This window comes from Ascaphus truei, chromosome 4 (genome assembly GCF_040206685.1).
Source record: "Ascaphus truei isolate aAscTru1 chromosome 4, aAscTru1.hap1, whole genome shotgun sequence".
Lineage (NCBI taxonomy): Eukaryota > Metazoa > Chordata > Amphibia > Anura > Ascaphidae > Ascaphus > Ascaphus truei.
The window spans coordinates 359,626,059-359,698,147 of record NC_134486.1 but is presented as its reverse complement, the minus strand read 5'-3'; the positions used below and the strand labels follow the sequence as shown (position 1 = coordinate 359,698,147).

The window sequence follows — 72,089 nt, the reverse complement described above, 5'->3', positions numbered from 1 at the left end:
ACACATAAGGGGTTATTCATTAAACTGCAACAGTGCATATTGTGGCACTATGACACAGAAACACGCATTGATGTCAATGGGTAACTAGTGATAGTGCCCTGATTAACACCTTTGCAGCTTAAATAATAACCTCTATAATGTTGAGTGGAATACAAAATAACATAAAGTAGATCTAAAGACAAAAAGTCAGAAAATGATTCCCTATTGGAGAAAAGAAAAAAGGGACATAAACAGAGTATGGCATATATTTAAATGACAAAACTTTTTTACTACTGAAAATAATCACTTCTCAATGGTGGTCAGATTGATATTCATTGGAAAATTAATAATGCAGTTCTCTAGTATACATAGAACATAGAAGTGACCTGAATGAATGAAATGCCTTGAAGCACCTTGGGCTACAGCCCCAGTGTGCGCGTCACACGTGCGACAAAGCGCTTCCCGGCACTCTCCCCCTCCAGCCGAGCGATCTGCTGAACTTCAGATCAATCGCGACTGAGGGGTGCGGCCATGACGTCACGCGGCGGGTTCGCCCTCATTGGCTGAAACGCCGCCGTGACTTGGCCATTGCTTGGCCGCCATGCCAAAAGAAAAAAATCTTGTCTTTTGGCAAAGGCGGTCGCGCATCGCGCCTTGTGCAGGCACGTGCAGGCAGCTACTGGGACTGGCCCCATAGAGGTCCGTACCTGGTGTGCACCACTCACGTCGTTGCGCACACAGCCACCGGGGGCAAAGCCTTTTTGTTATGTTGGGGTTTAATTGATTCCTTTATGCTGGCATTTCAGCAAAGTACACTACAAAAGACAAAACGCCTCAGTGCTACATTCAATGTGCAAATTATATAGTTAAATACTTATCTATTTTAGATAAACAATAATAGATGAGTATTTAACTATATAATTTGTTGTATTGGATGTAGCACTGAGGCTTTTTGTCTTTTGTAGTATTACTTGAGATCTCAATCACAGATATATACTGTATGGTGTGGGTTGGGTTCTGAGCTTACAGGGCCTGTGTATGTTTGTTCATTTCAGCAAATTGCCATTTTTGTACTCACTAATGATCAAGTTTTCTTATCCCTCTTACTCCTTTTATTTGACTAGTGGACGTGACAACTAAGATTTAAGCACATGAAGGCTGATATTTCTGACCAATGTTTCCTCATCATCTTTTAACCAGTGCTGATTTGCTGCACACGTCTTGAAGGGGCAGTATATATATATATATGTATATATTTTCAACATATACATTTTATGCTAGTATGGCCTTTAAAATGGCATTTTTATAATTTTTCAGACAATACTTTCCTTTCATTTGTATGCACTCTGTGGATTTGTGCTTGCTATTGTATAGGGCAAAATGTACTGTACCATATATTGTGAAATAACCGGACTGCATTATCCAGTATAGTAGATGCTTCAACATCATGTTTACTAATATTGCTCAGTACAGCCAAACCTTGTTTTATGGGAATTCCATAACAGTTTAGATGTATACATTTTCAAGACTGCAGAGGTCTCTTCAGCAAATGAAGACACCTCTGCAGTCTCAAAATCTTATGCACAAGACAACAATGTATGATTAATATGTTTGTTTAGGCCTACCGGGTGGTAGCAGGAGAGGTTAACCCCTTCATTACCTTAGCAGTATTAACCGCTATGGTAATGAAGGGGTTAACTCCACCCGCAAACCTCCTGCAAGGCCTAAACACCCACCAAGGGCCAAATACCACCTTCACCCACCCCCGATACCTACAAAAAAACAGGTGCTGGCAGTTAACAAGTTCAGGGCAACTCTATATAAAAAGTTAAAGGTAATTTAATGAGTGTACAAAAATGAGGAGAGAGCTAACGCACCAACGCGTTTCATCCCAAAGGGACTTTATCAAGGTGTAATTAGACATACCCTTTTGCACTTTTTATACCTGTACAATTCGCGCCAAAACCGGCCGGTGTAGCGTCATACCTGTGCGTCTGGGGTCCGTCGTGCCGCCGTACATCAGCCAGCATATATAGTCAAAATCACAAATGTTGAAAGAGAGACCTATTAGAGGAATAATGTATCACACTATAATACATAGGAGTACAGGCATGAGGGGATTAATGTCCCAAATGGACAGATATAGATGGATAATGACGATATACACATGTATACAAATATATAAAATCAAAATTACAAATATTAAAAGGAAGACCTATTAGAAGGGAGCATGCTCAATAACACAGTTCATAATGAGCACATGGATACATAAATAGATGGTGGGGATATAATCAAATATGTCATTACAAATATTAAAAGGGTAACCTCTTATATGGGAACAAACTAAATGGACACAATAGCCACTCACTGGATACTTAATTCCTAGTTGTTAATGCATACAACAAACTTGCAGAAAGTTATACAAATTAATTATAAAATCCTATGGCTAGATGGTGATAGTACAAAAGAATATGGGAGTGATAATCTGACACACGCTAACTGAACCTAAATAAATACAGAAACAATACAGAAAAAGTATATAATAAAACCTATATGGCACAGAATATAAGAACTCTAGCAAAAGAAAGGGAAGTTGGATGAGCAAGAGAATTGCCTGGAGGGGAGACAAAGCCAAAGTTAGGAACAAGTTTATTTAAAAAATGTCATAATATCCAATTCCATATTGAGCCCCCTTGTGTTCACTTTAGTGTTCACCACCAGCCTATGGCTTACATTCGCATTGGGCCTTCATGATTGCCTTCACGTTCAATACATCTACAGTTTTAACACTTACGGCGCCGCATGGGACTTCGGGGGGGGGGGGGGCGTTGCCTGCGCCCGAGAAAGGCGCCGCACGGGACTGCGGGGGACGGGGCCTGCGCCCGAGAGGCGCCGCACAGGACTGCGGGGGGCGGGGCCTGTGTCCGAGAAAGACGCCGTACGGGACTGCGGGGGCCTGCAGGGCCTGCGCCCGAGAAAGCCGCCGCTGAGCACTGCACGGGACTGAGACCTCTGTGTGTGTGTGTGTGTGTGTGACACTGTGTGTGTGTGTGTGTGACACTGTGTCTCCCCCCGCCTGTCCACTGTCCCCCCCCTCCTGTCCACTGTCCCCCCCTCCTGTACACTGTCCCCCCCTCCTGTCCATTGTCCCCCCCTCCTGTCCACTATCCCCACCCCCCCTCCTGTCCACTGTCCCCACCCCCCCTCCTGTCCACTGTCCCCACCCCCCTCTTGTCCACTGTCCCCACCCCCCCCTCCTGTCCACTGTGTCCCCCTCCTGTCCACTGTCCCTCCCTCTGGGGGGGGGGGACGGAGAAAGAGGGGGAGCACAGAAATAGGGGGAGAGGAGGGAGCGGGAAATTTAACTCACGGGCAACGCCGGTTATATCAGCTAGTAAGATAATAATAAGTGCACATATAATATATAAAATTAAATACAATAATGGCTACAACATATCTCATGTGCTGTACTTAGTATAACTTGTGTAAGAGGGACATGTGACCATATAATACTGTTGTGTGTAACGGTGTTTCCCCCCCCCCCCCCCCCCCCAATCTCACATTGGCCCCTTACGTAAGGAAACTGCCCCATGTTACATGTAATGTAGTGTGGTGCACCTGCTGGCTTGCAGAACTCCTGAGTCTTCCGCGGTGGTATGGGGAAATGCATCAGGACTGGCTCATGAGGTAATGCTCAGATCTACTTATTTCTGGTACAGCGCCTCCATCTCTTCCAGGTACCCACGACAGCAGGGAGGAGTCTCTGAAAGAGAACCTCTGGGTGCAGCTTCTACCTGAATGACTCCACTCTCAGGCAAGAAGGTTCTTTCATGTTGGACATTCTTTATTAACATCATTAGTGGCAGACTGCCCATCATTGCGGCCGTTCTCTAGCCGCACATCATCAAGGTTGCCCACCTCAAGGATGTCCCTGGACACCACTCCTAGTCAGGGCCCAAGAAGCTGTCCTTGCTCTTCCCTTACTCCCTAATATAGTAAGGCTACTAGTCTGCCCACCTCTCCCCTAGGGGAGGGCCACAATCCTTACCAGAGCCCTGGCAGTGTTGGGTCAGACAGTCTCATTCAGTTGGGATGAGATGCTCACACACTACTAAATTCAGGAAGTGTTGCATACTATATAGCTCCAGTAGGCACCTCCCCTGTGTCATTGTAAGTGGACATAGAGCATGATGTCACTTCCTTCACTACACAATACACATCACAGGGGATGAGGGCAAACCTCATGATTACTCCTGGCAAACCTGCCCTTTTAACAGAGATTATTGCACAGGAGGAGAGAGGCATGTAACCCCAAAATTACACAGAGCTACAATCTCCCTCTGGTGGATCCAATGATCCCCACTTGGTCCTACATTTGCGGGGCCTTCCTTCAAACAGGCAACTGCAAAACATACAGGGAACAACAGTATCATCAATACAAAAATACATTGGCACATACCATACATAATTCAACATAATGCCTAATCACCATAACTGCATTACTGTATTCAGAACTTCATACCAGAGACTCTTACATCCACCAACAGTCTAAGTTCTTTCAAATCTAAGGCACACATTTTAATCTGGTCTGTAACTGTTTCATACGCCCATAATATAAATTATCTTTAACTGTGCATGCAATGTCTTGTATATAATGTATACCCTGCTCATTATGTAACTGTATTTGTAAACATGTATTATTTACTTAACTCTGTGCCCAGGACATACTTGAAAACGAGAGGTAACTCTCAATGTATTACTTCCTGGTAAAATATTTTATAAATAAATAAATAATATTACCACAGACAGTGTACTACTAGGATTACTCCCTAGAAGAATCCAAGCTTCAATAGTAATGTCTGGGGTCAGGCTTTTTTTTACCTCTCGCCCGTTGTGATCAACAATTGTAATACTGTATGATCTAGGCGGCCCATTTTCTGGTCTATACTCCATCTTATTCATGTAAATGTTTCGCCCGACACTCCAAACCCTCATCAGATAACATATCCTAGCCTCTGTTCGGTGTTCAGAGTAACTAGACTTTGACTTGGGGTAGTCCTCCACTGCTTCCATTAGCCAGGTACCCCGATTGTCCTCTATCTCCTGCATTAGGGGCTCAGGAACATAAGGATACTCCAATCCATGAGATTGCTTATATCTCGCTACTAGGGCCCTCTCAGCCCTGCGTATCCTCACCAGCCTCCTATTCCCTGCTTTGTCTGTCAGTACCTATGACAGTGGTTCTTCAGGGGCAATGAGATCATACAGTATAGAGGACCCCCTTGGGATGACTATTCCCTTCTGAATTAAGACCGTGTTATAAGCGGATTAACATTGTAGCGGATCGCGCTATAACGAGGTTGAGCTGTACTTGACACAGTGTTTAATACACCTTAGAATCCTGCATATACACAGTAGTTGGTTATCAGGATATGGCAGGTGCATGTACAAATTGTAATGCTTAATTGGGGGAAAAGCATAAAAATTACACCTGATTAAATCCCTGATGCAATGAAAGCACCCAATACCCATAAGTGAGTGAGGAAATGGTATACATATAATATTCACACCAAAGTGCTAAACAATTGCTGTTGTCTACAACTGTTTTGTTAATCATAGACCATCAAGAAACAAGTTCTAAAGCATAGTTGCTAAACGTATGATATCCTACAGACATGTATATAGTAATTGTGCAAGGTATCAGGTGCAAATAGGAAATCTTATAACACTTGATTGGAAGCAAAACATAGGATTTGTAGGAGCTTAGGGGATTTTAACATTATTGTGTTATGTATATATTTTAACGTCGTCGCTGTTGATAAAAAATAATAAAACTTTATTTTTTTGGTTTTTTTTGGTGCGATTCCATCTGCAATCATCTGGTCGAGCAGAGTGAGGTGGCGTGTATCTTGGGACCTTGATTGGGGGGTTACCTGTACTGAAATTGATGTCCACACTGCTGCAGTCACCGATCCAGCTCCTGCTCTCCATAGTCATCCATCCTGACTATGTGTCGGTGCGAGGTTCTGTCTGCCTTGGAGACCACTTCTATACGGTTAATACCACAATTCTTATTTGATTATTTACTGTATGCTGTTCGTGCATTCATCACCTTTTTATACTAGTAAAATATTTTTTAGACTACACCATGAAAGTTTGTGCTTTTCTCCCCTTTTTAATATATTAATAAATGCAGTACTAGTTGCCTAATTTTACAGATGAATCATCTACAGTATGTCTACAAGGATGGTAAGGTATATGCAATTAATAACAATATTAACAATAATAATATCAATAATAATAACAATAATAAACCAGGCTGTCATTTTCATCTGTAAAATTAGGCAGGTAGTGTTGTATCTACTGAAATATGCCTGCACTGGAAACTTTTTTCTCACTAAGCTCACAGACATAAAGGACCTTTATGCCTTTACATGCTTCTTATTAATGAAGAGTTTTGTGAGTTGATCATTTGTAACCCTTTATATTGAATGTGAATAAATCTCTTATTACACCATAGAAGCGTTTTGTGTTCTTATCTCCTAGGCATGTATATGTTCCAGGAAGTGGTCGCGCCAGCAACTCTGCCACACGATTGAAATAGGATACATGCCATGCTGCACGGACCCGCTAAGGACTGCAGTTTTCTAAGCAGATAAGCTCTAGTTATTTTTACCAATATACAGCATTTTTATACTCACTGGGATCTATCAAGGTAGCTTCAATGACTTTGCTGTTATCTCGAACGGTTTGGCATTTGTGTTATCATGAAAGAGGAAAAAGGGGAGTGTTACCAGTGCTAATGCTAAAATTAAATGTGTAAACAATTCTATTGTGAACAGTGATTACTAATAAACTTTACATATAAAGTGAGGCAGACTGGGCAAAAAATGACTAACACAAGTCAAGAAGAAGACTAACAAATAAACACTACCGGAGCCTCTAATGAAATAACCTGGTGAATATGTGACCAAGTATAGAGTCCAGTCATTGGAATCAAACAGTTCCTGGGAGAGCTCTTGATTGAAGTCTCACAAAAAAGACAAACAGACACAAACGACAAGAAAAACATGAAAAAAAGATCATAGTGTAACCCTAAAAAATATATAACATGAAAATGCAAACACATAAAAAGAATGGCTAAAAGGTTAATGCATTTAATAAAATAGCAAAAAGCAAAAAAAATAATAAAAAGACAAACAATTGTCCATACAGCTTGGAACAGGAACATCCAGTAGGGGTAAAATTAAAATCCTACTTACAGCAATGCTGATATATAAAAGCCCATAGAACAAATCTCTTGTATTTCCAAATGGAGAGCTTCCACAGGGAACGCCACACCAGACCTCTGAAGCTCCATGCCACTGGGACAAACACCGCCGCCGTGATCGCAGACCCGCTGGTCACGCGGCGCGCTGATGACGTCACTGGCTGCGCCGATGCAAGAAGAGGTCCTGGAAGCTGATTAGGCTCCTGGCGCTTGGAGATAGAGAGTCTTAGCTAGTGCAGCTCAATTGGAAGGAAAGAATGCAAGTTCACAAGCTTAGACAGAACCACCCTACGCGTTTCGTGACGGGGTCACTTCATCAGGGGCATGATGGATAATCAGACATAAGAGTATATATATACACTAATCGCTAATTACAAACAATAACAAAATAATTGCATATTATTAAATAAAAAACAATAAAAGCCATTCTAAATAGTGAAAGAATATACTCAAATGTAAAAAAAACATATAAGAGAACAAAAAAACACACAATAAACTAAACAAACAATATACAGGGACTTCATAGAATACCTCTGGGCTTTTAAACCCATCTACAGAGAGTAATGTCTAAATTAGTTAATAGCAAATGATACCTTAAGTTTGCGTGGCTGGGGAGTTGAATTAAGACAACGACCCAACCAATCAAACTGACAATACCACAACAACCAGCAAAAACGATCAAGCTGATACTCAGGTATACAACTAATAATGTTTATAGTTATTAAAAAATCTATTTAATCAGAAAGGCACTGAGGTCAAAATCGATGTTGAGACCATTGGGGGATAGTGTCTTTAATTCATATATCCAATATGACTCGCGTTTGCTTATCCCATTGATTTTATCTCCACCTCTTCAATTACCTGGATAAGTTTCAAATGCCTGACATATGAGGCCTTTAGGCTTCTGTTTAAATTTTTATTTACAGGTCTACGGCACGGCCATGGCCACCAGGTTTGCACCAAGTTACGCTAATTTGTTTATGGGGCAATTGGGAGGAGAGTCATATTTGGAATAACTGCCCCCTTGGTGAAATCCTAGTGCTCTGGCTTCGCTTTATAGATGACATATTGTTTGTTTGGAATGGCAGTATTGATTTGTTGCACCAGTTTATTTCTTATCTTAATAATAACCATATGAGTCTCAAATGTACTTGTCATTTTGACTCTAACTCAATTAATTTTTTGGACTTAAACATCACTTCCATAGACAATTACATACACACTAAAACCTATTTCAAGTCCGTGCAGGCCAACAATTATGTATCAGCCAACAGCCAACACAATCCTCAGTGGCTGAGTAATATAGCCAAGGGTCAGTTCACTCGCCTGAGGCGTAATTGCTCAAGTGATGAGGCGTTTAGGTCTCAGGTGAGGGAACTTAAAGCTAAATTTATCGATAGACAATATCCTGAAAAGTTGCTCTCTAGGACTTTGTCACAAGTGCAAGGAATTGACAGATCCAGTCTCTTGCAGTATAAAAAGGATAGGACAAATGCTAGTCTGAATAACCCTGTCTCTTTTATTACACAATATAACTCTATGGCCCCAGATATCAGGCGGGTGGTGTCCAAACATTGGCCAATTCTTTTAAGGGATCCAACATTGGTTCATATCCTTCCCCCCCAAACCAGCCATTGTGTTTAGAAAAGCCTCTAATTTACAATCAAGGCTAGCACCCAGCTGTCCTAAGATACAGCCAGCATCAGGTGCAATATCTCGTAAAAAAGGTTTTTTTTACTTGCAGAGAGCTACACACCTTGTAAACACAGTAATAATAAAGCTAAGTTCACTTCCAATGTAACACAACAGATTTATAATATCCGTTCTTACATTGATTGTCATTCTGTGTTTGTCATTTATTTGCTACAATGCCCCTGTGGGCTACAATATGTTGGCCGCACAGGGAGATCATACCAGAGGTGCAATTATGAGCACGTTTACGATATTAGGAGAGGTCTTAGTACTCATAGTGTGTCACATCATTTTTCAGTTCACCATCAACAGAATCCTAAAGGCCTCATATGTCAGGCAATTGAAACTTATCCAGGTAATTGGAGAGGTGGAGATAAAATCAATGGGATAAGCAAACGCGAGTCATATTGGATATATGAATTAAAGACACGATCCCCCAATGGTCCCAACATCGATTTTGACCTTGGTGCCTTTCTGATTAAATAGATTTTTTAATAACTATAAACATTATTAGTTGTATACCTGAGTATCAGCTTGATCGTTTCTGCTGGTTGTTGTGGTATTGTCAGTTTGAGTGGTTGGGTCGTTGTCTTAATTCAACTCCCCAGCCACGCACACTTAAGGTATCATTTGCTATTAACTCATTTAGACATTACTCTATGTAGATGGGTTTAAAGCCCAGAGGTGTTCTATGAAGTCCCTGTACATTGTTTGTTTAGTTTATTGTGTGTTCTTTTGTTCTCTTATATGTTTTCTTTACATTTGAGTTTATTCTTTCACTATTTAGAATGGCTTTTATTGTTTTTTATTTAATAATATGCAATTATTTTATTATTGTTTGTAATTAGCGATTAGTGTATATATATGCTCTTATGTCTGATTACCCATCATGCTCCTGATGAAGTGACCCCGTCACGAAACGCGTAGGGTGGTTCTATCTAAGCTTGTGGACTTGCATTCTTCCCTTCCCATTGAGCTGCACTAGCTAAAACTCTCTATCTCTGAATGTCAGGAGCCTAATCAGCTTCCAGGACCTCTTCTTGCATCGGCGCTGCCGGTGACGTCATCAGTGCGCCGCGTGACCAGCGGGTCTGCGATCACGGCGGTGGTGTTTGTCCCAGTGGCACAGAGCTTCAGAGGTCTGGTGTGGCGTTCCCTGTGGAAGCTCTCCATTTGGAAATACAAGAGATTTGTTATATGGGCTTTTATATATCAGCATTGCTGTAAGTAGGATTTTAATTTTACCCCTACTGGATGTTCCTGTTCCAAGCTGTATGGACAATTGTTTGTCTTTTTATTATTTTTTGCTTTTTGCTATTTTATTAAATGCATTAACCTTTTAGCCATTCTTTTTATGTGTTTGCATTTTCATGTTATATATTTTTTAGGGTTACACTATGATCTTTTTTTCTTGTTTTTCTTGTCGTTTGTGACTGTTTGTCTTTTTTGTGAGACTTCAATCACGAGCTATCCCAGGAACTGTTTGATTCCAATGACTGGACTCTATACTTGGTCACATATTCACCAGGTTATTTCATTAGAGGCGCCGTTAGTGTTTATTTGTGTTATCATGGTATTCAGTTAATAGACACACAAATACCCAACAAGCTCTGAGAAACCACAAACATTACCACATAATATATATATATATTTATATGTGTGTCAAAAGGAGTGCTAGTGGGCGTGGCTAAATGTACAGTATACAACAAAAAACAAACAAAGATGCCCAAGCTACTTCCAATGTGACAAAAATACACAGTGCAATACCTATATATTCTATTGAAAAGGGGTCGTTTAGTTTAACCATTTGGCCAAAGCGTCGGCTGAATCACTGTATTCAGAAAGAATCGGAAGCCACCTGAAACCATGAGGTAGAAAATGCCAATCCTGCTCGACGTAGCAGCAAAGGGATTTCAGCTTTTTTCTAAAATCTCCCCCTGCGATTTTCTCGCAATCTGAGCTGCGCAGACACAGCCGCCTCTCCCTGCAGAGCTCTCACAGGCGATAGCAGTGTTTTTATTTAAATTTGAATACTAGTGTACGGGAGCAGGGGGTCTCCGGAGCTGAACCGCATTAATTTTAAAAAAAATACAGCACCAAAAAGACACAACAATAAAAAAAAGCAAGCACCTAAACAACACAACAATAAATAAAAAAACAGCACCTAAACAACACAACTATTAAATCAACCAATCACCTAAACAACACAAAAAAAACCAGGGGCGAATATTGTCCCGTCGTCTTCTTAAGATAAAATGAGACTGGACAGGCCTTATATAAGGCCTGTGATGTCACATTTTAGTGTCAGATGGTACAGCTCCACATGGTACTACATGGTACTAGAACCAATCGGATTGCGAGATATACCATGTGAGATGTACCTGGAGTGGACTTGGATTGAGTCCACTCCAGGAGCGGCACCTATTCAGAAGACTGTAATATTCACTCTTACCAGTGTGTTCACTTAGGTTTAATTTAGTTATAGCAATACGGTATTTGCGCTTGAGATTTTTTGTCTTCATCTATGCATTTTTGTGTATGTCTATTTTTAGTTAAGTTGTGTCTTGTATTGTAATGTAAGGTCATGTACTGTATGTATGATATCTTAATGAAAGATCTATTAAGATTATCCACTGTATGTATAAAGAAATTATGTAATGTAAAAAGTAATGATTGAAATTTCTTGAAAAAATTTAAATCTGTTATGGAAAAAAAAGTCCAATGAGTTAGTTGTACACTGTAGATTGTATTTTGTTTTACTTAAACACTGAAATAAAACAGAAAAGGAGAACGTTACTGCTTTCCCGAGCATATGAATAGAAGCCAGCCAAAAATGTTATGCATTGTACCTAAAGTGTAATGAGACAATTCAAATCTACGGTTGTGTACTGTATATTTCGACATTATGTAACACTATAGAAATAGCTGAGACTTCAAAGTACTGTACTCTAATGTCACCTTGAAAATGTCTGTTCCATTTCCATCGCATTTTCTGCTTGGACAACTGACAGAACGCTGTCATATGACTGCAATTTTCTGTGGATGACATATTGAAAGCTAATTATATTTGTACGGCTGTGATATGAATCCATAATGACATTTAAAAAAAAAAAAAAAAGAATTGGTCAAATATAAATAATAAATACTGATGTGCTAACCATAGAGAAAGAGAATAGTTAAGCAACTTCAAACCTTTCCATCTGTGGTAGGCCACCTGAATCAGAAAACACTGTGGGTGGAAAATGTAGCTTCATGTTATATTTATAGGTCTATAAAGAATATACCCTGTCTCGTTTTTTTGAAGCTAGCAATGTATTGGGTTTGATATGTAGATGGAAACCGTATACCTATTTCTATATTTATTTACTTATGTTAAAAGCTAATATTTTCAGAAAAAACGTTTCTTGGCAACGTACAGTATTGAAAGCTTTCAGGAGCAATTACTGAGATGAAACTGTATTAGTATTGCATTTTGTTGTATTATTGTATTTCCTTGTTCAAGCTTACCTGAGGTTGACATTATGTTTTCATGTCCAACCATTGAACTGCAACAAAATGTATTAATCTACAGTATCACCCCCAAAAAAAGTAATCAACCCATCAATAATATGAGTGTCTACCAGTTCAACTCAATTTCACCAGTTCACGGAATCAATTGTGGGTAGATGAGTCGTCTTTCTTTATGGGGGCTGAGTCTCTGCATAAATAAGTGAAAATCAGTGTTGCTCCCAAGAGAGCTAAATTATCTGACAGAATGTTATAATCAAGATTTCAACATTACTTTTGAAGTGAAACTTCTTTAGTGGCACCTAGTCCTGATGGGACAAAACTGGAGAGATGGGGGACGAAATGTGAAACGGAAGAGACGTCACGTAATAGTCGCCGCTCCCCTCACACATCCCCTGCCACCGGCGCCGCTCCTAATGGCCGCCGCACGCACCCCCCAAACCTCCCCCCACCCCCATGACTGCTGACATATGCGGCGGCGATAGCCGCCGCTCCTAACGGCCGCTGTTCTGTTCCCTGCACGCTGCCATGCCGCGCATGCGCAGTTGTGATGGCGCTGCTGACGGACGCCACACATGCGCAGAAGCAGCTGGCAGCGGCACCGTTCCCCCCACACGGCGCCATTCCGCCCTCCACTGACGCGGGCGTTCGCGGGCCCCCTGTCTGCAATCCTTCAGGACTCAATCTACCCTTACCTGCCCTCCATGCGAGTCATGTCTGTTCCAGCGAGATGGGTCAGATCGACGAGAACGAGATGATAATCCTCAACGTGGGGGTACAAGACACGAAACTTACCGGAGTACTTTAAAGACCGTGCCAGGGACCCGGCTGGCCCTGCTCGCATACGAGACACACAGTGACCAAGGACTGGAACTACAGCCGGTGCCAGGCCCCTTCCAGAGCAGCCCACGGGGCAATGTCTTCTTTTTCGACCGCCAACGCGGGGTCTTCGCCTACGTGCTCAACTACTACCACACGGACAAGCTGCACTTCGAGGAGGAGCTGGCCTTTTGGGGCATTGATGAGACGGACGTGGAGCCCTGCTGCTGGATGACCACATACACACACTGACTGACACACATACACACACACACTGACTGACACACATACACACACACACTGACTGAAACACATACACACACACACTGACTGACACACATGCACACACACTGACTGACACACATACACACACACACTGACTGACACACATACACACACACACACACACACTGACTGACACACATACACACACACACACACTGACTGACACACATACACACACACACACACACACTGACTGACACACATACACACACTGACTGACACACACACACACACACACTGACTGACACACACACACTGACTGACACAAACACACACACACACTGACTGACACACACACACACACACTGACTGACACACATACACACACACACACACACACTGACTGAAACACATACACACACACTGACTGACACACACACACACACTGAATGACACACACACACACACACACACACACACACATACACACTGACACACATAGACACATACACACACTGACTGACACACATACACACACACTGACTGACACACACACACACACACTGACTGACACACACACACACACACACACACACACACACTGACTGACTGACTGACACACACACACACACTGACTGACACACATACACACACACACACACACACACAAACACACACACTGTGTGACACATATACACACACACACACACACACTGAATGACACACACACACTGACACACACACACACACACACAGACTGACACACACACACTGACTGACACACACACACACACACACACACACACTGACTGACACACACACACACTGACTGACACACACACACACACACACTGACTGACTGACACACACACACACACACACACACACTGACTGACACACATACACACACACACACACACACACACACAAACACACACACTGTGTGACACATATACACACACACACACACACTGAATGACACACACACACACTGACACACACACACACAGACTGACACACACACACTGACTGACACACACACACACACACTGACTGACACACACACACTGACTGACACACACACACACACACACTGACTGACTGACACACACACTCACACAAACACTCACACAAACACTGACTGACACACACACACACACACACACACACACACACACACACACACACACACTGACTGACACACACACACACTGACTGACACACACACACACACACACACTGACTGACTGACACACACACACTGTCTGTCACACACACACACACACACTGACTGACACACACACACACTGACTGACACACACACACACACACACACACACACACTGACTTACACACATACACACACACACACACACACACTGACTGACTGACACACACACACACACACACACACACACACACACACACACACACACACACTGACTGACACACACACACACACACACTGACTGACACACATACACACACACACACACACTGATTGACACACATACACACACACACACACTGACTGACACATACACACACACTGACTGACATACACACACACACTGACTGACACACACACACACTGACTGACACACACACACACACACACACACACACACACACACACACACACACACACACACTGACTGACACAAACACACACAAACAAACACACACACACACACACACACACACACACACACACTGACTGACACACATACACACACACACACACACACACACACTGACTGACACACATACACACACACACACACACACACACACACACACACACTGACTGACACACATACACACACACTGACTGACACACACACACACACACACACACACACACACACACACACACACACACACACACACACACACACACACACACACACACACACACACACACACACACACACACACACACACTGACTGACACACTCACACACACACACACTGACTGACACACACACACACACACTGACACACATACACACACACACTGACACGCACACACACACACACACACACTGACTGACACACATATACACACACTGACTGACACACATACACACACACACACACACACACACACACTGACTGACACACATACACACACACACTGACTGACACACACACACACACACACACACACTGACTGACACACACACACACACACACACACACACACACACACACACACACACACACACACACACACACACACACACACACACTGACTGACTGACACACACACTGACTGACACACACACACACACACACACACACACTGACACACACTGACTGACACAACACACACACACACACACACACACACTGACTGACACAACACACACACACACACACACTGACTGACACACACACACACACACACACACACACACACTGACTGACACACACTGACTGACACACACACATACTGACTGACACAACACACTGACTGACACACACACATTGACTGACACACATACACACACACACTGACTGACACACATACACACACACACTGACTGACACACACACACACACACACACACACACACACACACACACACACACACACACACACACACTGCTGACACACACACACACACACACACACACACACACTGACTGACACACATACACACACAAACTGACACACACACACACACACATACTGACTGACACACATACACACACACACACACACACACTGACTGACTGACTGAAACACATACACACACACACTGACTGACACACATACACACACACACACTGACTGACACACATATACACACACACACTGACTGACACACACACACACACACACACACACACACACACACACACACACACACACACACACACACACACACACACTGACACACTGACTGACACATACACACACACACACACTGACTGACACACATACACACACACACACACACACACACACTGACTGACATACATACACCCACAAACTGACTGACACACACACACTGACTGACACACATACACACACATACACACACACACACACACACACTGACTGACACACTGACACACACACACACACACACACACACACACACACTGACACACACACACACACACACACACACTGACTGACACACATACACACACACACTGACTGACACACATACACACACACACTGACTGACACACATACACACACACTGACTGACACACATACACACTGACTGACACACATACACACACACAGACTGACACACATACACAGACACTGGCAGACACATACACACACACACTGACTGACACACATACACACACACACACTGACTGACACACATACACACACACACACACACACTGACTGACACGCATACACACACACACTGACTGACACGCATACACACACACACACTGACTGACACGCATGCACACACACACACACACACACACACACACAGACACGCATACACACACACACACACACACTGACTGACACGCATACACACACACACACACACACACACACACTGACTGAAACGCATACACACACTGACTGACACGCATACACACACACACTGACTGACACGCATACACACACACTGACTGACACGCATACACAAACACACACTGACTGACACGCATACACACACACACACTGACTGACACGAATATACACACACACACTGACTGACACACATGCACACACACACTGACTGACACGCATGCACACACACACTGACTGACACACATGCACACACACACCGACTGACACGCATACACACACACACACACTGACTGACACGCATGCACACACACACTGACTGACACGCATACACACACACTGACTGACACGCATGCACACACACACTGACTGACATGCATACACACACACTGACTGACACACATACACACTGACTGACACACTGACTGACACACGCATACACACACTGACTGACACACACGTATACACACACTGACTGACACACATAAACATGAGGAATTCACAATTAGTGCAAATAGCTAATATAGGGGATGTGTGCCGAGCACGCGCATTATAAGTAAAATGTATTTGCGTTTTGTCAATGAAATTGTATTTTGATTTTTAATTAAAACATCACCAATACAAATACAATTTCTGTGACAAAAGTCAAAGATGTTTCACTTACTATGCGCGTGCACAGCACACACAGCTTTTTTTTTTTTATATATATATGTAGCCATGTATCCCTTTGGCTACTAATCTGCCCTGCCTAACACATAAACCCTGGTACTAGTGCAGGCAGTGTTACGGTTAATCTGGGTTCCACTGCAGTAAACAACTCTCTTGAGTGACAGAGGGGATGGGCCTAAGGTATCTATCAGGGGCTCCGACCTAGGACCCTCACCCTTGGTACAAAAGGGTCTGCAGAGCTAAATCTACTAGATGTTGGAAGTGTGGAGCCAGGGCTCTGGTCACCTTCCTTCCCCTTCCTCAGGGGAGTGGGACAACTACCCCATACTCCACCAGGGAGCATGGGAGCTAAGGATAGACCTTTTGGGGCCTCAAGCACTGGGGGTTGATTCCAGGTACAACGGAGAATGTACGTGTTAGTATATTGCTTTGTACTATGAAGAATAATGACAAGTTACTGTTTATACTCCTACCTGGGGGGAGAGTGAGTGTTTTCCACGGGGGACTGCAACTATCCCTATAGGTTCTGTGGGAATGGAGGCACTGCAACACAGAGTGAAGAGCTGTGATGATCCCTAAAGCCTGTCCTGTTCGTCCCCAACTAACACCAGCGGACGGACACTCAGTATCCTGTAAGCCTAGCAGGTGAGCAGCACAAGAACTCTGTTTAGCAGTGAGTTTCCCTCCATGTGGTTTAAAATTGTTACATATATACAGGCATACCCCGCATTAACGTACGCAATGGGACCGGAGCATGTATGTAAAGTGAAAATGTACTTAAAGTGAAGCACTACCTTTTCCCCACTTATCGATGCATGTACTGTACTGCAATCGTCATATACGTGCATAACTGATGTAAATAACGCATGTGTAACAGGCTCTATAGTCTCCCCGCTTGCTCACAGCTTCGGTACAGGTAGGGAGCCGGTATTTCTGTTCAGGACGTGCTGACAGGCGCATGCGTGAGCTGCCGTTTGCCTATTGAGCGAGATGTACTTACTCGCGAGTGTACTTAAAGTGATTGTCCTTAAACCGTGGTATGCCTGTAAATCAGTTCTGTAGTATTAATTCTTACTGTATATTTTTTACAACTCTCAATGCCATTTTTAATCAGTTTTAATGTACTAAGCAACCTTTCCTTAGGTTTCTACAGTAGGCTCCAACACAGATCTTTTTGAGCCTGGTCCACTTCTTAGCAGTCGAATAGAATTAAAAGCTTCATGCTCTGATCCTCCCTTGCAATAAGGACCACAACACAATAATAAATGAGCCGACACATTTGATTAGAAGAAAAATGTCAGCTTTGTTTTTAACCACGTTTAAAAAAAATGTTTTTCGAACATACCTCATATGTTAGTTCGAAGCCACACTGGAACTGCTTTATAAAGTCAAGTCACTGTAATCAATAGGATATACCTTCAAAGTACGGGTTTTATTTTTTATTAATATATGTGGACTTATTCATCATTCCACATACACTTTTTTATATTACAGGCAGTCCTCGGTAATCCGACACAATGTGTTGCTCAAAATGGCGTTGGATAGCGAAACGTTGTAAAGGGAAACACGTTTTCCCATAGGAACACTGTTTAAATGAAAGGTTCCGTTCCCGAAGGCATTTTTAACACTAAAATACACCAAATATTTTACGCAGGCAATAAGATACGCAGCACACACATAAATGATATAGTGTATATACTGTATTATATATATAATATAACATAATATATAATATATATATGTAGCCAGGTCCCCCTCGCGCACTCACCCCCTCCTTCCCCGTTGCGAGCGCGCGGTGTGTGTTGCGGCCGGTTGCTATGGCGCGGTCGGGCGGTTGCCGGGGACGCGATCGGGCCGGTTGCCGAGGCCGCGATCGCGTTGCTGGGGTCCCCGGCGGCCGGTGAGCAGGGCGCCGCCATGCTAGGTCTGTTGCGCATGCGCAGTAACCCAGACAGCGCGGGAAGGCCCCAGATAGCTCGCGCATGCGCGAGAGGAGTCTGCCAGCCCCCAGGGTGCATAGGGGCAGAGCCACATGACTCCAGGGAGCCAATAGGGCTGAGGGATTGCCTGGGAATAGAAAGGATACATTTCGCGGGGTTTTGCAGCCACGCAGTTAGTCAGGATCCGGACCAGCTAGGGGTAAGAGGTGGATGCAGGGGTCAGTGACCCTCTGCATTAGGCCAGCAGCCCCCAAGGTCCCAGTTAGGTCCTGAGCCACCTAGTAGTTTGTGGAGCTTAGGGACAGGCCCTAGATAGGGACACTGCCCCATTAATTGGTTGCTTAGTCAGGGACATAGTGCTGAATCCGTGCGGCCCTGCGAGGTGGGTTCTGGGCTCAGAACACCACCTACAACCCTGGGACTAAGGTGATATTATCCGCACTGGAATTCACCCAACGCGGTGTGGAGGACAACGTCGAATCGGGCGGATCTCCAGTGATATCGCGGTACCCGTGGCTGGAGCCCCGGGCAGGTAACCTACCATTCACGTGCACCAACAAGGCCTAATCACCAGACATAGTGGCTGCGCAGTCACACATATATACAGACATTGGTGTTTGACATTTGGGAGTGCAAGACATTTGGGTGGGGGTTACTGGACACAGGGTGGGGTCACTCTGTGGGAGGTTAGCGTCCGCCGTGGCGCAGAGAGGTTAGCATCCGCCGTGGCGAAGAGTGGTTAGCGTCCGCCGTGGCGCAGAGTGGTTAGCGTCCGCCATGGCGCAGAGTGGTTAGCGTCCGCCGTGGCGCATAGTGGTTAGCGTCCTGTGTGACGCCACATGTAGCTCCTCTAGAGAGGAGTCATGGTTATGTGATGTGTGATAATATATGTTTTGCTATGCAGTAAAGCCAGTCCTGTTTTATATTTGCTTGCTTTGTGTGGGATCCCTCCCAGGTGGAGGCGTTGCACCAAGAGATGTATAACATGCATGTACCCCAGGTTCCCCAAGCGGAGGCTTAGGCTCCTGAGAGCCACACAGGTTGCACAGCAGATAGTAGCGGTTGTATTCATAGGGAATACCCGTTACATTTGGAGGCGCTGCTGAGATTGTCCTGGGGTGCCCCACTTTGTAGTTACCGTTACCCTGTCAGTCAGCATGTCTGCGCTCACGCCCAAACAAGTGGCCGACTGGGTCGAAAAGCTAGGAGAGCTTCTGCGACACGTGGTCGCCGTAGACGAGGTGTTTACTGTCTGCAGCGCAGTGAGGACATTACCTGGTCTGGCGGGCGCCCGCCTCATCAGCAAGCACTATAACATTGACCGGCAAGAGAACACCCTATTGCTAGCCACTGAACAAGCTATACTTCCTGATAGAGGCCCACGAGTAGTGTATCTACCAGAGACTTTACCGCAAGGGTGCCCTCTAATTTTCCCCGGAACCGTTTCCAGTCACGTCACTTCCCTCCCCAGACATGAGGGTTGGGACGACAGAGATATGGCCGCCAGTACACCCATCCGATCAGATATATCCCTACCCATAGTGACCTTCTCTTCTGATGCTAGGCAAGGGACCACCAGCTGGGCCGGTTGTCCGCCAACATCACCGGTTACTAACAGGTCCGTGAACAGTTCTACCCCAACCCCTAAAAGGCAGCGAGCAGCGATAGCCAGTGGCTCCGACAATGATGGCTCTCTGCTATGAGTGACATTCCCGCAGCTTGTGGAAGCGATAACTACGTCCGCTCAAGCCCAAAATTATAGGAAATTGAAGGCGTTCTCAGGAACGGTTCCTGTCCCCACAGGCGAAGAAAGTATTGATTCTTGGAAGGAGCACACCCTCAAGGTGATCGACGAATGGCCCTGCTCTGAAACCGTCAGACGGCAGAGAATCCTGGAAAGTCTACGACCCCCAGCGGCCACCATGGTCAGTGCACAGCGTGACCAAGACCCTGATCTCTCTGCTCACCAGATGGTAGACTTGTTAGTCCAGATCTATGGCAAAGAGGAAGAGGAGAGCGAGCTGTGGTTCAAATATTACGGTCTCCGACAGAAGGAGAAGGAAGACCTGTCCGACTTCCTGCAACGCATCCAGCTGGTCCTGTGGAAATTGCGAACTTGCGGCCTCATCCTATCTTCAGAGATGGACGAATATCGACGCAAGCAGTTCCTCCGAGGGGCCATCCCCACGCATCACATCGTGATCATGATCAGGTGCTCACTAAAGGAGGGACCTCCCCCTACCTTCATGGACATTCTGGGGATCGTAAAAGGGCATGAGGCCTATACCAAGCTGCATGCAGGCACCAAGGTCAGAGATCCTCCGGCCAGTGACACCCCGGGAGCCTCCGCTCGCCGGACCAAGACACCTGTCAAAGAGGAAGATGCGCCACCCAAGTCGCCCTCAACGAAAGGGCGGGCTTCGGGGAGATCCTCCCCCACTTACCCAAGACGACTGGACATTAAAGACGTCGTCTGCTATAACTGTGGACAGAAAGGCCATCTCTCTAGAGAGTGCCCTAATGGAGTCACCCAAGAAAAGGAAACGCCCCGTAAAGGAAGCTCGGCCAGGGCTATGATCTGTCAGAGACAGACATCAGAAGCCAAAACCACCGAGGCCACCCCCACGCCTCCCGAAGCCCCTCCTGACCTGAGCCCAGGCGAAGGAACTTCAGGGGGAGATGGTTACTGTCAGGTGGGCCCTTCGGCCATCATACGTGTGGTAGTAGAGGGAGTCTATGCTGCTGCTCTATTGGACACAGGGTCTCAAGTGACCATAATATACCGGCACTTCTACGAGCAGCACCTGAAGCATTGTCCCCTGCGGTCGGCGGAACATATGAAGGTGAGGGGGTTGAGCAACGAGGATTACAATATCGATGGGATTGTGAGCGTTCAACTGGAGATACTTCAATTGAATACCGGCAAGAAACATCCCATGCATGTGGAGGCAATGGTGTGCCCAAAGCCTCAAGGACAGTGTCAGTACCCGGTCATCCTGGGGACAAATACGGATATAGTACGAGCTGTAATCAGAGCCTACTTGAAGGAGACTAATGAATTGCCAATAGCCAATACACGCCTGGATCCTGTACTGAGAGAGGAGTGCAACTGAGTATATGCCTTAGAGCGTCACGGGGACCTCTACAATCGTCAATGCGGACTGACGACCATTTCACCAGGGGAGTGAAACGCCTGGCCGTCTGGTGCTGTTATCCGGATCGGGAGAAGACCGATCATCTGTTCTCTCTGGAGAGTGACCCTGAGGAAGAGAGCCAGAGAGGATATAGGGTAATACCTGAAGTAAGAGAGTGGATGACCCGAATTCCTCTCCGAACCCATGTGTATATTCAAAATATCTCTCCATTTCCAATGGACATCGATGTAGGACAAAGTCTGGGCAGTATATACCCCGTCAGCCCGGTAGAAACAGCGCCCTAGGTGAACGCCGCTGCAGTAGGTGAGCGGTTAGTCGACCTGGACTTCAACTTCGGAGATTCGACCCTGCCAACAGAGTGGAAGGATCGACTGACGGCCAAGCTGAAGGAAAGAAAAACAGTATTTTCTACCAGCGAGATGGATGTGGGCCGCAGACGCAGCGCCCAACACACTATTAGGCTGAGTGACGCCACTCCGTTCCGTGAACGCTCTCGTCGTATCGCCCCCAGGGATGTGGACGATGTAAGGGATGTCCTGGAGTAGATGAAGACCGCTGGAATACTGACGGAGTTGCGGAGTCCTTATGCATCACCCATAGTGGTAGTAAGGAAGAAGAATGGATCTGTAAGATTGTGCGTCGATTATCGAACGCTGAATAATCGTACAGTACCTGACCAATACAATCTCCCTCGTATTGAAGAGATCCTGAATGCTCTGAACGGGAGCCAATGGTTTAGTGTGCTCGATTTGCGATCTGGGTACTACCAGGTACCCATGAGTGAAGAGGATCAGGAAAAGACTGCCTTCGTCTGTCCCCTGGGCTTCTACCAGTTTACGCGTATGCCCCAAGGTATATGTGGAGCCCCTGCTACCTTCCAGCGGCTGATGGAAAAGACAATAGGCGACAACTAGTTCTACCCCAAAACTTGAGATATATGGTGTTGAAATCTCTACACGATGATCACGGGCATCTCGGTGTAGAGAAGACATTTGGGCTAGTCCGAGACCGGTTTTTCTGGCCCAAGATGCGGGAAGCGGTGGAACAACACTGCCGCCGTTGTTCCCGGTGCGTTCAACGCAAGACGTTGCCTACCCGAGCAGCTCCCATGGCCCATCTTAAGAGTTCTGGTCCAATGGACCTGGTGTGTATGGACTTCCTGTGTATCGAACCTGATAGTCAAGGAATCGGTAATGTGCTGGTCATCACGGATCATTACACCCGCTATGCACAGGCCTTCCCCACAAAAGACCAGAAGGCTATCACGGTCGCGAAAGTTCTATGGGAAAAGTTCTTCGTTCATTACGGTCTTCCAAACCGACTTCACTCCGACCAAGGGCGAAATTTTGAGAGTACTCTGATCCGAGAATTACTTAAAATGCTGAACATCGCCAAATCCCGGACGTCTCCGTACCACCCTGAAGGAGATGCTTTACCTGAACGATTCAACAGGACCCTGTTGGACATGCTTGGAACCCTGAAGGGAATGCAGAAAACAGAATGGAGTCGTCATGTAGAAACTTTGGTACACGCGTACAACTGTACTCGCCATGAGTCCACTGGGTTCTCCCCGTACTTCCTCATGTTTGGGCGGGAGGCCAGACTTCCAGTAGATGTGCGTCTCCGAGTATCAACGGACGGGATACTCAATACCACTCATTTTAAGTACGTGCAAAGGCTAAAAGACAGTCTGCAACAAGCTTACCAACAGGCTGAGAAGTCTACAGCCAAACTGAATGCTGGTAACAAAAGACGCTATGACAATAAAGTCAAGTATCGAGAGTTACGTCCTGGGAATGCAGTGTTACTTCGTAATTTGGGAATCCCCGGAAAACATAAACTGGCGGACCGGTGGAGAGATGGCGTATATGAGGTGGAGTCACAGATGCCTGGCCTCCCGGTTTATCGCATCAGAGACACCGATGGCCGGGTAAAGGTTTGGCATCATAATCACCTTCTCCCCATCCCCCAAGTGGGAGACGAAGAAGAGGAACTCCAGGCCACACCGCTCAACGGTGAGTTCGATCTATCAGAGGTGGGTCAAGAGACTGTAACTAACGAGACTCACTCTGAAACTCCTGAAGACCCTATGGAGGGACCCTCTCAAAGGGACCATCCCGCAGAAGGGGCATCTCCCGAAGGAGCTACGGGTAAAGGGCCCCGTAGGCCAATGCCTACTAAGGTGGCACCAACAGGCCAGCCTTTGGATCCACAAAGCCCGTGTTTTGTACCCTCAGAGACATTAATCCCCTCAAGGGAAGAGGCTAGGCCTCAGGACTATGCGTATTACTCCCCCGAGGGAGTTGCCGAAGAACAACTCAGACGGAGTCAACGAGTCAGGTACCCGCCAACTCGGGTTACCTACGATCAAATGGGGGCACCCCATTATGAGGCTCAGCAGTGTTCTCGTAGTAAGATACAGTCTGTGATTGTGATGCTCAACGAGTTATGCAATCTCGTTTAGAGTTACCTGTGCTAAGTTATATAGTTACTGCATTTTTTATTATATAATTTTTGTACATTGTTGGGAAGTTATGTGGTCCAAGCGAGGACGTTGGAGTTTTCACCAGGGGGAGGATGTAGCCAGGTCCCCCTCGCGCACTCACCCCCTCCTTCCCCGTTGCGAGCGCGCGGTGTGTGTTGCGGCCGGTTGCTATGGCGCGGTCGGGCGGTTGCTGGGGACGCGATCGGGCCGGTTGCCGAGGCCGTGATCGCGTTGCTGGGGTCCCCGGCGGCCGGTGAGCAGGGCGCCGCCATGCTAGGTCTGTTGCGCATGCGCAGTGACCCAGACAGCGCGGGAAGGCCCCAGATAGCTCGCGCATGCGCGAGAGGAGTCTGCCAGCCCCCAGGGTGCATAGGGGCAGAGCCACATGACTCCAGGGAGCCAATAGGGCTGAGGGATTGCCTGGGAATAGAAAGGATACATTTCGCGGGGTTTTGCAGCCACGCAGTTAGTCAGGATCCGGACCAGCTAGGGGTAAGAGGTGGATGCAGGGGTCAGTGACCCTCTGCATTAGGCCAGCAGCCCCCAAGGTCCCAGTTAGGTCCTGAGCCACCTAGTAGTTTGTGGAGCTTAGGGACAAGCCCTAGATAGGGACACTGCCCCATTAATTGGTTGCTTAGTCAGGGACACAGTGCTGAATCCGTGCGGCCCTGCGAGGTGGGTTCTGGGCTCAGAACACCACCTACAACCCTGGGACTAAGGTGATATTATCCGCGCTGGAATTCACCCAACGCGATGTGGAGGACAACGTCGGATCGGGCGGATCTCCAGTGATATCGCGGTACCCGTGGCTGGAGCCCCGGGCAGGTAACCTACCATTCACATGCACCAACAAGGCCTAATCACCAGACATAGTGGCTGCGCAGTCACACATATATACAGACATTGGTGTTTGACATTTGGGAGTGCGAGACATTTGGGTGGGGGTTACTGGACACAGGGTGGGGTCACTCTGTGGGAGGTTAGCGTCCGCCGTGGCGCAGAGAGGTTAGCGTCCGCCGTGGCGCAGAGTGGTTAGCGTCCGCCGTGGCGCAGAGTGGTTAGCGTCCGCCGTGGCGCAGAGTGGTTAGCGTCCGCCGTGGCGCACAGTGGTTAGCGTCCTGTGTGACGCCACATGTGGCTCCTCTAGAGAGGAGTCATGGTTATGTGATGTGTGATAATATATGTTTTGCTATGCAGTAAAGCCAGTCCTGTTTTATATTTGCTCGCTTTGTGTGGTTGTTTCCTGTGAGGGCCTCCTCCCACTCCGTTGGGATCCCTCCCAGGTGGAGGCGTTGCACCAAGAGATGTATAACATGCATGTACCCCAGGTTCCCCAAGCGGAGGCTTAGGCTCCTGAGAGCCACACAGGTTGCACAGCAGGTAGTAGCGGTTGTATTCATAGGGAATACCCGTTACATATATAATATAATGTATATTACTATTATTACTATTACATTTTGGTGGCAACATAGACCCAAATGTACGGCCGGTATCCTGCTTTCCCACGCTTTCAGCATAGCGGGCCCTCCTACACAGTATATGCCCATACCTTTACCTGTCCTTATCATCACTGCTGAGCACGGGTGGCGTGGAAGTTCTGCCATCCGAAGAACCTACCACTGGGGACTGGTTCAGCTGGGGCCGGCACACCCACCCTAAATTTTGACCTTTCCCCTCGCCTCTTCCTACAAGATCCCTTTGCTGTTCATAAGGAACGTATCTAGCCCCTTGTCCGACAAATGCACCCCGTCTTGCCTGTGCCAACTGCCGTCTCTTGTATTACTCTTCCATGCTTGAGTACTATGCCACTCCATGTCATTCATGGGAGGATTTCTGACCAGATGATTACTATCCCCCTCCATAGGGCATTTAAACAAGCGCTGTCTGGTTGCCACTGTAAATCAGTTCCAATGATTTGCTTTGCACTAGATTGTTCTTGCCCAGGTGCAAAAGAATGATGTCCGACTTTACCTTGAAATCGGTTATGGCCTTTGCCAGGGCAGGGAACAGGTCATTCCAGCACATACCTTTGTTCTCCACCTATAGCAGATACATCCTCTCTTTTCTTAGGCCTAGGTGGAAGCCAAGCACCTTCTCCCTTGCCCTCTCTGGTGTCCAGTAAACTTAATGGGTTTTACCACTCGTCCTGGTGGAAGACATAATAGCATTATACATTTGTGTCACAGATTTGAGGGCCCCTTGGCCCTGATGTAAGAGACCTGTATGCATTGGACTTCCAACTCCCCAGCTTTTTGATCTGCTCTACTACAGAGCCCACCTCCGCAACTGCTGTCACTGCCCCAATCCTAGATGAATGTTTCCCAAATATCTTGGGGTCCATACCCCCCGTTGTTATGCACGTTTTGAGGATGCTCTGGAACTGATACCTCGTGATGGAGGTTGTACACTGGTGAATGAGGAAATTTCCCCCCACTTTGGGCCTACCCTCCTCATAGCATTTTTTTTATTCTAACTAGGTATAGCTTTTAATTGCTGTTTTTTGTGAGGTGGACCCATGTGCCCTTCCAACCCTGATCTGCTTTGGACCTGTGTATTTTGCATGCGATCGATCTTTTGTTGATGACTACGTTCACGTGGAACAAACCTGAGTTGGTACTAATTTCCGAAGCAACCACCAGCTCACCAACCCAGAAGGCCAAAAATGCTATTGCGAACACTGTTCTAAAAATGTACCCTTCTGCTGCACCTGTGCAACCTGCTTGGTAGCCCTGGTAATCCTACCCCCCGTTCTGCCACACAATATCCCAGCATGTTTCTGGCTAGCCAGAACCTGTGGAGCAGTACGCTGACGGCTATCTTACCCTCTTTTCTGGCTCTCGTTATCCCGACGTGTTTCTGGTCTAGCAGGAACATGGGAAGCAGTACGCTTCCACCTATCTTACCCTCCGTTCTGCAAACTTTTCTGAACGTATGCGAGCAAAAGGATTTCCATACCAACTACATAGAGTTGATAATAAGCCTAAGGCACAAAACAAATTACTGGAATGGTGTCAGACCCAACAGGACTGGAACCCACAACCACTGCTTTCCTAGGCCACAGCTCTAGTAATGTGAACTAAACCAGATGATCATGATTTCCACGTGCAGTTGTAGGATTTCCAGTTGCAAGAGGCTATTAACCATTGAACCAGGTCCATCAGTCTGATATCCCTATCTGCCAAAGATGACATGGGCATGTTAGGCCTATCGCTCTAGCTGCTGGCGCTGCATGCCCAAGTGCAACCTAATTAAACAGTGACAGGGCATTTACTATTGTGTTTAGTCTCCCTAAGACGTGCTTGGCTTTGAAATTGATGTTGTATTTAATGCATCGCAGTACCAGCCTGCACCGCGTCCGATGTTTCTGATAAGCTGTTAACTGCACAAACCACCCCTAGGTTATTGGACTAGAATACTATGCGCTTGTTGCTCAGCTCTGTAGCCCATAGCCCAACCACTACAATTTTGGGAAAACTTTCTAAAAACATGCTATGTGTTACATACAGTAGTTACATAGTTACATAATAGATGAGGTTGAAAAAAGACATCCATCCATCAAGTTCAACCTATGCTAAATTTAGACAACAGATACTTTATCCTATATTTGTAATTACAGTATATTGATACAGTGGAAGGCAAACACAAAACCCTAGTGAAATATCATCTAATGATATCTCATAAGGGGAAAAATAAATTCCTTCATGACTCAAAATATTGGCAATCAGATTACAACCTAGATCAATATCCTTCTCATGTATATTTATTTGGTGTATCCCTGTATACCGTTCCTTTCTAAAAAGATGCCCAACCTTTTTTGGAAGATATCTATTGTATCTGCCATCACAGTCTCCATGGGTAATGAATTCCACATTTTAACTGCCCTTACTGTAAAGTACCTTTTCCTTTGATGCAGGTGAAATCTCCTTTCCTCCAACCTTAAGGTATGACCCTGTTTTGTTTGTACTGTCATTGGGATGAATAGTTCTTTTGAAAGCTGTTTGTATTGTCCCCGTTTACATTTGTATATAGTTATCAGATTCCCTCGTAGATGCATCTTTTCTAATGTAAACAAGTCTAATTAAGCTATTTTTTCCTCATAAATCAGATTATCCTTCCCATGTACTGTATTAATTTGGTGACTCTTCTCTGCTCTTACTGTAGTTCCATAATGTATTTTCTAAAAACCCAGAGAAGTCAGATTACAGCTCGAAACACCTATCAAGTGGATTGTTTCTTACCACATTATTTAGGACATGATCATTATCTTGTGATTGGTGGGGTCATGAGATAATTTCCACTATCTATATTTATAGTATGCACCTTTTGCATAATTTTCACACCCTTTTTGCATTTCTGTATGTGTTCAGGCTGTGTTGTTATTTGATGGATTCATATGTACAGATGTAGCAGGCGTTATTGCACCTGCTGGTGCTCGCCATTGGATGCAATAACACCTGAGCTCTGCCCCTATTTTCGCATGTGGCTAAGGCCGCGCTCATAGTGCCGGCGATGCGACGTCGCCCGAAAACAAATACATTGCAGCCGCGTGCGCTTATAGTAAGCGCGACGGCGACAATGCGATGTAGCGCCATCGCGAAAACTGGTAGCTGGCAATATTTGATTTTTCAAGGGCTGTCGCCTCATGTGACAGCCCCTGAACCAATCAAATGCCAGGAAACCCGCGACGCCGCCGCACGGCGAAATATAACTTTCGCCTGTGGTGATGGCGACGGGTGACGTCACCTGTCGTGTCGCTGTCGCCATCGATAGCACTATAAACGCGGCCTAATGCAGATGCAGTGGAGTTTGCTCCAGCTGCCGCGTTGTTTCTCCTGCTGCAATGAGCCAGCGGGAGCAGTAACATCTGCTACATCTGTATATTACTCAAAAACCCAAAATATATGACACCTTTTTTGTAGGGAGTATGTCATATTATGCATTGTCAAGAGGTTATATGTATTTTGTAACTTTATAAGCTACTGATTCATTATATGTTATGGTGATTATGGTCTGAAAACAATATTATTTGAAACAGTAAAATTAAATGTGATTTTATAGTACGAGTACTGGATACCAGCAACCAGTAACCAACTTCCAAAAGGGTCTAGACACCCTCAGCAAAAGCTGTGGGCTACCATTCAGCGGCGAAATGTTTCCTTTCTGAACACACATCTATGTACTGTACTGTATAGTCTTGCCCTAATTTTGATTTATACAAAACACAAACATTTATGATCAAACTATTTTAAAAAGACTAATCTTATGAGCCATGAAGTATACTCTCATGCTCCATATTTGCAAGTTATCACAGTCCTTTACAGTTTAGGAATCACAGGAAAAAACAAGGTATTAAGCATTGACTTGTATATGAGCTGTCAACATAATTTAGCAGTTTAATTACAACTAGGTGCGATACAGATTACCCGAAAGACCTTTTTTTGACTAGGTGGAAGTAGTACTGTATAAGACACATATATAATGAAAATAAAATGAATACTGTACACTAGGTATAACCTTAGTAGCCATGGTGGTAATAAAGGCAAAGTTATGCAAGTATTAAAAAAGTATTTTGTTACTTGAAGATTATTATTATGTTTTCATTTTTCTTCTTATTCTCTTTTCTTCATTTCTTTACTGGAGCTCGTATTGCACCATACTTTTGCCATCAACTGAGATACAGTACTAGGCGACTGGTCACAGCCTTTTATGAGTTTACACATTTTGAACAATTGGGCACATTAACTTTGAACTTGAGGTATAGTAACTAATTGGATTGTTTTCTGTACCATATGACATAATTAGAGTAGGACGAACCTGTCTGAATCCAATCTGTGGATTTTCCCCGTGTCTCCTGGTGAAATCCGAACCGCGGAATGAAATCCAGCGTCGGATTACTTCATTGCAAGGCACCTGGATTCTTCAAAATTCGTCATTGGGTTTCAGACGCACAGATTGGAAAGAATCCGAAGACGGATTCAACTTACATCAGAATCCGTGGAACATCTTTATATTGATATTTATATACTACTGCTCCCATAATAACTGACGGATTGGGATTCCTTTTTCATGTTCGGATTCAGAATCCGTCGAATGGATTTTAAGTAATAGGAGAATAAAACGAATCTGCCTTTTTGAGATGGTTCCACGGAATTCCGCAGATGAAAGGAACTGGCCAATCTGTGGCAGAATTGAATTCCGCTGAATATTTTGTCCATTTTGACCATCTCTAGGTATGGCCATAAATCTCCTATTTTATGAGACATGTTCTTCCATTAGTGGAGGGTTTGTGTATGGTTATTCATGGGATAAGAATTGTATCAGATGGCAAGGCCAAATACATTTTTAACTATTTTTCTGTTAAGCTCCTTTGGAGTAACACCTTCTGTTATAGGGTAATTTTTTTTTTTATTTATAAAATGTTTTACCAGGACGTAATACATTGAGAGTTACCTCTCTTTTTCACGTATGTCCTGGGCATAGAGTTAAGATGACAAATAATACATGGTTACTATACTGTACATAGTTACAGTACATAAGTGAACAGGGTATACATTATTGTGAGGATTCTTCATCCTGGCGGCTGGAGACTGTCTCCTCACCTGAAAGTCTCCTCACCTGGGCAGAGCTCAAGACCGGTCAGCTCCAGAGATGTGTGTTCTCTTGGTCAGTCTCTCCTAGGAGACTCAAGAACACTGCTCTGTCTCTCCAAAGGTCAGCTCTCAGTCAGAGCTAAGGAGTCACTTCCTGTCTCAACAGAAAGGCTTTTGTAAGCAATCTAAATCAGGCAGGTGGTGTTTATTAATTGACTACCAGCAGTTAACCACCACACTGCTAGATTAAAGGCACATTACTTGAACAGGGATTACTCCCCTGTTACAAGGACCAACTGACAAACTACTGACTAAACCAACTTCTATAATGAGGGTGCGGTTATTTATACTAATTTCTCCCCATGGTGATAGCACTAAAATGATATGTAACGGGTATGTCCAGCCGTACCTGTTTCTCCCCACATAGTGTATCTGCTATGTAAGCCCTGTTAAGATCCAGGCATTAGCAGGTTAATATGTGGGCCCTTGACCCCCCCCTTCCTGCTTCCCCTGAAAGTGAAAGAAGGTAGGTGGTGTCTCATGGCCTGTGTACAGCCCCTTGTAGTTGGGCACAGTCTATGAGCCCGCCCCTTCTGGAAGTTTGTAAGGGGAGTAGGCTAAAGCTAGAGAGACTTCCCCTCAGCCTTGAGAGGGTGAGGTTGTGTTCCTCCCTGCTCCTCCTGGAGTGAGGATGTGGAGGAAGGTGTCCTCTGAGCTCCCCAGGGAGCAAGGAGGTGGAAGAGTCTCTCCCTGATCCCTGGCTAGGGGGATGGAGGGAGAAGTAATGGTGGGAACTGTGAGTCTTCCCCAATGCGGGGTAAGCCTGTTCACTTGGCTGGCTAGTCAAGACCACTGGAGCAGTGGAAGTAAAACACCGTCCAGAAGTCCTGGAGCATATGCAGAAGAGTATGCTGCTAAACTGTGATGATGAATAAAGACCTTGCAATTATACCACAGCCTAAGGTTTCAGTTCATGGGCTGAGAGAAGGTATGTGTGTAGTGATGGGTGCTGACGCCTACACTGTGGGAGCCATCGCTACTGGAGGCACTGATAACACCAAGATGAACCAGAATCCTGTAAGAAACAAGCCTGTCCAGTCTCATAACATCAAGCAGACCACTCAGACCTCCTGCAAACCAACAGGTGAAGCACCAAACAGCGAGGTAATGCGCTCCTTTCCCACATACTGGCCACTAAGTGGGGTGGGGGACACACGTGTTACAGATAGGATCTGTTGACTCCATACAATTTAACCCCTTCTACTTAAACCCTTTAACCTCATAATAGCCAATTATGAGGAGGCTATACATGTTTTACATAGCCTGGAGGAAGAAATTTTGGAATCACTGCAGTTTTTTTACTTTGCTGTATTAAGCATTTGCCAAACATTTAACAACAAATTGTAGGCCATATACGTAGTAAGACATCTTATATTCCATTCACATGAATGGGCCATAAAGTGTGTTGGGGAATAGAAGTTACAGTACACTGTAAATTTGGCTCTGTATATTCTGTGATATTTTTTGTGTTTCTCAGATTTGGCTCTAAGTTCTTCCTTTGAATTATTTTTTATCCAAATGCAGTTTCATTTAATACAACAATTTGTAATATGGTCATGGTGTTTTATAGAGGACATTTAAAAAAAACTTTCAACTCATATTTATGTTTGTTAAAAAGGACCTTAAGCAGTTCATACTTGGATTAGTATGCCACCACAAATCGATTTCTGCTACGGCAACAGTCACCCAATCCAAAAGAAATACACAAATACAGTATGTGTTCTAGGTGAATCCTGATTTACTCAGCAACAAGGCACCTTTTATTAGTATTCAATATGATTCAGAAAAAATAGTATAAATGTAACATAAGCATGCTTACTACCAAAAAATGCTGAAATACATTTTTTCATCCGCAATTGTTATTTTCAGACCACGACTATTCAATTGCCTCTGGCATCTAGAAGTCATAGCTCATGCTGCTTGGTGCTATTCATATTAGCATTCAACTTGAAGGCTCCCTGCAGAGTTTATCTCATTCCAACTGTACATGCAGCATCACATTCGGATTCCATATATACACTTCCTTCCCTCTGTGCAACTACAATGCACATGATGTAACGTGTGAGGTTTTCAAAAGCAGCGCACTATATCCTCAGCTATGTAAATCCCTTATGTTAGTCCACTAAAAGGTGTTACAATCTGCAATAAATCTTCACTTCTCCAAGAAGTACTAGAACTGGATCCACGTTTCCAATGCGCAAAAGCTGAACTCCGCAGTTTCTACCAACTTTATAATTTACTGTAAGTTAAAAAACGATGTTTGCCAGTTAATCATAAAGATAATTTGTCTGTGTTATTTCCCCCCCCCCTCACTGTCCATATGCTAAAATCATTGATTGTAACTCTTTTTGTTGAATTGCAGAACCCCTTGGAAGACAAGGAGTTAAAAACAACATACTGTAGGAGAACACCAAACAAAGAAGAAAAGTGAATGTTGAAGCTAACAGTTAAAAATAAGATTTTTTTTTTTAGCTCCACTCCTTAATGTGAAATGGGATTGTTTTCCAAGTGTCATCCAGTTAAAAACTATAGCTGGCAATTTTCTTTTATCTTTCACCTCTATTTCTGTGCAATGGTTGTTAGGCAAATGACATATTATAGCTGCATGAAAGAGACCACAGCGCTGGAAGTTTGGCAAAAAATAGCTGGTGTTCTAAAAACAGGAGTAAAGTGCATTCCATCATGGGTTAATTACAAGTAAAATAGGGCTGAGTCTTTCTCATTTCAGAACAACTAAAAGCTTGAAATAGATTTGTGTAATCATTTTATAGTTGCTTTGGTAAGTTCTCCACAAAAGGGTTTCAGAATTCTTAGAACATTTTAGTGGTGTATATTATTGTAAGAAACATACTTAGGGGCCTATGGAGTAAACGGCGATAAGCCCTATCTCGCCAGCTTCTCGCCAAAAATGCCTACTGCAATTCAGTAAGCAGCGAGAAGCTGGCGAGAATAGGAAAACTCGGCAGTTATTTTTGGCGGGGAAAAAAATCCGCCGACCGCTTGGCGAGAAGCCCCTTCTTGCCGCTAATCGCCAGCTTTTCAAACTCGCTGTATTCTTGTAGCCCCGATCAGCATCTCGCAGCTGATCGCCACTCTAGAATGGAGAATTTCTCGCCAAAATGGCCTTGGCAAAAAAAGTTGGCAAGGAGCTGGGGATGAGCGGCGAGACAGGACTTAGAAAAAATCAGGCCTTTTTTTGTTCATAGGTTTTAAGCATGGAGGCTATGGAGCTCAGCCATATTACTTAGGATTTGTGATGCCGTGGCCTTATAAAGAACTATTTTTAATCAATAAAAGCGTTTCACTTATTGACCTAATAGTGTCCCCGCGTACGTTATTAATGTGTTGAGATATGACTTGTTGATGTTATGATTCTTTACGTGGTACATTAATGTTTACGTTCAGCTGGGTTGCGGGATCGTGCTATCGTAACCTCTTAAAGGTACAGTTCTTACAATAACAAACATGTTTGTAAACAAAAATACATACATATTAAAAGTTGTCAAACCTGTTATTACTATCACAAATAAGCATGCCATACATTTGGCGTGTCATTTGACAATGTTTATAATGTATTAAGCATTTTCAAAGTTACATCCCCTTCCTCTTCTGATTGTTTTGTTTTTTCATCTCCGCCCTCTCTCTAGCAGGGTACCAATTGTATCTAGTAAGTGGCCGAACAAACAGATGCAAGGACTACATTTCCCACAATGCTGTGCAATTATGTGACGTAATAATCCTGATCAAGGGACCGATTACAGGAGAACGGATCGGTCATCAGTGTATCAGTTCTGTTGTAATTGTGCATATTTAATTTATGCACATAATTAATATTTTGTAATAAAAATAATTCTTTACAAATGTAACATTTCAAAAGCAGCTTTACACGTCAACATACGTAAATGATTTAGTAACAGTGTTCACAAATTACAAAATGCAACACCTATTGCTGACTGTTGCGTACGTTCCAATCAGTGGCTTTTTTGTAAAAATGTTGTTGTTAACCAAGGTATATGAATGTAACACGTGTCCCCCTGTCCCCCCCCCACCCTCCCCCCCACCTCACTTATTGGCCAGTATGTGGGAAAGGAGCGCATTACCTTGCTGTTTGATGCTTCACCTGTTTGTTCGCAGGAGGTCTGAGTGGTCTGCTTGATGTTATGAGACTTGATAGGACTGGTTCTTATAGGATTCTGGTTCATCTTGGTGTTATCAGCGCCTCCAGTAGCGATGGCTCCCACAGTGTAGGCGTCAGCATCCATCACTACACACATACCTTCTCTCAGCCCAGGAACTGACACCTTAGGCTGTGGTATAATTGCAGGGTCTTTATTCATCATCACACAGCTTAGCAGCATACTCTTCTGCATATGCCCCAGGACTTCTGGTCGGTGCTTTACTTCCACTGCTCCAGATGGTCTTGACTAGCCAACCAAGTGAACAAGCTTACCCCATAATGGGGAAGACTCATAGTACTCACCATCTCTTCTCCCTCTTTTCACCCTAGCCAGGGATCAGGCTCCTCCCACCCACACACTCCTTCCACCACCTCACTCCAAGAGGAGCAGAGGGGATCACAACCTCCCCCTCTCAAGGCTGAGGGGAAGTCTCTCTTAGCTCCTCTCTCTCCCAGGGGGAGAGAAAGACTGCCTCTAACTCTAGCCTACTCCCTTAGAAACTTCTGGAAGGGGCAGGCTCATGGACTGTACCCATCTACAAGGGGCTGTACACAGGCCATGAGACATCACCTACCTTCCTTCACTTTCTGGGGAAGCTGGAAGGGTGGTCAAGGGCCCACAGATTAACCTGCTAATGCCTGGATCTTAACAGGATTTACATAGCAGATACACTATGTGGGGAGAAACAGGTACGGCTGGACATACCCTGTTACATTAATATTGACGTCACATGTAAAAAATATTTCATATTATAATACATTCGAATAGCTAATTAATACATATTCATATTTTCTAGACACACATTGAATTTATATATTAATGTTTTTTAATTACTTTTGTAACTAATTAAAATTAATTAAGTCACGTGACCTACACACATAGCTACTTAAATGAAGCTAATTGCACATTTACTTCAAGGTAGAGATGGCGTTTGCTGAAATGGGGATGGAGATAGAGGAGATAATGTTAAGAAGGAGAAGACTAGTTTTGGAGGAGAGACGGGAGAGAGGAGAGGGAGAGGTGACAGGAGAGACGTGGTGGCCCGTCCACGTCTATATCGTAAGCGAACTTTTTGGGTGGGCTTACGGAGGAGGAGATAATTAGGCGATATCGCATGAGTCCAGCAGCAATTTTATCTCTTTATGAAGAATTAAGAGAAGATTTAGCTTTTGTAACAGCCAGAGGTCGTGTAGTCCCTGGCCTTGTTAAAATGCTGTGCTCATTACATTTTCCTGCTTCTGCGTCTTTTCAGACAACTGTGGGCATAGTAGGCGTGGTCTCGCTGTCGTCATTCTCGCGGCCCTTAGCCAGTTTCTATGTGCACTGACTAGACGCGCTAGGAATTATATACATTTTCCTAGAGAGCAGACAGAGTGGCTGGAACTCGGGAATAGCTTTTACACCATAACCGAACTAACATGCGTGATGGGTGCAATCGATTACACACATGTTGCTTTGACCCTGCTGACTGTAGATGAGCATGTGTACCGTAATAGGAAACACTTTCACTCCATCAATGTACAGGTCGTATGTGATGCCAACAGGAAATTTCTGAATGTGGTAGCCAGATTCCTGGGTTCCAGCCATGATTCCTTTATCCTGAGGAACTCATCAGTCTTCCATGCATTTGAAACGGGTCATTTTGGCCATGGTTGGCTGGTGGGTGAGTAGAAATAATTAATCTCACTGTTAGGTAACATTTTGTGGTAATGTTGTTTGTTTTATAAGTTTCATTATTTTTATTATCACATATCCACTTTGTCAAGTACTCACATATACATAAATATTTTTTAAACCTAATTGTTAGAATGTACTTTATATAAAAAAAAAAGTTTGCTTTCTTGTATTCCCACCTCCCTTCCCTCTGTGTTCTTCAATTCCTCTTTTTTCCCCATTCAGGGCCTGGGTTTCCCTCTGCTCCCTTTGTGGGGATTTCATTCTCTTTTTCTCCCTGGGGCTTCAATCTAAAAAACATGAATTATAGGCTTGAGTTTGTGTGCCAAATTTTGGTCTAGCTGCCAAATCTATTGTGGGATGAATATATATTTATCTGCACCACCTAACATATGGTGGAAATTCCTCCTGGTTTGATAATTTTCATGATCTCTATTTCTCCAATTGTGCCCATAAGAGGATCTCTGCTTATAGTGTGTCCCTCTTGGTTGTTTTTGAAACATACTGTAGGATTTACACTTCTATTATTTGTATTTGTTTGGATATATAATTAATTTATATTAACATAATTATTGAATGGTTTCACAAAGGAGTTATTTTCTATCAATCTGGTTGTGATATCCAAATTAATCCAATTTCTCTACCTATTATTGTCATAGTCTAATTTATATAATAGCCTCTAACAAACTTTTTATGTTTCACGAAGATAATCTGTCTCCAATTTGTCCATTTTAGATTTCATTTCCAATTCTATTTGTTGGAAGACAGGTTCATCTCTCTACATTTCTAATTTTGTACCCAATTTTGTAATTTCCTTTTATAAAATCTGTATTCTCTCCCCTGCATGCATAACACTACCGTAAGTGTCATTAATTTCATGGAACAATCATCTAAAATATTGTCTCATTCCATCTGAAAATCCACATCTTGGATTTCAAATGACGGTTTCTTTGTAATCCTAAAGACTCTGGGGATACTCTATGTTTAACATAGTTTTCTAAGGATATCATATCAGACCAACATTTAATTTCTTGTACCAGAGGTTTCTCTAAATTGTGTTATAATTTACTTGGAAATTCCACATCAAAGTCCGGTATAGCTGGTTCATTTCCACCAAAAAGTGAAAAATCAAGAGAACGTGTCCTGTTTCTCCTTCTTTCTATGTCTGAAAAGGTAGCATTATTAGTTTTCATTCTGATACCTTGAACTGCCCACTCGAGGAAGTACAAAAGTAAAAATCAATGTAATCTATCAATCTAATCCATAATCTGTGTGATCTGTGTACTATCTGGTTTTACCACTAGCACAGGTACAGTTTGGCATATGTTGGGGTATAGATCGTGCAATGCATATGGTGGTGCAATTTGCCATCAAAGACAAAGGAGGGCTGATCTCGCCAGTCTGGGTCTCTTATTTTGCAAAATAAATGGAAAGAATCTGTATTGCAGATCTCTAATGTATGTAAGAGGGATGATGAACGGTAAGGTCTGAATGTCGTAGAGCAACCTCGGCTCTGTTCTCCAACTTGATAGTCTAAGGGAGACAATTTCCATACATCTTTATATACTGTACCATTTAGTCTAGCTGTGAACAGTCCTCCTTTATCTTTATATATATATATTTTTTCCCCACATTTATATCACAAATCCTTTATGATTTTTCCTCTCTCACCCATACAGACATATTTATACAATTCTGGTGGGACTGCTGCATTAAAATAGCGCAAATTACAAAATTATTGAAAGTCACATAATGAGGTGTCATAGAATAAACCGCAAAGATACTGCATTATTTATGTATATTGTACAATACACAGCATAACACATTGACATATCGAACAGCAAGTACCATGTGTGGCGCATATAGATACAACTGATGTTATAAAACTAATAAGGGATATTAAAATCTTTTTATTCTGATCCAGGTGAGGGAAATTACAAAAATACATTATATAATACAAGTTCAAAAAAATAATTTAATTATATTTATAAATTAAACAAACACATCTGTAATACTATTAATACATGTTATCAGCCAGGCATTTCTCCAGGCCAATATAAAGGTGGTACGTAGGTAGCAGAGAAAATGAATGTACTATTATTGCATTTATCATTGTAAATTAAAGAAAACATATATCTATGTTTTGTTGAGGCAACTGCCTTTAAAAAAAATATTAAGTCTACACATTTATAAGAAAATATATATCTAATGCATCCACATTAAACTTAAAAGAAAGCATCTTTGTAGAAAGCACAACATGGTTGGTTTAAAAGCTACAATCAACAGAACAATTTTTAGGCAGAGATGTTGGACTACGAATATATTTAATCACATCAGCCGTGACCCTATTACTTACACTATATGACTAGACCGCTATTTTAATACTGGGCCAAAGGTGTATTAATTTATAAACTAAAGCATTAGAATAAAAAAAAAAAAAAAAGACGTTGAGCATGAGCTGACAATTTGGCTCTGGGCTGAGGGTGGGCAATTATTTTGGCTGATGGTCCATTTCCCGAGATTTGGCAAACTTTGGGGGCCACACACTTAATGTAGATTAATGATGTGGCCCCACATGCTCTTCTCCATACTAGCTTCTCCCCCACATGTCCTCACCTGTTTCTTCCCCATATGCTCCCCTCCTCACCAGCTTCTCCTAATCTTCTCACCTGCATTTCCCATACATGCCCCCTTTCTCTTACTGTACTTCATTCACTCATCTCCCTCCTTTCGCTCACTCTTCACCTCCTCACTTCTCTCCCCTTCCCACCCACTTCTCTCTACCTCCCCCTTCTCTCATTTCTGCCTATTCCCCTTTTTTCCTCTTCCCTTCTCTCTCACCCCTCCCCTTTCTCTCTCCCCTCTACCCCCTTCTATCACCTCTCCCCCAGTCTCTCACCCATCCGGTGGGGTCTAACTTACATATTAGGCCTCAACTGGGTGGGCAGCCACCGCCACTCTCTCTTGTCGCTGCTGCTCTTGCAGCTGTGTTGAGAGAGGTTTGGAGAGAGGGCGGGCCAGAGAATGGTTTGACGTGTTGGATGTCGCCCATGTGCCATATTTTGCCCACCCCTGCTCTAGGCCAAGGGGCGGCACGTCCATGAAGACGCTTGCCCGTAGTTATTTGCCAATGGCCCATTAAAGGAATGTGCCACTTGATAGTTGCCAATTGGTCAATGACCTGTGCGCTTGAACGTGCTGATTGTCTACCACAGGAGTTGTGTGCAATAGTGGTAGCTTGCGGGTAAGTTGACAGTTAGGGTGGGCTATAAATAGAGCTGGCACTGAGGAGTGGGGTATTAATAAAAATCAGTTTATCCCCACCCGCCTATCCTCCCTCCCATTATTTGTTTAATATCCTCTATGTTTAGAAGTAGGCGCGTTTCTGGAGCCGAGGCTTTTTGCTTTGTCAGACACGACTCTGGAGACAGTCAGTTAGGCTACATCTGTATGTTAAGTCCATTTTGTGAGAAGAAATTGTATTCACCAATCCAGCCTTAAATCTGCTTTGCTCCACACATATTTTCCTCCTCTTTTAAAAAACATATTCTCATCAAATCCGCTGAACTTGATTGCATTTTCAACACCAACATCCAGGATCGATTTGGAGGGATCTTTTCGTCCTTGTCTACAGTCCAAAAAACGCATCTGAAACCAAAATTGCGAAACAAAGTAAGAAGCACAAAAAGAATAATAATTTCTGTGCATCATACAGTATAAGGAATGGGGAAGTGCGTTGTGCAGCAGAAAACATTACAATTAAAAACAACATATAGTTGTGTGACACAGATGTTATGACTTGCTTTATATTGCCTGTGACCCAGAGAACTTTCTCAAAAAAGAAGGTACAATTGTAGGCAATGTAACTGCAACCCACGGCACACTCCTGTGGGTGAAATAGCAGGATAGGCCTGTCCCCTTCCCAAGGGTGGCTGATAAAAAACAATGGCTGCACGGTGCATTGTGTACAGTATGTGCCCCTGCAGAGCGTCACGGGTTCCAACAAGGTGGCTACATCTGTATAGTCTCCATCCAAAATACAGTAATAATTCGCTATGGCTATCAATACTTTCAAAAAGTTTGATTTAAAAAAAAAAAAACAACTTACATATTCATCCAAGATGAGGTACGAGTCACGCATCTGCAACATACCATAAAAAGAAAGGACATTGTTATGAGAACATTTCAACAATTGTATTAGCTTATACCAATTTGCTTACTGAGCCCAAATTACATTATCAGTTTCATCACCCATATCTTCTTAAGGACCAGTCTCTTCGTATACCTTTGTTACTGAAACGCCATAGCAATACTAGCATACTTGTGCCAACAATTTTTAAAGGAAACTTTGAGAGTTACAGTAGAGTTAATTTACCTCTCTCCTTATATATAGTACTGTACCACTAATATTTTAACATATTCAACTTGTGGCGAGAACCACATATTATCATATCTCCAAAACAGACCACTTTTGTCACTAAAGCTGCATTCAATATTTTTTAGTTGGAATGCTTTTTTTAAATATAAAAATTAATTTCCAGTTTTCCTTATACAACACTGACAATGAATTCAACTTGTTGGGACGTGCTCAAAATAAGAAGGATTTTTGCACTACTTTTTTCTCACCACAAGTTGATTAGGTTAACTAGTAATGGCATTATATTGTATTAGGCTACAGCCCCAGTGCCTGCGCTGCACAAACACCTGCGAGGCTGGTGACGCACCGCGCGGCAGCCGGCAGCCGCCATTCGCAGCGGGCCCAGCCCCATTGAGGGGCTGCTCTTGTCCCCGCAGCGCCCGCCATAGCGAGCGCTGCAGCAGCCAGCAGGGACCAAGCCTATGAAGGGAGGAAAATGTCACTCTCCCTCTTCCTATTTCTCACTTTTCTTCCCTCTCCTGCGCTTTAACTAGTAGATTACGTGGAAAATGTATATTTTTAACAAAGGACCTACTGTAGGACTGCAGTCCAGCCATGGATTCCAGGCTAGTTTCAATTGGATAGAATCCGCTTTAAGGATACTTTTTTAATTGTACCATTGAGAGCAAATGCTAAAAACGTTTTATCGCACATACCTTAAAGCTGCAGTTGTCTTTTTTTTTTTTTTTTTTTACATTTATTTTTTTACTTCAATAGTTTCATGTGTGCAATCTCTAATTACCTAAAGAACTGTATAGCTGCAGGTCAATTCGTTTTCCATGTATTGATAGGTCGAAATTTGGTGACATATTAAAAGCTGGGATTTGTTTATAATCTGCTTGTCTGTCAGTGGAAGCTCATGAATATTCATGAGCACTGCTGCATTGACAAGTGCTAGAGGGAGGGCAGGGCTGACAAAGGGGTGTGCCAGAGCTTGTGACAGGACAAGAAGGGGCAGTGCCTTAGCAAATGGCTGTTAAAATAAAATACAAGAAAATTGGTCATTCAAAGTTGTTTTTTTTAAAACAGAAAATGCTAAAAGTATTTTTTCTTACTACAGAACTGATTTATTAAAAAAAAAAAAAAACATGCAGGATATTGACTGAACTGCAGCTTTAAAGCTGCAGTTCAGTCTTTTTTTTTTTTTACATTTATTTTTTTACTTCAATAGTTTCATGTGTGCAATCTCTAATTACCTAAAGAACTGTATAGCTGCAGGTCAATTCGTTCTCCATGTATTGATAGGTCGAAATTTGGTGACATATTAAAAGCTGGGATTTGTTTATAATCTGCTTGTCTGTCAGTGGAAGCTCATGAATATTCATGAGCATTCCTGCACTGACAAGTGCTAGAGGGAGGGCAGGGCTGACAAAGGGGTGTGCCAGGGCTTGTGACAGGACATGAAGGGGCAGTGCCTTAGCAAATGGCTGTTAAAATAGAATACAAGAAAATTGGTCTTTCAAAGTTGTTTTTTTTAAAACAGAAAATGCTAAAAGTATTTTTTTCTTACTACAGAACTGATTTATTAAAAAAAACACACATGCAGGATATTGACTGAACTGCAGCTTTAATTGACAAGTAAAAATGACATTTCTTCAAAAACAAAACCCCACTTATGGCACAGTTTGGGCACGTGAGAATTGTTGAATGAATATGGCAAGATGTTTAACCTTTTCAGTGCTGGAAGTCCCACAGCACCAGGGTACCACTGTAACCCTTGCACTTCTGCATCTGTGCAATCATGTGATGTGGCTAGTCCACAGGTCAAAGAAATGGACCACATCTATTTTGTTCAGATGGACGCTCTATTGGAGCGGTCAGTCTGATCATCCCCTAGAAAATGAGCATTTGCGTAAATCAAGAGGCCACTGAAAAGGTTAATAAATAGGCCCCAATTAAACACAAGTTTGTACCTGCTGATTTGACTCAGGGACCAAGCATTTAATGTCCTTATGGCGATCCAGAAAATGTTTAAACTCTTCTTTACTTATGAGAAATGTCTCAGCTTGCCTCAAAGCATCTTCTCCACAATTTTCACCTTCAATTATAAGACACTGGAATACCTGCAGATCAAAGTTAAATTAATTATTAACTGCACCAGCCTTTGGAATACTACAGTTTAACCTTTAAATAATATAAGGACATTCCATACATTCCATTATTGCAATATGCTGTACTGAAAATGCTTATTCGTCTTGCTGTTACAGTACATGTACCTTAAGACAGGGATGTGCAAACCGGGGGGCGTGCGATTTTCTGGGGGTGGCGCGGCGCTTACAGATGCCCCGCTTTCTTCCCCAAAGCATTTAAATTAAATGCCGGGGGACCGCGTGACAATCTGACAAGAAGATACAGCTAGGGTTGGGGTCAAATTGAGTATGCATGATGTAAGAATGGAATAGGGATACTGCTTGCTGCAGGTATATATACCAGTGCCTTAGGAGGGATCATTTGTCTTGACCAGGTGTTTGCCCTCTTCACACTGAGGCAACACTGTACTATTATCCTAATTGTATCTGTGCTAACAAACTACATTTACTTTTTTGAAACGTGTATGTGTTAAACTCGCCTTGATTCAGCATTTCATTCATTCATAAATAAAAAGTGGTTTATTGTAGTTTTGTTGCCTACCTTCCAGCGTATTGGATTTATTGCCATAATTTCATTTCTCATGCACTCGTCAACATTATAGCGGTTAATGACAGAATTTATTTTAAAAGCCACGTTATAGTCCCGGCACCACTTTGTTATCTTCATCAAATTGTCTACATGATTTCTCTTCCCCTGACCACGGCCAATTAACTTGTTGACTTCTTCGTCAAAGCTGTCACAGGACACGGCAAGAATGTCCAGATGTTCACCTGAAAATTAAGATATTAGATTATATTGGGTTCTTGTGAGGTGTGGCCAACTCCAGGCTTCCAGGGCCACCAACAGGCCAGGCATTAGGAATATCCCTGCTTCAGCTCAGATGGCTCAATCAGTGGCTCGGTCATTCTTACTGTGGTGAAGCAGTGGTATCCTTGAAACCTGACCTTTCGGTGGCCCTTGAGGACTGGATTTGGCCGCCCCTGCTCTACGTGTACCTAGTGCAAGAGGTATAGGAATATATTTTACAAAACACAGTCAAGTCAGTATCAAAAGTAAAAAAGCCAAAACTATTTTAAGATGTAACTTTTATAATTCTACACAGTAAAAACATTTGCTGGCTAAACCCCATTTATGGACAAATTATTTTATCTTAATGATTTTGCAAGTCTTTCACTAACAGATTCAAATTCAGATAATAATACATTTCGCAACACATAACTAGTTGAATTTGTAAAAGTGTAACTCAGTCACATTATCTCCCTATTTTCTTGCCTGTGAAATTAAATTGTAAATAATATGGGCCTAGGATGCATGGCACACTACAATGCTGTATAAAAACATATTAATATTAAAACATTATCACATTTTGGATTAATATGCGAGATGTGTTTCTTGTCAAGTTTGTATACGTTTGTTTTTGTGATATTTGAGGTCTGCTGGGCACAACTTTAGAAAGCACCAAATTTATCAAAGAAAAAGTATCCAATTGAAACAATTGGAGTTGTTAGTTTCATAAATCTGGTGCAATTATGTTGGCTGGTTTTGCCCCACTTTTGCAGCCAAGAGACTTTATTGCAATGTAATTCTATGTTGCATGTTCATATGACCTGTGTGTTGACGTGTAAAGGTATTTTATTTTTAATTAAGAGCTGTCATCAACTACAATTAGGCTTCTTTTTAATACGTTGATGAACATGCAGCACTATACTGACACCTAGACCCGTAATAGCTGAATCACTCACCATACATTTTGAACCACCTCTCTGTGATCAAACTTCCGTTGCTCACAATACTGACACTTGCGAGTTTCAGCTCCTGTTTGCAGAACTGAACCAGCTTTCCAACAAAGTTTCCTCTTTCTTGCAGAAATGGTTCACCTCCGGAAAAATTTACCTTTTCCATACCTAGCAGACAGGATAAAAGTGCATTTTATTTGATCCGTCATGAAGTACTGTACATGGTATAAAAGTCTCCAACAAGCAGTACCATTTTCTGAAGTTTAACATCACTGTTATTTCTGACACAGTTAGTGAAACTGAATTAACTTGCAGCACAGTACCTTAAACAACTATTATATTATTAATGTGGCATGTTAAAAAAAAAGCCCACCCACTGTACTGTAACTTCCTATTAATTGTTGTGCTGGGATAGTATCTAAAAACATACATAGAACATAAAACGTTTAAGTCATGATCAAATAATAAGAAAATACTGGTGCAGAGGCAAGCATACAGTATTACGCCTCTGAGCATGTAAATGGATAGGAATGACATAAGTCAATTATGTTTGACAAATGTAAAAATGTGAGATAATATTACACAATTCCATTGGTAAGTTACCCCCATGATAGAAATAAGGAGAGGAAGCATTGTGGAAGTTTTACATCCGCCATAGCCTCCAAAGGAAAAAAAAGGTTGTTTTTTTTTGCATTCATTGTTGTACATTCTTATATATTTGTTCCCAGATCTTTTGATAATAGCTTAAACAATAATATACCCTGTTCACTATGAGAGGGGCTTGTAAAGTGGGTAGTTCACTTAAACTAGCCACTTTCTCCCATATGTATTACTAGCTGATATACCCGGCGTTGCCTGGGATTTACCCCCCTTGACAGCTGGGTTTTCCCCCCAGTTCCCCCCCCCCCCTCTTCACAGCGGCGGTGAGTTGGGAGGCAGTGCGGCGGTGGGTGATGCGGGAGCCGCCACTCGTTCTACCCCCACCTACCCCGGTCCCTGGCGCTCCGCGGGTGAGGCGGGAGGCAGCGGGTGATGCGGGAGCCGGCGGCGATGTGAGGCGGGAGGGTGTAGGGTGTGAGGGGCGGCGGGTTGAGGTGAGGCAGCGTGCCGCTCGTGCTGGAGGGTTTGAGGGGCAGCGGGTTGAGGTGAGGTGGCATGCTGGAGGGTGTGAGGGGCAGCGGGTTGAGGTGAGGCGGCGTGCCTCTCATGCTGGAGGGTGTGAGGGGCGGTGGGTTGAGGTAAGGCGGCGTGCCGCTCGTGCTGGAGGGTGTGAGGGGCGGCGGATTGAGGTGAGGCAGCGTGCCGCCCGTGCTAGAGGGTGTGAGGGTCGGCGGATTGAGGTGAGGCAGCGTGCCGCCCGTGCTAGAGGGTGTGAGGGGCGGCGGGATGAGGTTAGGCGCGGTGGCCGGGTGTGGGTGGTGTGACTGTCACGCCCTGTTGTGACGTCAACCCACACCGCAGGCCAATGAGCTGTGGCCGTCCGCTGACCAATCACAGGGGGCACAAATACACACACAAACATTATTTCAGAGAGAGAGAGAGAGAGAGAGAGAGAGAGAGAGAGAGAGAGAGAGAGAGAGAGAGAGAGAGAGAGAGAGAGAGAGAGAGAGAGAGAGAAAGAGAGAGATTAGTGTCATTAGGCACTTTCCTGCACCAGAATACATATTCTACACCCAGAAAGTGTAAAGGCCATAAGGGGATTTCTAGCTTTGAATGTGGCTTAGTGCTTGTTATTAAAAAAAAAAGATACAATTCTAAATTGTTAACAATGAAATTGGAGATGGAGGTAAAAACAAGCACAAATAGTCTCAATTCACCAAAAGTATAGTACAGATTTGCACAGTTATTCAACATGTGTCAAAAGAAAGCAGTGTGTGTGTATATATATATATATAGCAAATATTCCTGTATGCTCATTTGCATGTCTTAGACAGGTCTTCAACCCCGCCTTTCACCATTATCACCCAGCACACAGCACTTCCACTGCAGCAAGGGATTCAGGGAAATGACATGCAAATGGGCACCCAGTGTCACCTTTTGCTTCAAAACCATTTTAACATGGTTCCCTATAGGCTTAAGCTTGCGGCATGGTCACAGCTTTAAGCCCAGCCAGGGTTACGATGCATAGGTGGTGCTGCACCACCCAGAGGAAGGTCCCGTTCCAGGGACCGAAACGTTGGATGTACTGTGCATGCTTTGTTAATACAGCTTTATTTCTCAAACAAAAGAGTGCGGTCTCCTGATTTCGTGGATACAAACACGGTATCGTTACCTTATCTTTCTGTATGGGACTTGCACCTATAAATATCAATTGCTATTGGAGTGCTGACTGACTTTCTTTACTATATATATATATATATAGAGGGAGACAGAGAGACAGACAGACAGAGAGAGAGACAGACAGACAGACTGAGAGAGACAGAGAGATGTAATTGCAGCCTTTTCTGGGGTACCACCCAGGTACCAAGAACTGCAGGCAGGTTCAGTGAGTATCAAGGAATCTTTATTTACGAGTGCACAAGGAGATGACACATCAACAAGCTGTTTCAGTGTGATCCGAGGTGGGGTCATCCCAGTCTCAGTATTTATACATTACATATAACCCTTATCTTATATGCATACATTATCCCTTCACCAAATCCACAAGCTCCATATTGCACATTGCAACCATCCCATAATACCTGCTTCTCCCAAATTCCTAGGGAGTACATGATTTACCTGGGATAATCGCAGAGCAAACCTTGCCCAATCACACATTCCATCCTGTACACAGAATGACCAATAAACACTTATCAGAAATACACACATACAATAGAGGAGACAAGATGAAAGACCAGTAACCCCAGACCCTTTGTCTTCTCCATAGCCCTCCTGTCAATAATTCTTTCACCGAGAGATACAGAAAAGTAGTGGTAAGAATATTAGTTGGAATGTGATTAATCAATTTAGAATAATTGTGAAAATTAAATAAAATTAATACTATAATACCTGTTGTAAGTGTGCCTCCCCCCCCCCCTTTATTAAATACTTGTATACGCTATAGGGCGTGCGCTCTCTGTTCTTTTTTTATATATATATATATATATATATATATATATATATATATATATATATATAAAATCTGCCAATGGATTTTGGAATTCGCTATGTGGATTGTCAGTGCTAAAAAAAAATCTGGAAAAGATAAATCCCCCTTTTTGAGACTGATTCGCGAAAATCCGCGGACCAGAGGACTTGGCCGATCCGAGGTGGATCCAAATCCGCAAAACAAATTCACCTACAGTACTATATCTTTAATAAGAACCACTTGGCCCACCTCATCTGTCCATTGTTAATTACAGCATTAGCAAAGCAATTATTAGCTCAAAAACCTTGATTGATTACCATATTATTAATACAGTTATTATGGAATTATAACTTCATCAGAATTAAGATCAATTTTTTATAGGCAAGAGTTAATTAATAATTTCTTTATTTTTCATAAACAGAAATACTGGGAAAAGTATTACTGAAAAAAATAATACTGTATACTGTAGTTAAATTTAAGAGGCGCTTGCAACACAGCAAACCATATACAGTAGATATTAATGTGATTGAGCCCTGTAGACTCTGGCAATAAAGTACATTGCAGTTGACCCTGAGCAGATTAGCGGAGGAGTTACTGTACCTGCATCTTTTAACAAGGAAAGTCCTCTTTTGGCATCTTCTAGAGGCAGAACAAATGATGTCTTAGCTGTGTGAAAACAGAAACCACATTTATAATTGCACTGTCTGGTAAAGTGGTAATTGACACTGGTGGGTATCACTTGAGAAGAAGTGTCATCTTCTTGATTTCTTTTTGGGGGTGATATTTTCTGTGACCCAAAAACCTCTAGCCAACACCACAAAGGAGGCATCTTCAGACCCTGCAACATGGATCTCATGTTCCCCCAGACAGCTGTAAGTAGTCCCTTCATCACCAACATTAGGATGGACAACATCATGTCAAATTTGCTCACTGATAGCAAGAGAGGTAAATGTGCAATCTTTTACTCCCCTTATATATATATGCCTTTTTGTAACCGCCCCTAAACAAAAAAAATCAGACTTGATGATGCACTCTGTAAGTTTCACATTCGATTCATCAGAAGGAATACCTTGTGAAACAAAGCAGCCAATTCTCTGTTGAGACTCCCTTGTGGATGTTTGCATGCACTGCACTAAGCATTTGAAGAGCAATTGATAATTTCTTTGGTAATAATGCTAATTTACAGTACTGTATATCTAGTCTCTTAATTTTTTTTTTTAAGTATGCATCATGCAGACTAAAACCATAATAGTCACACACATATGATTGAGGTTATTACCAAATGATCTTTCTTTTTGCTTGGCAAGTTTCACTAACAAAGTAAAACTAGATTTTCCTTGCCAACTAATGGTATACACCTACAGTATTTCTGCAGGGAAACTTATTAATGCACACATTTAAAATGTGGACATTTGGGCTCTAGTATATCCTGTAGTTGTAATGGTAGTTTTTCATAGTGCATGCAGGACCTCCTTTTTTTGTTTGCCTCAAAAAGGTGAGACTCCAAATGAAAGATAGGCTTTGATAAAGGATATCGCAGAATTCCAGATTGGTAATTTTATAAAAAGCAACAAAAAAGGCTTTCCTTATGGGCCTAGTACCCAATGTGCAGATAAAGGAGAAAATATTGTCTAAAGCTAGTTACCCAAACAACTGGTATACTTACAGTACTCACAAGCGCTAAAGGTATGTAAAACATACAAACATGACTTACTGTAATAAAAGAAAGGTGCCAACAACCAGCACACCCTGACCTTTCCGGTAGGCAAAACATGTCAATTACAAAAGAAAGGTTAGGCACACATGTGCTGATGCTTATGTAGTCTACAGCTAGTGGCCACCTTCAAATTCTTATTATGCATACTGTACCGCCAATGGTGGACTGAAACCTTTTCAAAGGTAAATATCAATATTCCGATACATTGAGATTGTTTGACTAGTTTAGAGTGGTGCATTACCAGAATAAGAATATGCTTCACCAGTGGCGGATTTAGAAAAATGCCATTCTTAGGCATTTACCTGGTGCCGCCCTCATCCTCCATCAATGCCGTGTTATGTCACGTTGCAGGCCACGCAATTGGCGCTTGCCGCCCGCACATGCGCCATCAGTGCTTGCCGACAGCACATGCGCGATTGGCGATTTCTGGCCTCGCATGCGCGATTGGCGCTTGCTTGCGAACGAGCAGCTGGCAAGCGCTAATCGTGAATGCGCGGGCGGCAAGCGACAATTGCGCATGCCGCCCCCAAATTCTGCTGCCCCAAAATGTGCTGCCTTAGGCCCGGGTCTATCAGGTCTGAAGGGAAATCCGCCACTGTGCTTCATTGTGTTTGCCAATGGTAACATTTGCTTTAAAACTGCTACTGTACAGGCATACCCCGCATTAACGTACGCAATGGGACCAGAGCATGTATGTAAAGCGAAAATGTATTTAAAGTGAAACACTACCTTTTTTCCACTTATTGATGCATGTACTGTACTGCAATCGTCATATACGTGCATAACTGATGTAAATAACGCATGTGTAACAGGCTCTATAGTCTGCCCGCTTGCGCACAGCTTCGGTACAGGTAGGGAGCTGGTATTGCTGTTCAGGACGTGCTGACAGGCGCATGCGTGAGCTGCCTTTGCCTATTGAACAATATGTACTTACTCGCGAGTGTACTTAAAGTGAGTGTCCTTAAACCGGGGGGTATGCCTGTACTGACTTAAACACTCCTACCTTTCTTTAAAGTTATTCTAACCTTGTTTTAGGAAGATTTAGACAATATTTATGCTTAGAACGTAGAAAGGGACAAAGGCTTCCTAAAATGGAGCAATTTTTTTTCAAATACAAATTAAAACTATGAGTTTGTTAGCAAAAAGCAGTGGTACACAGGAACCCCTAGTACCATCACACTTTAAAATGAAAACATTAAGGGGCTGACTTATTAAACTCCAATGGGTAGTATTGCTCCTGATCCGGCATTAACAACCATTTAAGTCAATGCCAATCAGCACCAAAACAAGTGTTATACCCGCATAAGAGCTTGATGAATCACGACATAGGTGTTTTGTTAGCTTTGCGTGGGGCCAGCAAGCTTTCACCCTTTACACCCTGCATAAGCAAGAAACTAGCCTTTTGTCACAGTAGTAATTTATTTCGAATTGATTTATGGAAAATTAAAGGAGGGGGCCTACAAGATAATACTCTATATTGGTATGCAGCATTTTTATATTTGGGGGCGTGAATGGCCTAAATATTTTATTTATGTCCTTAAAATGTTTTTAAAAAAACCAAGCAAAACAATTAGCATGAGCAATATCAAAACATCAGCAAGGCATTCTAGATAACAAGGTGCAACCAGCAAGCCATTCTAGATACTGTAGCTGAATGAGTACTATAAATAGCACTCTAAAATATCACCAACATCATGACACTGGTAATATAAGCAGGAAGCCCCTTAATCATATGTTCTTGCCCCTTCTAGTCTGACCACCAATAGTACAAGATGCTTTGTCTGCTGTACTGTGGCTTACACTCTCTACTGTACATTTAACCCCATGTTCGTGGACTGGATCAAAGTGGTGAAGATACTCTTGGTTAGCCTTCAATTAAAATATGTAGCTTATGCCATTATTATGTAACCACTTTTATCCACCCTGCAACCAGAGAAATACCAAAGGTAGCCGAACCACAGCATTCCCTGGTTTCAGGGAGAGATGCAGCGGGCAGTTTCTAAGGCTACGGCTCCGGTGTCAGCTGCTGCACGCACGGCGGCGCGTGCATGGGTGAAAGCTGCGATCTGCGGTTTCTGCATGAGCTGCAGGGGGAAAGACAAGATCGCGATGGGGGAGGGTCGTAGCGGGGGCGCGGCCATGACATCACGCTGCTGGTTCACCCTCATTGGCTGAACTGCCGCTGTGACGTGGCCAGCGCTCCAACACCACTAGCACTGTGCCGGGCCGCGCAGGCAGCTACTGGGGCCGGCCGTACCTTCTGTGCGCCGCGCACGTCATCTCAGCTGCGGACACTGGGGACTCAGCCGAAGAAAAGATTGTGCTGCTTGCAGCTCTCAAACTTCCACTGAGCCGCAGGAAAAGACTCTAGTCTCTCAAGAACTAGGTGGTCTCCTTACACCGGGGGAACCACGGATGTGCTTCCAGGAACCCATTCAGGTAAGCTTTAAAAAAATGTTTTGTGGGGATTGTTGCTTTAACCAGCTGTGCTGAAGATCTTTCATATTAATAAAATAAAACAAACTACAAAATGTATCTATTATAAAAGCAGAAAATAATGGAAACCTATTTCGGTTAGGTGTGGTTCTAATTACAGATAAAGCATGATTTATGTTCAAGAGCTGCACAAAAGTGTGGTCTGAGCACTTTGTTGTCGACACCTCATCCGCGGCCTCGCTGTGCATCTCACCGCACAGACTTCGTTTGTGGTTGGACGGACTTGTTATTGGTGTTGTTGCAGTTCAGTGCGTGTCCGATAGTGGCGCACTGCACATCTTTGTCTATGATACTTTGAATGATGCTGTAAAGCAGGTGTCTGAATAGAAGTTAAAGAATACACGTCTCTTTGTCTCATGACCTAGTACATCTCAACTGTTGCAGGTTCGCAGTTTAATATGCTTTAAAAAAAATAAATACAGATACTGCTACACTTTGATTGTGGATATTAAATTGCATTAGTATACAGCTAAATGGTTATGTGGGGTGGTAGTGCTATGTACAGTAATGATGAAATCGTAAACAATATATACGCAACATTACTAATTACTGTGCAGTTTCAATGTGATGTCATACAGTAGCAATCAGGTTTCAGTTTCCTTTACACTTTACATGTGATGCAGATCTGTTAGATATCTGTAAGAGATTTGTGCCTGGCAGATCACTGGCCCTATTTTGTTCCTTTTTAATCCTAAAGTCTGTTAGTTTTCGTTCTGGTTTTTATTTACTGTATGTAAATTCTAAACGCTAATAAAGAGTTTTTTTTGTTTTTTTAACCATATACAGTGTGTAAATAAATAACATTGCAGCGGCTGTTATTCGAACACATCACGGCGCCAATTTTGAGTTCTCTGCTGTTCCCCACGCAGCATAAACGCGGCCAATCGCCCCAGGCACCCGCGCTTATCGCGGATGTTTTGTTTGAATTGCATGGATTCTGTTTCTTTGTTTGCAATAAAATGGATGAATTGTAATGTGTACAGTACTGTGCTACTGTGCTACTGGGTCAATTTCATGTTTTTAAAAGCCAGAACACTAAAATTCGTTTTTCTGCACTCGCTGCGCTCGCATCTTAGGGCTCGTTCAGGTTGCCAGCTGAGGACTCGGAGGGAGGGCGGGAGGCAGGCAGTGCTGGGAGTTTGCTGGGCAACATGTGATTATCCCCCAGCAGACTTTTCAGCGTTGGGGAGGGGGCGGGGCTACAGACGGCAGGGTAAAGAATCCAAGCTGCAGTCATGAAATCATTCTGAAGAATGATTTCATTGGCTGCCTTGGTCCCTGTGACGCTGCTTCAGCTCCAAGAAATGAAATTTTCGTTTACTGAAGCTGTCGTCAGCAGCAACTCCAGGCTTCGGAGTCAGGGCAGTAGCTACCCTGACAACAAGTATTCAAATTGAATACTTTGTTGCTCAAGGCAGCACGCACGTCAGCACGCCCTGCCCCCGAAGCCAGCACCCTGAACGAGGCCTTAGTGCGGGAAGGCTGGAATCCGCGGTTTCAAATCGGGATTCCGATGTACATGACGCGTGAAGTGTTCGAATAACGGCCGCTGCATCAGTAGCACTGTTTCCTTATGAACACAAAAGCTACTACTGCTGTATATACCTGTACTGCTTGCAGGAGCCGAAGCCTCCGACTGAGAGCCTGGGGTATATATGTATATTCACAATCTCGTGATGCAACGCTTCCACCTGAGAGGGATCCCGACAGAGCGGGAGGGGCCCCTCACAGGACACAACCCAATAACACACAATTGGTATGATAAAGCAAGAATAACCTTTATTTACTATATATATATATATATATATATATAATATATATATATAAAAAGTTTTGCTTCGTTTTGACCTCAGACGCATCAAAGATGACGATGGTCTGAACTGCAAGATGAGGGAGGCTTGGATTTTGTTTACCCAAATCCGCTCATGTGTAGTCATGATATTAGAAACTTGATATTTACATTACAATATCGGCATCACTTAACCCTTTCACTGCCAATGGGTGCAGGACTGCATTGAAAAGCAAAGAGTTTTACTCCTGATACTCTTGAAATTACTTGTTGAAAAAAATGGCCTAATTAACTGCAAAGTGCCGCGAAACAGTCGCTCGGGTACACAACGGGAACAAAACAGCACAAGATTTATCAAAGAAAATTACTCCCAATAAAAATAATACTATTTTTTTTGATGACTATATTGCCGCACTTACAGTATTGTGCTGACAGAAGACTTTAAAAAAAGAACTGTGTGTGTGTGTGTGTGGTGTGTGTGGTGTGTGTGGTGTGTGTGGTGTGTGTGGTGTGTGTGTGTGTATATATATATACTGTATACGTTTTAACGAGATCAGTTGAAAAAATACAGTAAGAAATACCCTATTTAGTTATCTTGACCAAATACTGTAGATCCTCAGGGCTGTATACTACAGGGGCAACACAATGACTTGTTTATACAGTACAGTATATAGTAGCATTAACGCAGAGGGGTCTGCCATTAGGCAGTGCTTGTCTCTTCATGTTGCATTGCAAAACACGTGATCAATAAATGTGATAGGCTTAATTTCCAGGGAAATAGAAACTTAAGCAGCAGCAGCAGCTTCCATGCATGTGATATCAAATTTCCAGGGTGTGTGAAGAGCAGATAAAGAAGGACTCGGGAAACTGGAGTTTCGTTTCTCTAACTTTGATTTTGGTTTCACTTTCCTTTCTGGTCTCTGCTTCATGGTAATTGAAACTCAGTGCAATGGCACTATCTTTATATATATATAATCAGATCTCCCCAATGTCAAACTGGATCACGCAAAGACTCTGCCTACAACTATTATCCAAGAAGAGAGCTGTGCTTGCAAACTGCCTGAGGATGGCCAGTTCTCTTTGCCATTACACTGCAGATTGGAAGAGCCGTGTGTTTGCAGTGGATGCAAATAAGAGCCTGGGATATCCTGATCCCTTCTATTTCACAGCATATGATCGCGCACACCAGCTCTCCCCTGCTGGGACTTCACCACATGTGTGGCCCATGCTTGCTCAGTGGGGTAGCGCCCACTCCGTGAGCATCACCACCCCACATCGCATTACTGCAGCAAGGTTGCAGAAGTCATTGGGGCAACAATTGACCCGAGGGGTGTTAGGAAGCTGCCAGGTCTTGAGTCTCTTTTCCTACCTTCCACATGACGCCCAGGGTTCTCTCCAGAAGGGATTTATCATTCTGGATCCTCAGAACTGTCCTCTCATACAGAGTAGGCTGAAGGACCTGCTGAGTGAGTACAAGCAGCATGTCCTCTTCTGCAGCTACCAAGAGGGGACAGGAAGCGAGGTCTGGCAGTGTCTGTGGGAACTGGATCGAGGACAGGCAAAGGAGATTGAAATATCACAAGTAGTGAGAGTGGGAGAGCCTGCAACATCCCCATTTGTGGTTAACATAAAAAATTCCGCTGTGTTTTACTCACTGGGAGATGCGTGCTCTGTTTTACAAGAGGTAAGATGTGAACAGAGTGAAAATATAAGATTGGGAAGGATAGGACTGGTAATTCTGGAAAGTTTACCAGTGTACTGTAGGATACTATATTCAAGCTGCCGTTTTAAAAAAAAAAAAAATATTTTTTTTTCCCCATTCAATATGTGCATTAATACAAACTGCACACTGACAAGTGATTAGCTAAGCTGCAGATCGATCCATTCTCCGTTAATCGACTGTAATAGATCGCTTGCTCAGGTTTATTTAATTCAGTTCTTGCACAGCATTTTGGGCAATGTAGTTCCTGGAATATGATTGACTGGGCAGTTTCTAGATACAATTGGTTCACTGCTAGAGAGAGCGTGGGGCTCAAGAGCCAGAGCTCTTTCATCAGAAGGGGAAGGGGGCCGTCCCCCCCCCCAACACCACCACCCCCTATGGCCGTCCCGACCGCAGTACCGCCGGGCCCCCCGCATAACCACCCCCGCCGGGCGTCCCGCCAGCTACCGCCCCCCCCCGCATCACCGCCAGCCGCCAGGCATCCTGCCCACCCCCCGCAGTACTGCCAGCCGTCGGGCGTCCCGCCAGCTAATCCGCAGTACCGCCGGTCCCCCGCATTACCGCCAGCCACCGGGTGTCCCGCCAGCTACCACCACCCCTTGCGGCCGGCCCCACCGCAGTACCGCTGGGTCCATCGCATCACCGCCAGCTACCAAGCACTGCCACCCCCGCGGCTGCCCCCCCCGTAGCACTGCCGGGCCCCCCGCATCACCGCCAGGTACCAAGCACCACAAGCCCACCGCCCCCCGCAGCACCACCACTGCCCCCCCCGCAGCCACGGCCCCCCGCAGCCACCACCCCACGCAACCCCCCCCCCCGCAACAACCAGCCCTCTGCAGCCACCGGCTTACCACCCCCCCATCCCAAAGGTAAGTCTGATTTTTATATGTATTGGGGTGGTTGGGGTATTTTTTATATGTATTGGGGGGAGTTGGGGTATTTTTTTATATGTATTGGGGGGGTTGGGGTATTTTTTATATGTATGGGGGGGTTGAGGTAGTTTTTATATGTATGGGGGGGTTGGGGTAGTTTTTATATGTATTGGGGGGTTGGGGTAGTTTTTATATGTATTGGAGGGGTTGGGGTAGTTAGTATATGTATTGGGGGGTCTGGTATTTTTTATATATATTGGGGGGTCTGGTACTTTTTATATGTATTGCGGGGTATTTTTATATGTTTTGGGAGGACGTGTGGGCATTTTTTATATGTATTGTGTCCAGTATTTTTGGACACGCCACCTGCAACCCTAGCGGCCGTCCCCCCACCCAGCCATCCTGCAGCCACCGGCCTAACACCCCCCCCCCACCCCCTCTCCCCATAGCAAAGGCACCTCCTTCGCAGCCACCGGCCCTCCCGCAGCGGCGCCCCCCTTAGTAGCAGCCACTGGCCCCCCTATTAGTAGCAACCGGCCCCCCCCACTAGCAACTGCTGCCCCCGGCCCCCTCACCGCCCATCCCGCAGCTACCGGCCCACTCCGCGGGGTGTATTTTTATATGTATTGGGGGGTTAAGTAAAAGTTGCGCGCTAAAAAAATTCTTCCCGTGATCGGTGCGCTATGGGTTGGGGGGGGGGGGCTGCTCCTTTCATTTGTCCTTTGCCCCATGATTTCTGTTGGCAGCCCTGCATAGTACAGAACTGATTTGTTTAAAAAAAACACACATGTTGTATATTGCTTGAACTGCTGCTTTAACCTGATAAAAGATAATCAGTTAGAAATGAGTTGTCATCTTTTCCTGTCACTGACATTCTTCCCTAAGGCTGCGGTCCCAGTGCACGCGCGTCCGGCGGGGGGGCGGCGCGTGCACAGCGCTGCACCCGCACATGCGGTCCTGGGAGGGAGAGCTTGCGACGGGAAGGGGCGTGGCGGGGGGGGTGGCCATGACCTCACGCGGCTGGTTTGCCCTCATTGGCTGACCCGCCGGCGGGGGCGTGGCCACGGCTCCGTCGCAAGTTCCACACTCAATATGGAACACACCAAAAAGGCCTTCATTCTTTGGAGACTTGTCTTGACAGCATACAGAAAGAAGGCATTGAGGCAGACGGGCTAAGAACCCCCGTAGGTTAAACAAAAGCTGTCATCCAAACCTAAATCTGGCTACCTACAACCAAAGCCAACAAAAAAAATGTTGGGGCCCAGGACAAATGAAAGCAGCAGGAACCCCCACACCTGTTAATCCCCCCCCAGCACACTGGGGGTCCCTGAGGGGGAAGAGATATGGACCTGGGAGGGAGGGGGAGGAGAGAAGGGATATTGGCCTGTGGGGGGGGGGGAAGGGAGGGATATGGGGTGGGGGTGAGGAGATTTGGATCTGGTGGAGGATAGAGGAGATATGGGCCAGTGGGGGGAGAGGAGTTATGGTCTGTGGGGGGGATGGGGGGGAGGGTAGATATGGGCTTGTGGGGGAGGGGAAGAGATATAGGCCTATGGTTCACAATATGGTTCCCTAAGGCCTCGTTCAGGGTGCCAGCTGCAGGACTCGGAGGGAGGGCGGGAGGGAGGCAGTGCTGCAGTTTGCTGGGCGATCTGTGTTTATCCCCCAGCAGACTTTTCAGCGTTGGGGAGGGGGCGGGGTTACACACAGCAGGGTAAGTATCAAGGTTGCAGTCATGAAATCATTCTGAAGAATGATTTCATTGGCTGCCCAGGTCCCTGTGACGCTGCTGCAGCTCCAAAAAACGAAATTTTCGTTTATTGAAACTGTAGTCAGCTTCAACTCCTGGCCTCTGAGACAGGGCGGTTGCTACCCTGAAAACCAGTATTCAAATTGAATACTTTCTTTCTCACGGCAGCACGCACGGCAGCACGCCCTCCCTCCGAAGCCAGCACCCTGAACGAGGCCTAAGAGACAGTGCTCTGCCTTTGTAAATGGTTACTATCACAACCCAAGGAAGCTAAATACATTAAAACTCATAACAAATTGCATTAAGAGTGGGGAGAACAAAAATGCAGCAAGTATTAACTCATACTACTCAACTCATATTTAAAAAAACAAAGGATTTTGAAAGTACGGTAAGCCTAATGAATTAAAGCTCATTAAAAAAAAGGCATAAAGACATGGTCAAAAGAAATGCAATAAGTACTGTATTATCGAATACTACCCAACTACTTTATTTTAAGAAATCACATATACGATTTTGAATATATTGCTGCTTTATGTTAGGAGTACAGTACAGCATCACAGACTTTGCACAATCAGATGGCCCTATGCTGTAAATGTAAGTAAAATTGGTACTGTAAATATTTGGAGCTGTAAAACAAGGTTGTGCCAGTAATTATTTCATATAAGATCATAAAGAAAATATATTGCTGCTTGTAAAACGACATTAGTTCTTATATATCACTGTACCTGTATACAGTATGAACATTGCATTTTTGATGGTATAATTCCACACTACTGCTTTGAAATGTTTACGAACTCTTGAAGTCAGTGGGCAGCATTATACAGTATGTTTATGCTCAAAATGTTATCATACAGTATGAACAATTATAGCATATAATGTATCTGTTGTTACAGTGTTCAACAATTATTCCAGAAGCTAAAAATGTTCTAGATCTATTGGAAAATAATTCCACAACTACTAAAAAAGGAGAGTTCCCTGTTATAGTCATTGAAGGACTTGATGCCACAGGTAGGAAATTGATTTAAAATGTTGATCGAAATCTTGACTATATTTATTTTCTTAGACATAAAATGTTTAGTGTCTGGGGTTACATTTAGTTCTTCAATTGTTTAGTCTCTCACGTATTCTATGAAGAATGTATAGACTGATTACTACCTTACACTCCAACCTAAACATACTGTTACACATAATTAAAAAATATGCTTAGTTAAAAATGTGCTTGTGATCTATAGATTGATCCTGAAACACATTCTTAATGGGACCTTACGATGTGGAAAATATACTGCTGCGACACACTTTATTCGAGCAAATACCCAGTATGTACCTGGCAGATACCTGGAATGCGCCGCTCCTCACCTCTGACAAGCCCCGTTGCGTTTGCCTTCCCAGCCTGGGTTCATGCCTGGCTGACGGGCGGCTGATCTGTTAAATGATAATGATTAGGATTTAATAGGCTGCAATGCTTCGCGTGTCTACCAGATGGCATAAATTCATGAATTGTAATGCAGTATGTATATATATATATATACAAAGCCAGGGTGTGCAGCGCACAGCAGTAGTAAGTAGGAGCAGGTCTTGCAGAAAAATAGTCCTTTATTAACACTTCATAATGTGGGACAACAGCAAACCTTCAACGCGTTTCGTTCAAAGGAACTTTATCAAGAAGTGCTGTGTATCTTAAAAACAACAATTTAAATACAGCTGACTGCCTGAATTCGCGCCAAATCGTGACGTCATAATCTGTGTTTGGCCAATGAAACTCATGATCCTCGCGCATGCGCGCGGCGCCAGACCTCTATGATCAACTCTATGCTATTGCCAGCCGTGTAGAGAATGAGAAACACGCCCCTCCGACCGGCTCTCAATGCTCAAACACGCCTCTGGCTAATGCAGGATGACGCCCTCCTCCTCCACAGCCCGCGCATGCGCAGAAGCTTCCCCAGAAGGAAATAAATAATTAATTCCAGTGCCAGCAATATAACAGGGTATATAAGAGCCTTACACACGAAAATGATATATCAATACATACAGAATAACATGGATAATTAAATAAACCAAAAAATATTGGAGGGCGTCATCCTGCATTAGCCAGAGGCGTGTTTGAGCATTGAGAGCCGGTCGGAGGGGCGTGTTTCTCATTCTCTACACGGCTGGCAATAGCAGTTGAACTCCTGCCACTCTGGCGCCACGCGCATGCGCGAGGATTAGACAAACCATAGAGTTGATCATAGAGGTCTGGCGCCGCGCGCATGCGCGAGGATCATGAGTTTCATTGGCCAAACACAGATTATGACGTCACGATTTGGCGCGAATTCAGGCAGTCAGCTGTATTTAAATTGTTGTTTTTAAGATACACAGCACTTCTTGATAAAGTTCCTTTGAACGAAACGCGTTGAAGGTTTGCTGTTGTCCCACATTATGAAGTGTTAATAAAGGACTATTTTTCTGCAAGACCTGCTCCTACTTACTACTGCTGTGCGCTGCACACCCTGGCTTTGAATCTACATTCTATTCAGCTGCACGCTTTGGAGGGGAGACTGGGAAGGAAAAGAAATACTACTACAGTGAGTACTATACCTGGGGCTGCCTAATGAGGAAGGGGGGGGGCTGTCATTTGGCAACCCACCCTGACCTTCAAGGCACCTTATGCCCATTTAAAGGCACAGTACAAAGAGTTATATTGTCATTACCCAGCTAATACTCCCTTCCTTCAATACAGCCCCAGCACTTTGAGCACCATCACAACATACACATCATATATATATATATATATATATATATACTTTGCAGTATTGCAGCCAGCGGGAATAAAATGCTTCAATCCCTGCCTGGAAAATAACCCAATGCACTCGGGCAGAAAACAGTCACAAACCTCAATACACCCGGGTATACCCGAATTCGTGGGACAAGCCGAGCTCGAATAAAGTGTGTCGCCAGTGTACTGTAACTGTGTTATAGTTTTCCAGAGAGGCTGTGAAGGGCCCTTGCATACTGTATGACACAGAGCACATTTACAAGTTCATTTGCATTGGGCAAATGTTGCACGTAGACAGATATTGTTGGCATGCCGCGCCACCACTTCTGTATTTCGCAGGTCTCTAAACTATCAATTATTTACAGTTAGTACAGTTATTCCTCGTTGTGTATACAATATATGTAGAACATGGTATCGCATTTCTGTAGCGTCAATAATCAAGTCAGTAATGAGCAGCAGGAAAGTTAATGAATCTTGCTGAAGAAGTAACGTACAGTACAGTATATACCTGTGCCATTTGCATGCATGCATTTCCAGCACAGATAATAAAAATGATTTAGATCTGTCACTTTTGCTTGTTCTTTTTTGATACAATTAAGGAAAGGTATAATAAAAAATATGCTCTCTCCACAAAGGCTCTGATAAATTTGCCACAATGTGTTTGTAGTTGAATAATAACTACTTATGTTTCATTTTTATTTGTGCTGAAGGAAAAAGTACATTAACCCAGTCCCTCAAGGATTCACTGGGAGCAGTATTGTTAAAATCACCACCAGACTGTATAAGCCAGTGGAGAAAAACCTTTGATGACGAGCCATCACTTATTAAAAGAGCATACTATGCCTTGGGTAACTACATTGTGGCCTCAGAAATAGAGAAGGCATCCAGAAAGTCTCCAGTCATTGTAGACAGGTTAGTAAAACAAGATGCATTTTATTTTATTACCTTGTTTGCGGCCAGAAATAAAGACATTCCAAATAAAAGGCGACCACGTTGTGCAACAGCAAAATATGTCCCACTTACTGCAACCATTAACGTCATTGTATCCTCTTCCACTAGTAGAATATGATCAATAACAATTAAATATACTAAATGTACTATACTAACGTTCCCCAGCTGCAAAATTGTGATAAAACCAGTGTACAAGTCTTGCACTAGATGTATCCAAATAAAAACTCCAATTGTTTCAATGGGATTCCTTTTCTTTGATTAATATGGTGCTGTTTTTTGCACTGATTATGCTACAATTTTGCAGCCAAGAGACTTTAGCAAATAGACTCATTGACATTTCAAAAGTACATTCTGGTCCTCCCTCTATCTTTAGCTGCACCGAGGCTCTGTGAACACCACATACTCTAAAGGGAGTCTAATGACAATGATGCAGTATGTTTAATCCGTTAAAAGTAGTATATCTGATGCATCTTTTTATTCCAGTTAACTAGTGTATGAGTATTTTGAAATGATTATATAATCATTGCCTGATAAATAAATAATAAACAGTACAGTATGCAGGACAATTTACTACTACAAAACATCCAATAACATTCAAGTGTGGTATGGTCACTGTAGCTAAATACTGAATGTAGGTGGAGTATGGGGAGGAGTAATAAGGTGGTAGTTCATCACCTACATATGTAGCAGCCATAGCGCTCTCTGGAGCGATTTTGACTTTATCGCCATTTAAACAAATGGAGTCGCAAGTAACAATATTGCGCAATTTTGGAAATTAAATCAAACATTACCGTATGGTAACAGTAGCAGTAACATATGCTACATCTTTATGAAGCTGGTAAACGTAGTTTAGGTTCTAAAATCAGAGAAAAAGCCAACATATGTATTACTAATAACCTCAGTGAAAGATATTTTAATATATAATTATGTTCCATTATGTATGGTGCTTAGAGATAAACAAACCAATCCTTCATATGGTTGTGTGATCTCTAAACTACCTGAGAAAAAGGCCTATTGTGCGTTTCTCTCCTGTTAGGTATTGGCACAGTACAGCTGCATATGCAATAGCTACAGAAATAGGAGGAAGTGTGCATAACCTGCCAGAATGTCACCATGAGGTTTACCAGTGGCCAGACGACCTTCTAAAACCCAACCTTGTCATTTTACTGACTGTCTGTGATGAGGAGAGGATGCTCAGAATGCACGGGCGGGGGATGGAAGAAACCAAGGAAGAGAAAGAGCTAGAGTCTAACAGCATGTTTCGGCAAAAGTATGTATAAAGAATTCCAGCCAGTCTCCTTGTAATTATAATTATGTATCGACTTACCTATACATACCCACCCCCCAAACACACACATATAAATGCATATATATTTTCATTGAGAATGTTATATAGAACAGTCATAAAAAAAGAAAATACTGACAGTTCTCATATTGAATTTTTCATATTGTCTAACAGTAATTTACGGGATGGTTCTATCCAGATTAATGTCATCCACATTATTGTACACATATAAATTGTAACTTTTTTGGGGCACTGGAATAACCACCACTAATTCTGTGAATTTAAATAAAAATCTAGAGCCCCACAAGAAAAGTAAATCATGCAAAATAAATAGCATCCACAACTTCATGTGCCAATCAAAAACCTTAAAGAAACATTTTCCCAAAGTTTTTTTTTCTTCCAATACTACCCAAATGGAAGGGGGGGGGGGATTGCAGAGCTCATCCGTGGACCCTGGGGCCCAGAGATATTTGTAGTTTTTATGTGCCGGTTGTGACACCAAAAAAATGGCATATGTTTGCAGACTACAAACATGGCCGGCAGGGGTCACCAATAGAAAGCTACAACATCACTCATGATAATGTCACGGCTTTGCTATTGGCTGCTGGGTCAAGTCCTGACTATGGCGGTTATATGTCAGTGGTCTCCCAGCATTGCCAGCGGGAACCCTATCGGATCCAGGCTCGCTGCTCTTGCACTAGGGGATTACTGGACATTGGTGGATTACCACTCAACGGAACCCCTTTAGTTGACTAGAAAAAGTTATCAGTGTCATAAAAATGTGCTATTCCAGAGTAAGCAAAATCATTGATTGTTCAGTTAGCAAGAAAATTGCTATAAATATTTTGAAAGGCCTTGGATTTCTGTATATATAATTCTGATTACCACACATTAAATATCACTTTTTGTGGAGAAGAAAGCCTGGCTTAGGAGACCTTGGGTAAATGGGGTTCTTTTGGCCTTAGATATTAGTTGAGTTTTACATTTACTGTCCAATTCATAGGGTTAATACCCATATATATGTAGCCCTGTCTCCCCCCTCCTCTGGGAAATTCTACTGCTACATGGGGTGTCATGATGCATACCTGTTTGGAGCAGGAAATCTTGAGCTTCTGCGTTGTTATAGGGCGAACAGGACAGGTTTTTGGGCTCTGGTTATTGCAGTTCTTCTCATGGTACTCAACGATTCCAGCTGTAGTGGGCTCCAGGGTATTCTGGAGATCAGTTCCCACCACTGCACACGCATTCCACTCTGCCCAGGAACTGACACTCAGGCAGGTGAAAAGTGAACTAGGATCTTTATTATGCATCTTGGTGTACAGCCACTGCAATTCCTCCTACAGTGCTGCAAGTTCTTTTTAAGTCCCCGACTTCTAGATAGTGCTTACCCCAATAGTAGGGGTAATGAGTCTTGATATTCTCCAGGCCTAAGCCTGAAGTGGACTAGCTCATCCTTGCAATGGGAGAGACTGACAGCCCATGCTCTCTCTTTCCTCTCCAGAGCAAGACTGATAAACTAAACTTTTAGGTACTCCTTTTCCTCAGGAAGCAGGGGCGGGCCCATGGACTGCACCTATCTCTGATAGGCTACACACAGACCATGAGTCATCACCGTACTCCTGTCCATCAAAGAGGAGCACAAGCCCCCTTGTCAATAGCACACAGATTAACCCATTAATTCCCTGAACTTACTAGGGGCTTACATAACAGATACAGATGCAGCGGCCGTTATTGAAACAAATCACGTGGTGTATACCTCGGAATACCCATGTCATGGCGCGGGATTTCTTCCAACCATACCGCCTTAAGACGCGAGTGCAGACGAAAGCATAAAATGGCATTTTAGTGTTCTGGCTTTTAAACACCTGAAATTGACACAGTATCACAGTAGCACAGTACTGTACACATTACAATTCATTTCATTACATTTAATTGCACACAACCCATGAAATTCCAAAAAGCAACCACGATAAACACGTGTGCCTGGGGTGATTGGCCGCGTTAATGTCGCGTGGAATACAGCAGAGCACACGAAAAAGGAGTTGGGATTTGTTAAAATAATGGCCGCTGCATCTGTATATTATGGGGAAAGAGAGGTATTATGGGACATACCCTTTTACATATAAAATTAAGAACTTGGGTTCTGCCTAGGGCACGTTGATAGTTTCTACTTTATTACATAGAATCTGGATGCAGGGATTGCACACCTTTCTGTACCTTACTCCATGTCATGTACGGTAGCGTCATGGCTCTGCTATACTGTATCGGGTAGCTGGGTGCTCACATACTGCAGTCACTGCAGCTGCTTTCATAACCAGTATGACGCCGCACACCAGACATGAATTTTCATAAACAATATTATCTTTATTAAAATAGTCAATGTTTCACTGTTGTGAATGACTCTTTGAATACAAATAATTGTTTTAATAAATATTCAAGTCTGGTATGCTACATGATATGTACATTACTGTCTACTTCACTAAGCAATCTCCATTTATGCCACATTAAAGTGCTTCTATGTCAGTCACTTAGAAAAAAGGCATTATAGAGCTTGCACTCCTTTAGTACTCACGGAACCGGAACAAATAAGTGGTGGTGCAAAATTAGTAAAAATATTGGACACACAGGCCTCTAGAAATAAAAGTGCCTAGGGCCTACGAAGGTCTTAAAACGGCCCTGGGTGCACCAATTGCAGTCGGATCTGATCCTGTAGTAGATCCGGTAGTGTGAATAGATTCAATAGTAGGAATGTAGCAGGCACTCATACAGTTAAAGAAAAAGCAACTTTATTGAATTGACCGAAACACATAGGAGGAATATGTAAAATTCAATTAAGTCACTTTTTCTTCGTACTCTACAAGCAGCCTTCGTACTATTGAATTGATGTCAGTCACCACTAGTGTGGGACCAGCTCCTCATTTATGACAAAAAATTGTTAACGGGTACCCGGCCAAAATTAAAGGTTCGACCAGGTTGGGTACCCGGTTACCTGATTTGGCACTTACCTGCAGGGTGGCGGCGACATCTAGGACCAGCAGCATCAGAGGTGTCTTCAGCCGGCGGGGGAGCTGCAAGAGTCACTTCCACAGCACCGGAACAGGTAAACAGTGTCTGTGTAAGCCGCCGGGGAACCACATGACCGGAGCAGGAGACGAAGCGTTCCTATTGGACAGACGGCCAATAGGAACACTCCGTCTTCTGCTCCGGTCACGTGGTTCCCCGGCGGCTCACACAGACACTGTTTACCTGCTCCGGTGCTGTGGAAGTGATTCCTGCAGCTCCCCCGCCGGCTGAAGACAACTCTGATGCTTCCACCGCCACGGGACTGCTGCTGCTGGTCTTAGATGTCGTCGGAAAGGTAAGTACAGTAATTAGATTATTTCCAGCTGCCCTGACATTACCCGACACTGGGTATTACCCGGCGCCGAGCCCACTTCTCAGTTGCCAGGTCCGGGTAATGTCCAGGTAGCTGGAAATGTGCCGGGTAACGCCGAGTACCGGGTAATTCCGGGTACTCGGTACACCACTAGTCACCACATATATTTGTACTTATATATTTAAGAAAAAGTGTCACATCATAATGTTTTGAAAATAATTCTTTGTAACTACAGTATAGAGAGATATTTGTATTGTAAAGCCAAGCATTGCAGATTCATTATATACATTTAGCTCACCTTTTTCTTAACTGCTGCACTTATGTCATTTATGTATAAATATATACATTGTAAATCAATTTCATGTGAAATATTTTCAAATGTTTTTGGAATATAATGTGTATCTACAACATTCCATCTACGGTATATTAGACCATATTATAAACTGAACTGATGATTTCATAGCACAATATGTGTGTATGTGTATGGTATATATAAATATATATACCATATTTAGCATGTACTGTATGCAAAATTATATTTCTTTGTGTATAATTCCAGCACCTGACCCAGGTAGTTTATCAAAAGCAAATAAGACTTTTAAGAGCAAGTGGTGGAACATCTTGCTTTGTTTGATATTATATCAGTCTTTCAAGGGCTTCCGAATTAGGTTAAAGTAATAAAAAGAGAAACAAATATGTTTTTTACCAGTACTTCTTGAGAAACGACCTCCAGAATTATTACCGTATATTTATCCAAAATCATAAAGAAATCTGCTATGTTAGAGAATCATGGAGTACAGTGTATAGTACTTAAAAACTTTAGTACAGTTTGGCAGTCATTGAACTGAATTGCTTACCATGATCTCTGAAGTTAGTGCATCCCTCTGTTTGTTGTTTTCCTCAAACGCAACACAGTTTCTTTCATATTTTGTCCGGTATGGGTGCGTCCTGTGTGTTTCTGGTTTGTGTCCCCTCGTAAAGTATACTTTACAGTACGTGTATTGTTGCTTTCACACAGTCAGAAAGTAAAAGCAAGTGCTATAAAAATACTATTTTACAGCTCAAAATTGTATCTAGGAAACATTCAATATAACAAAATTGATGAACATGCACATTTGCATTAGCACTCAGGCAGAGCAAAAGAGTATTGCTAAATTATATTGTATATATATATATATATATATATATATATATATAAATAATGTGGCACTTCTAGGAACATGTCATTTATTTTATTAATCACATTAAACTTATAGGAGTGAAAATATAGTAGTTATTCATATCAGTTTGCTATTAGAGTATACTGTAGTTTGTTACACTACCGACACACTTAATCCGAGCAGGGCTAGTTCCGCAAGCCGGGGGATGCCCCGGCTTGCTAGCCCCACTCAATCGGCATGCCGCGCGTCACCGATGCGCGGTCACGCGTCATCGGGTGCCAGCGCCCCCTGCACGCGCGTCCAGGGCTCCCCGAGGGAGCCCTGGTGTCCCGCGATGTGGAGGACGGCGGCAGGGGGTTCCGGGGGACCCGGCGGACCCGGCAGCGGGAGGGAGAGCGCCCCGATCGGAGGGCGCTCTTCCGCTGCTTCGGCGCGCGCCCGGCACCCTCCGGCGCGCGCCAGGTTACTGCTGCGGCCGAGAACGGGCAAATGCTCGAATAAACTCGGCCGCAGCAGTACTAGAATATATTTTTGGCCTTAGGCACTAAACCTTCAATATAATTTAGCAATACTCTTTTGCTCTGCCTGAGAGCTAATGCAGATGTGCATGTTCATCAATTTTGTTATATTGAATGTATATATAGTGTAAGCTCTACAGGGCAGACCATTCTGTGAACAGCCCTGCATACGCTGATAGCACTGTACAAGAAAATATATCAAATTACAAGCAATTGAATTGATGTAATTACATATGATTTGTAAATCTTTTTTATATTGTATTACATTTACCAATTTAACTTCTGTCTTATTGTTTTAATTTTCTAAATGTTTTTTTTTTTTTTTTTTTTTTTTTTTTTTAGAGTGGAAGAGGCATACAAGAGAATTGGAAACCCTAAGTGTGTAGTCGTTGATGCGAGCTCCTCAAAGCAAACCGTTTTAAATGAGGCTTTATCCGTTATAAAGAAACATTGTGCTATCTAACTCTTGCTTCTTGACATACCTTACAACTTCTTAATCCATGGGAAGTGTACAGTACAAGGTTTACATGCAAATATTTTACATTTATATGTACTTTTCCTATTTTCACTTTCATTACTGTACATGGTAATGTAATTTATAAAGCAAAATCAGTAACATCTAGAAAGTATTAGGGTAAGATTTACTAAAGGTTACTAAGACTTAGTACACCTTAACCCAAACGGCATAGATATTTTTGCACCTGGATAATTGAGACCAGTGCCAGCTTTTATACAATTCACAGAAAAAGTTCATATCTTGTCAGAGAATTGGGCCTTAAGGTTCATTAAGGCTTAGAGCTGTTTAGTATATTTGGAAATACTGAGATGTTTTTTTCAGTTTAACAATTTATTATAACCTTTGGTGCCATCTAGTGTACAATAAACAATTTTGTTCTGAATTTTCTATTCTAATGAATGAGTCAGACATACAGTACAGTACTATAGATTTTCCAGATATATGTTTTGAACATTAAGATTGATCAGTAATTATAACTTTGCTCTACGAATCTTTATATATTTATTATATATTTTATGCTGAATACCAACATCTCATGGAGCTACTGTACCACAGAACAAATCATGGGAAGGTGCACCATTCTCTGATTGTTCTCACTGTCTATGTGGCTTTTAATAGGCATCATATTATTGTTGAAGAGAACATAAAGAACTAATACAAATATTTGATTATCTATAAGTCTCAAATAATGGTTGTGTGTGTATGTCTTCTCCCTGCGTGATTGGCCCTGTGTTCCCCCGGTGTCATTGGCCACGGACGCACCCCCCGCCCCCCTCACCACACCCCTCACATTGCACCTGTTGCCCTCACTTGGATTAGGAATCTCACTTAGCAGGACCATCCACACCACTACCACCCGCTGCCGGCCTCACCTCTCCCCCCGACACCAACCCCCCTCCCCCCTCCCCCCCGGTCACAACACTCTGTGTCCCTGTCTCCCGCTGAGGCCCCCTGTCCCCGGGTATCACCTCCACCTGCCGCGCACCCCCATGCCCCCCGGGTGTCACCCCCCACCTACTGCCCCATGTGTCGGTCCACCTCGGACCCTGCCTCCTACCCCTTTCCCCGGTGCCCCCTGTCACATGCGCGTTGCTGCGGCTCCAGCCTGCGGCTGCTCCCACTCATCAGGCACTTCAGCCTCCTCCCGACGCCGGCTCACGCCCGTTCCGGGTTGCCGTGCGCTTGGCGGCCTGCACTGCATGCTCAGCCCCCACCGGTCAGAGTGCCCGCACATGAGGCGCCTTCTGGACCGGTGGGAGCGCGGAGATTGGACGGAGGTGGCTGGTGTCCACCGGTGGGGGGAACGGCCAGGTCCTCACTGCAGTTGGTGTGTGTGTGTGTGTTTCTGTGTGTGTGTGTGACACTGTGAGTGTGTGTGACACTGTGTGTGTGTAACACTGTGTGTGTGACACTGTGTGTGTGTGTGACACTGTGTGTGTGTGTGTCTGACACTGTGTGTGCATGTGTGTGTGTGTGTGTCTGACACTGTGTGTGCGTGTGTGTGTATGTGTCTGACACTGTGTGTATGAGTCTGACACTGTGTGTATGTGTCTGACACTGTGTGTCTCTCACTGGGTTTGTGTGTGTGGCACTGTGTGTCTCACGGTGTGTGTGGCACTGTGTGCTGCGCGCGCGGGGGGGGGGGGAAGGACCGGAGCAGCGCAGGGGGGGGGAGGACTGGACCTGCGCAGAGGTGGGGAAGGACCACAGCTGCGCATGGGTGGGGGGAGGCAGAGAGAGACGAGGGGAATGGGGGGGAGGGGGGGTGGCAAGAGGAAGGAGCGCGAGTTTTGGTCCCGGGCAGCGCCGGTCTCTCAGCTAGTGTCAGATAGTACGGAGACAGAGTTTACAGAACTGTTTGCTTAGTGTCCAACCATGTCTGGGTTTGCAGGTATTCCAAGAAAAAACATTGACAGCAAATTTGAAACTGTTGCATGAACCACTTGATGTTCTGTGGATCACAGTTTAAGAGCCCATGCAAAGTATGTATCTGCTAATGTTGAGAAAGTTTCCCACAGAAAAAATAGAGATGATAGAAGAAACATGATCATGGCATAGCTTTTCTTTGTAACCCAGATATGTTCTAAATTCTTCTTCTTTTTTTAGTTCTTT

General features: G+C 43.7%; 2 protein-coding genes across 2 annotated transcripts; one reads left to right on the top strand and one right to left on the bottom strand.

Annotated features, from left to right (window-relative positions):
• Window positions 1-39,557: 39,557 nt before the first annotated feature.
• Window positions 39,558-50,008, bottom strand: RSAD2 (radical S-adenosyl methionine domain containing 2). Its single transcript, XM_075598304.1, has 6 exons — window positions 49,669-50,008; window positions 46,008-46,169; window positions 44,806-45,035; window positions 44,088-44,237; window positions 41,866-41,898; window positions 39,558-41,405 (listed from the first exon to the last, which is right to left on the bottom strand). Exons 1-6 carry the CDS (start codon window positions 49,982-49,984, stop codon window positions 41,241-41,243), a joined length of 1,056 nt encoding a protein of 351 aa, XP_075454419.1. The 5' UTR covers window positions 49,985-50,008; the 3' UTR covers window positions 39,558-41,240.
• Window positions 50,009-55,961: 5,953 nt separating this feature from the next.
• On the top strand, window positions 55,962-70,721 carry CMPK2 (cytidine/uridine monophosphate kinase 2). Its single transcript, XM_075598303.1, has 5 exons — window positions 55,962-56,754; window positions 60,309-60,423; window positions 62,881-63,082; window positions 64,158-64,391; window positions 69,803-70,721. Exons 1-5 carry the CDS (start codon window positions 56,020-56,022, stop codon window positions 69,921-69,923), a joined length of 1,407 nt encoding a protein of 468 aa, XP_075454418.1. The 5' UTR covers window positions 55,962-56,019; the 3' UTR covers window positions 69,924-70,721.
• The last annotated feature ends 1,368 nt before the right edge of the window (window positions 70,722-72,089 follow it).

Bases quoted from the DNA above. Each gene is read 5' to 3' on its own strand.
- RSAD2 (XM_075598304.1), bottom strand. From the start codon at position 49,984: ATGATGTTGTCCATCCTAATGTTGGTGATGAAGGGACTACTTACAGCT. The intron at 41,899-44,087 runs GTACAAACTTGT...GGTATGTTGCAG, and splicing joins TCCCTGAGTCAAATCAGCAG to ATGCGTGACTCGTACCTCAT. The intron at 41,406-41,865 runs GTAAGTTGTTTT...TTTTGGTTTCAG, and splicing joins ACCTCATCTTGGATGAATAT to ATGCGTTTTTTGGACTGTAG.
- CMPK2 (XM_075598303.1), top strand. From the start codon at position 56,020: ATGGCACTATCTTTATATATATATAATCAGATCTCCCCAATGTCAAAC. The intron at 63,083-64,157 runs GTTAGTAAAACA...CTCTCCTGTTAG, and splicing joins TCTCCAGTCATTGTAGACAG to GTATTGGCACAGTACAGCTG. The intron at 64,392-69,802 runs GTATGTATAAAG...TTTTTTTTTTAG, and splicing joins AACAGCATGTTTCGGCAAAA to AGTGGAAGAGGCATACAAGA.